General features: G+C 47.0%; 2 protein-coding genes across 3 annotated transcripts; one reads left to right on the top strand and one right to left on the bottom strand.

Moving 5' to 3' along the window:
- Positions 1–8,315: 8,315 nt before the first annotated feature.
- Positions 8,316–23,235, top strand: SERBP1 (SERPINE1 mRNA binding protein 1). Of its 2 annotated transcripts, none has more exons than XM_083157714.1 (9): positions 8,316–8,707; positions 11,419–11,629; positions 12,919–13,065; positions 13,165–13,236; positions 15,243–15,317; positions 15,822–15,999; positions 17,433–17,465; positions 19,601–19,774; positions 20,534–23,235. In XM_083157714.1, exons 1-9 carry the CDS (start codon positions 8,443–8,445, stop codon positions 20,588–20,590), a joined length of 1,212 nt encoding a protein of 403 aa, XP_083013840.1. In that variant the 5' UTR covers positions 8,316–8,442; the 3' UTR covers positions 20,591–23,235. The 2 variants fall into 2 exon arrangements, with proteins under 2 accessions (XP_083013840.1, XP_083013839.1); XM_083157713.1 differs by having other exon boundaries at positions 13,150–13,236.
- A 20,729-nt stretch (positions 23,236–43,964) lies between these two features.
- IL12RB2 (interleukin 12 receptor subunit beta 2) lies at positions 43,965–71,815 on the bottom strand. Its single transcript, XM_083158251.1, has 16 exons — positions 71,675–71,815; positions 67,654–67,774; positions 66,665–66,928; positions 65,696–65,810; positions 64,413–64,585; positions 62,956–63,095; positions 58,175–58,322; positions 55,597–55,676; positions 55,133–55,343; positions 52,942–53,139; positions 51,427–51,528; positions 50,918–51,076; positions 48,350–48,487; positions 47,218–47,305; positions 45,566–45,665; positions 43,965–44,989 (listed from the first exon to the last, which is right to left on the bottom strand). Exons 2-16 carry the CDS (start codon positions 67,703–67,705, stop codon positions 44,516–44,518), a joined length of 2,442 nt encoding a protein of 813 aa, XP_083014377.1. The 5' UTR covers positions 67,706–67,774; positions 71,675–71,815; the 3' UTR covers positions 43,965–44,515.
- Positions 71,816–72,089: the final 274 nt, after the last annotated feature.

The raw sequence follows: 72,089 nt of genomic DNA, 5'->3' as shown, positions 1-72,089 counted from the left end.
GCTTAATAAATCTACCCCTGAGTGAGCGAACTTTTTAAAATGAGCAAGATCTCATTCGGCAAGGACAGCACAACGGTTCCAGTGACATTGTTTACATTTTGACTGTCGACCATCCCGTTGTCGACCTAATGCTTGTGTCGACCGTCCTACCCTGTCGACCTTAGCCACGTCGACCTATTTCAGGCATCGACTGAAGGCCTGTCAACCTTAAGTGGTCAACCCGATGCATGTTGACCTAAATTGTCAACATTTGCTGGTGTCAACCTTTTGACCATGTCAATCTAATGCAAGTCAACCTTTTTAATAGCGGTCAAACTTTTGACTTTCGACCTAGCTATCCACACACCCGCAGCATACTACTGATCGCACTGCCGCCAGGGCAGCGGGGGGTCAGGGCTAACCCCCCCCCCCAGTGTCCAGCTGAGCGCATTACAGGGAGCTCTGTCCATGCGTTTGTGGGATGATACATACCAGCGCTAGTATCGCATTTTACATTCCACCCAGATCGCATTGTAAATGCGATACATGATAAATGGGCCCCTTTACCCCAGGGTTGCCTACTTTTCTAGTATCCTCTCTGGGAGAAGCCCGGAGAGGAGACTTTCAGTAGCACTTCGGGGCGGGGCTTGAGTGTGACATCATCAAGTCCCGCCCTCAGGACGTAGAATAACCCGATTTGCAGATCTCCGTGCCATTATGACATTTTTGCCCCGCCTCCTCCTCGGAGAGCCACAGATTGTGGTATTTACACGCCGTTGCCAGGGGGAGGATGCCGCGATCGGGGAGCCTCCCAGCCATTTCGGGGGGGTATGCAACCCTGATTTACCATGGATTGGATGCAGTTATTTGGGCATGTGCTTGTGTAGCCTAGGCCTTAATCTGCGGGGTGTAACAGCTGCATCACCTCAGAGACAGTGGTGACCCACACTTTAACCCACAAAGAAAGTGTCATTTAAATACGGAAATGATTTACGTTCCATTCATTGTGCACATTGTGGATTTAGGGTTAGAGGTGCGTGAGAACATGGCTCCTTCTCTCACCGAGCACCTGTCGCGACCTTTACAAAAAACTTCCCACCCCTGTTTGTCCGGCTCTAGCAATTAGGAAAGCCACTGCCTTCTCCTTATAGGGCAGCAGCACACTGAGTGCAAGCTCTCCTGGCTAGTCGGGGGAGGGGGAGAGGACACTACTTATATCCTGTACTAGACAACAAAGGAACCTTCCAACAGGGCCCTGAACACACTGATTAGCTCGCCACTGAGGGCATTATTCTAGTTCACTCTTTCTGACAAAATCCTTCTTAGATGGACAAAACCATGTGCACTGCAGGTGAGGCAGATGTAACACGTGCAGCAGAGGCGTAACTATAGCACCGCAGCCCCCGTGGCCGCGGGGGGGGGGGGCGCTGTGCATGTGTGGGCGCCGGGGGGCTGTGGTGCTATAGTTAGCCCCCTCCCGTTCGCCCATCTGCTGCCCGCCAATCCGCCGCCCGCAGCCTTACCTGACTTCACTGTTCCCGTCCCGGCTCCCTTGCTGGCTTCATTCTTCTGCTAGTGAGACGGACCACAATAAAATGTCCGCCCCATATAGCAGACAGTTCTCTGAAACTGTCTGCTGTATGAGAGCTGACATTTTGTGTTGGTCTGTCTCACTAGCAGAAGAATGAAGCCAGCAAGGGAGCCGGGACGGGACCAGCAAGACAGGTAAGGCGGCGGGGTGCCCCCCAGTAACGGCGGGGGGTGCCCAATTCGTAGTTACGCCACTGACGTGCAGAGAGCATTAGATTTGGTTGAGTTATTTTGTTTCTGTGCAGGGTAAATACTGACTGCTTTATTTCTACACTGCAATATAGATCTCACTTTGAAGTAAAACCCCACCCAAATCTAATTCTCTCTGCACAAGTAACATCTGCCCCACCTGCAGTGCACATGGTTTTGTCCATCTAAGAAGGAATTTGTCAGAAAGAGTGAACTAGAATAAGGCCCTTTGTGACCTTTCTATGTAAGCATGGGATCCTGATGATAGGTCGGCAATCAATATGTCGACACCATATGGTGGACACATGAAAAAGTTGATTCTTCAATTCTTTTTACTTTTACATACTTTACCATCCAAGTGCAAAGTGTGCTGCGAGGAAAGTTATACACTGTTTACGGATTAACCTGCTCAAATGTCGACATTGAAACCAAAAAAAGTGTTGACCTTTCATGTGTCAAGTTATTGTAACACATTATGCCACCCAGTAGTAATGCCCCTTATAACAGATTATGCCACCCAGGAGCAATGCCCATTGTAGTACATTATGCCACCCAGTAGTAATGCCCCTTATAACAGATTATGCCACCCAGTAATAATGCCCCATGTAGTACATTATGCCACCCAGTAGTAATGCCCTTGTAACACATAATGCCACCCAGTAGAAATGCCCCTTGTAACCCATTATGCCACCCAGTAGAAATGCCCCTTGTAACAACCCATTATGCCACCCAGTAGAAATGCCCCTTGTAACATATTATGCCACCCAGTAGTAATGCCCATTGTAACAACACATTATGCGGTACTTATGTATTAGCAGGACGCCCACTAAGCAAATTGCTTAGTGGGTGATTCTGTGTAAGAAAATTGCATCGCATCGCATGCGATTTTTGCATGTGATTCGAGTTTCCTATGTAATTTATTCACTGTTCTCTGGCCGCGGCAGGCGCAATGAAATCTTATAGAGTGCAATGCCATTTAATTTACTATACACTTGTATGAGATGCAATGGGATTTAGGCACCCCCCACTATCCACGCCACCCCGAAGCGTGGCGAGCAGCAGCGGAACGCTTCCTCCCAACCTTTTCATACCCCCACTATCCACGTGGGCGTGGAGTTGATTTTATATAGTGTGGCGAGTGCTTCGGGCTCGCTGCGCTCGCCACACTATATAAAATCGACTCCACGCCCACGTGGATAGTGGGGGTTTGAAAAGGTCGGGAGGACGCGTTCCGCTGCGCACACCACTCTTCGGGGTGGCGTGGATAGTGTGGGGGGTGCCTAAATCCCATTGCATCTCATACAATTGTATAGTAAAGTAAATGGCATCACACCCTATAAAATCCAGCCAAGGAACGCCAACGAATCGACACGAACCAGCATAGACGTCACAACGTTGAGATCACAGCAGCCACGTCCAACGCGTTTCGTCACAGACACGGACTTCGAAGTCCGTGTCTGTGACGAAACGCGTTGGACGTGGCTGCTGTGATCTCAACGTTGTGACGTCTATGCTGGTCCGTGTTGATTCGTTGGAGTTCCTTGGCTGGTGGCTGTCCAGTTCATGTTCCGCCGGTGACTGATCATCGAATGAGCGGGTATTGCATCTGTGCATGTCCTGCAGTACCGCCCCGTGGTCTCCTATGGCAAGCTGCTATTCGATAACCCCAATGTATGTCAGTATATTATAAATAAATTGTGCTTATATTTATCACTGACTGGTGCACTTCATTTATCTCTTCTTTACACACACACACACATATATATATATATATATATATATATATATATATATATATATATACACACACACACACAAACACAGTATATATAATACTGTGCAAAAGTTTTAGGCATGTGCGGACAAAATGCTGCAAAGTGAGAATGTCTTCAGAACAATATCAGTTCTTCTGGGTACGCCTGCACAAAGTGAGGGATTTTGTAGGATTATAGGGCCTTTGGATCGTTAATCTGAGAAGTTGCAGATGACTGCAAGTAGAAAGCTCCACCCAGACAGAAAGAGAAAATGCCCCGTGTAAAATTGCAAATGCATTGCAGATCACTATGGATTCGCAGACCCATATTCAAATCACAAATCATGGAAGGATCCTCTCCATCTGAGACAGGGTGGATGTGGGCAGTGCTGACGTCAGACACCCACCCCAAAAATGTCTAGACACACTCAGAAAACGCCATGTTCAATCAAAACTGTGACTACTATGCAATCGGAAATGTAGTCAGGAAAACCAAATATGACCTTAGAATTTGTTTATTGGCTCTAGTTTTTTAGATACACTACTTGTGACACATGTACTTCTGTAGTAAAAACCAACATTATATTAATATGATATCTGTACACAACAGAAGTAGCAATTGTTTTAATTCAATCTATGTACAGGTAAATTAGCAGAAAATAAGATAACAAGCCTTGCTATTTCGTATGACGACCTATTTATGAGTGTGCCTTCGTTTTGCTTGTCGTTTGTACTCTTGTCCTGGAGCATCTCTTGTCACCGTCCAACGTCTTCAAGCATGGGAACGTCCCATTTACCCTGATATCTTCGTTCCATAGTTGAAATATCTTGGTGGAACCTCTCACCATGCTCATCACTTATGCCCCTTTCAGACAGCACTTTTTACCCGTTATTTTGCCATTTTTTTTTATTGTTTTAAAATGGTAATTTGTGCAGTCTGAAAGGTGCAGAGTGAATTTACCCGTTCTATTGAACTGGTATTTCTACACGGTAATAAAGCAGGGTCCCACCCATTTCAGACCCATTTTTTTCATCCACTGTTTTCTATGGCAGTGGTTCCCAAACTGTGTGACTAGGCACCCTGGGGTGCCTCAGGACACTTGCAGGGGTGCCTTGGGTTGGTGGACCAGGATCAATTCATATTATTTATGGTCAATGTAACAGGCAAAACCAGTGCTTGTGGTTGCCAATCATAATATATGTGGACAAACAGAAGCAAATCCTGTCCCTCACCAGATAACTGTGACATATAAACACAATGCACTTAATTTAATATTTTTTTCTGAATTTCTCGATAAGAAGCATTTGGTCTAGGGGTGCCATGAAAATATTTTGATGCTCTAGGGCGCCGTGATTCAAAAAAGTTTGAAACCCCTGTTCTATGGGTTAAAATGGGTTCAGTGTTGCGAAGAAACAAAAACTGCATTGAAAAACCGTTTAAGGACAAAAACTGCACTGAAATACCATTTAAAGACATGCGGTGTGATAGGGGTTTTAGCTGGCAGACCTGTTTTTAGGGATTCAGTATTGAATCCCGGCGGTCGGGATCCCGGCAAGGGGGGGACGTGGATCGCCCCCCCTTGCGGGCTCGCTGCGCTCGCCACGCAGCGGGCCCGGTGCCTCGCTACGCTCGGCACACTAATTTATTCTTCCTCCAGGGGTGTCGTGGACACCCCAGGAGGGAGAATGTGTCGGGATTCCGGCGTCGGGATTCTGAACGCCGGGATCCCGACCGCCGGGATTGTAACTGCATCCCGTTTTTAGAAATGTTTTAAAATACCTGGTCAAAGCCAGTTTTGTGGTCTGAAAGCAGCATTACTGCACCACAATTTGGAGGAAAGAAGTCCAGATGAGAATCGAGAAAATTAATTTTGAGTGACATATATGAGTAACATATATATCGAGTAACCGACAATTTAGTTAATAAAAAAAAAATCCCTTGTATTTTTTGAAAATCCCTCAAATTCAGGATTCAGTATTAAATCCCGGCGGTCGGGATCCTGGCGTTCAAAATCCCGATGCCGGAATCCCGACCGCCGAAATCCTGACAAGGGGGGGACGTGGATCGCCCCCCCCCCCCCCCTTGCGGGCTCGCTGCGCTCGCCACCCAGCGGGCCCGGTGCCTCGCTACGCTCGGCACGCTAATTTATTCTCCCTCCGGGGGTGTCGTGGAGGGAGAAAGTGTCGGGATTTCGGCTGTCGGGATTCCAGCGTCGGGATTCTGAACGCCGGGATCCCGACCGCCGCGATTTAAACTGCATCCCCAAATTCTCTAGCATTGAATGAAATATGGTTATATCTCAGAATATACAGCGAACCCAGCATTTTAAATGCCATATTCGTATTTCCCATGCTCGAATAAACTAGAAATGACTATTTTTGTTTCGGAAGCATTTTCACTGTTGTCCAGTGTAATCAGATGATTTGCAAATTCTCTAAATAGTGATCCTAGCTGAATTAGGCCGATCGTCAGGTGTATTATTACTTTATCGTACCAATCAGGTCATAAAAATCATCATTTTTAGTGTAGGTTGAAACAGTCATTAACTGAAACAGAAACAGCTGTGTATGAGGCTTAAAACTGGGTAAGGAACTGCCAAATTTTGCTATAAAGGTGTGGTTGTGGAAGAACATTTCATAGCCCTTATTCAGACCTGATTGCTGGATGCAGGATTTCGGAGCTCAGCGATCAGATAAATGCCCCTTCCCTGTGCACGGCTGCGAGCCCGTTCGCATCCCTGCAAACAGGGAAGATCACTCACCATCCAGTGATTTCCCCCTGCTTGCAGTGTCAAGTAAGTCTAGATTACGTCAGCAGCCCTGCCACCCAACGGTTCGAGGAATGCCTGCATTTTCAGGGACACTCTGGGAAGCCGCTGTGTTCCACCCCACACCATATGCAGTCAATTCAATAATCGCCCATGCTGCGGAAATGGAGCTGTGCAATCAGACCTGAATCTGGTCCCAAGTCAAACACCATGACTGAGCTCAGCAGCAAGACACAAGGTAGTTATACTGCATCAGCAAGGTCTCTCCCTGGCAAAGATTACAAAGGAGACTGAGGTTTCAAAATGTGCTGTTCAGGCTCTTTTGTAGAAGCACAAAGAAATGGACAACATTGAGGACCGTAGATGCAGTGGTCGGCCAAGGAAACTTAGTGCATCAGATGAAAGATACATCATGCTTGCTTTCCTTCGAAATTGGAAGATGTTCATCAGTGCTATCAGTGGCAGAAAGCAGTGGGACTTAGGTACATCCAGAGATTTGTCCAGAAGTGGTCTTCTGGGAAAAAATGCAGCCACATTTTTGACGTGGAAACAAGGCCAAGCCAACTAATTATACTTGAAAACATAGGAACTGTGTGCAGAAAAAATGGCAGCAAGTGTTCTGGACTGGTCAATGTTTGTCTGTAACAGAAGACAGATTGCTCCCTGAATGGCTGGTACAATAATGATATCTGCAGGCAACAGTGGAGCATGGTGGGGGTTCCTTCGGGGCTGCATTTTTGCAAATCGTGCTGGGGATTTGGTCAGGATCAATGGTGTCCTCAACAGAGGTGGATTTATAATTAATGGGGCCCTAAGCAAGATACCAATTTGGAGCCTCCCTTCCTCAAGCAATCCATCGCGCTATATCCTGTGATCGCCTCCTGTTGTGTCTACTGTCTAGAGTCCGTGTGACTCTGAAACACTGCCATCTGTTGGCAGCAAGTGAAACTACATCTACTAGCTTTCAAAGCATTAGCTTCAAGCAGGCTTACGAGTATATATCATGGTTGCCTACCTGACCCTCTCCTTCAGGGAGAAAATGCTCTGTTGCTGGACTTCCCTGGTAATGTATCATTGCCATCACCTGTGGTGAAATACCTTTCTTAGCAATTACCTAGCTCCCCACAGGTGATGGCAATCCTACATCACCAGGGCAGTCCAGGAGCAGAGCATTTTCTCCCTGAAGGAGAGGGTCACGTAGGGAAGTATGATATATAGATTAGTGGTGGGTGTGTTAAAGTCTCATATTAACACGTTAACGCCGGGTGCACATGTGGGGAGGAAAACGGGACTGACAGGCAGCAGGAAATGGACGAGAAACGGGTCTGGCTGTGAAAACTGTGCCGCAGGGTTGCAGAGTCTCCATCCACATTGAGACAGAGATCTTGCGCCCATCCAAAAATGGCCGCCACTATGAAGGCTACAGATGCTAGAGGTGCCCCTTCACCTCTAGTATCTGTGTGCAGAGTGCGTAGAGCTACCCGGAAGTGTGGATTCCGGGAGCGCGGTCGCCCTGCAACCCCTGGCAACGTGCAAATAACCCTCCCCTGGCAACGAGCAAGTAAAGCCCCCTGGCAACAAGCAAGGAACCCCATGTGGCAACATGAATGCAATCCCCATTGGCAACAAGATTAATCACAAAAATGTCATGCAATTAATCATTTTAATAGTTGCCCACCACTAAGATATATATCCCTGTGTAATGAATGCTGCTTCTGGTGTGCGTGCTTATATAGGAAGGGGGGGGGGGGGGGTGAGTGTGTATATATACAACTGTGTGTGTGCGTATATATAAGACAATAGCCCCTGTATAATGCGTGCTGCTGCTGAAATATAGATATCTATATATATTAGCCCTTGTGCTGCCGCCGCCGCCGCCGCCACTGACAGACTGCGCAGAGAGGAGAACAGCGGCGGCTCGGGGACAATGCGGGCGCGGGGCATGCCGGAACTCGTAGTCCCCCGCCCCCTCCTGCGTGCACGGCGCCCCGCTCTCTCGGCCTACACCTCCCGGCATGCCCCGCGCCGCGAGTTCCCGGATGTCTATCGCGCCGGAAGAGAAGCCAGCCTCTTTCCCAGCCATCTTACGGCCACCAGCCAGCACCGAGCTCCGCGCTCCCGGCCTCACAGAATCGGAGGACATCCGCCTGGAACGGGGCCATCATGCCCGGACATTTGCAGGAAGGCTTCGGCTGCGTCGTCACGAACCGTTTCGACCAGCTATTCGACGACGAATCCGACCCGTTCGAGGTTCTGAAGGCGGCCGAGAACAAGAAGAAGGAGGGAGCGGGGGGACCGGGCCAGGGCGCCGGCAAGACCGCTGCCCAGGCCGCCAAGCAGCCCAAGAAGGAGTCGCAGAAGGACCGCAAGAACCCGCTGCCCGACAAGAAGGAGGAGGCCCCGCCGCCCGTGGCCCTCAAGAAGGAAGGTGAGTGCGTGCGTCAGGGGCCCCAGGGCTGGCGCGTGAGGCACGGGAGGTGCGTCATTTCCCCCGTGTGTGCGAGTGCGTCAGGGGCCCGGGGCCCTGCTGACCCCCATGGTTATATCTGCACGCACATAAATAACGCATTCCCCCTCCCCCATGTGCCCGGGCCCCCTCCCCCCCGTGCACACCTCGTCCTGCAGGCTCCCCGCATACAACCCGTCCTGCAGGGGCCCCCTCCGCCCGCAAATGTCCCGTCCTGCGAGGGCCCCGGCTCCCCGCGAACAGACCATTCTGCTGGGGGCCCCAAATACCCGCAAACAATCGTCCTGCATGGGCCCTGTCACCTGTCATTCTCCCCGGCCCAGCAGCATCAGCAGCCGCCCCTCCCGGTGATAGGATCCAGCGCCGCTGCTGCACCCACCTCTCCCGGGGTGTGTGGGGGGAGGGGGGTTCCCGCACGTGGAGAGGGTGGAGTGCGCGGCCTGTGGCGGGAGATGGGACGCTCACCACGTGGGTGGGGGCCCGGAGTTGTCAGCCCTGCAACCATGGCTGCCAGTGTTCCCATTACTGCTGCAGATCTTGTTGCAGAGCCATGCCCTCCTGCACGTGGTGTGTGTGCTCTGCATAGCTCTGGCACAGGTGTAAGCAGGCCCAGCCCTGGCAGGAGGCATGCTGAGACTTGCAGTTCTCAGCTGCAGGATAGGTGCTGTCTCCTTGTATACGTACAGGCCGGTGATACTAGTGATCCACGGTCAGGCTAAGGCGCTCTGCCGTCAGGGTTTATGCTCTAGATCAGTGGTTCCCAACCCTGGTCCAAAAGTACCCACAACAGTGCATGTTTTCCAGGTCACCCAGCAGGTGCACTCATTATTCAGGCACATTTGAAAAGATCCACAGGTGGAGCTAATTATAGCACTTGTGATTCTGTGTGGAGACCTGCAAAACATGCACTGTTGGGGGTACTTGAGGACCACGGTTGGGAACCACTGCTCTAGGGGAAACATGCAAACACTGCCCACTGTCGCGAGCACAGCCAACCGTCGCGCCCATGTGTGTCTGGTAATGGGGTAGAAGGCCTGAGATCTGCTTTGTGTACATGGCAGCCTGCGTGACTTGGTTACCGGCCTTGTTCTGCAGAGCACGGAGTGTCGTCACATCCACCTGTTACAGGTTCTGCACCTGATGTTTATCTTCCTCGCCTCCTAATTACCTGCTCTCTTCCCAGCGTCTCCCAACAAAACCAGAAGCCCCTGTCACTGGTGGGTGTGGGTGTCATTGTTCACAGTGCAGCGCGTCTAATATTCAGCGTCAGCTGCATTTATGGCCGCACCCAGATATAAAAGTTTTTTTTTTTTACTTGAGAGTAATTGTGAGCTTTAGGCAGGATACACAGGAGGGTGTTACTGTGTTGCACATGGGAGCAAGGGGGGTGTGTGTTTTATTTCTGTACGAATGCTGTTGTACAAGTTATAAGTGGTACGGAATGGTTCATCTTTATTTGCGCTACTTTAGGGGGTTTCAGCAGCTGTCGTAGGAGCCGAATAAGCAGTAGTGGTACCAAGTGGCTATTCTCGGGCAGCTGCCTGAGCCCAGGGTGTGCTGTCAATCATGATTGGCTGCTTCTTACCCAGAAGCCCTTGCAACACGTGGTGACCTTACCCTGTCACTGTAGTGTGTTTTTGTGTAGTCCAAAGCAGTTTGTAATCCTTCTCCAAAACACACACACATGGGAGGAGCTTACAGGCCACTCGGTTGTATTTGCCAGACCTGGGAGTTGAGGGTAAGGAGGGATCCTGTCACGCTGCACTGTCCCCGTCAAATGTCAGGCAACGTAAAGTAGAAATGTTACGGTCTGTCACAATGCTGATCAGCTTGGTGCAACAAATGTTTTTATTACTACTTTTGCTTCCCAGTGTTTCTACAATTTAACATCCCCCCCCCGCACGCTAACACACCTGGGCGCATCTGTTTTTTCCTGCAGCTATATTGGATTTAACCCCTAAAAATTAAACCGGTCACATATTTTCTATGCATCTGTGGGTAACTTCTATAGCGGCAGACACTGGTAAAGTCGGTTTTATGCTAATTCAGTTTCCTTGCTTCGTGGCTTTTCAAAATCAATAATACATGTACAAATAGAATATGCTGCAGCATTAATACACATTGTAGATTATCGAGAGGGATAAATGCATCTTTTTACTCGTTCTTAATAAAATGTTGGCATGAAAAATTTGGGAACAAACTACTAGATATATCTGCGGATCAATTGATCTGAATGTATATCTACAGACGGATCAAGCAACGTGTTACCTGCACACACTGCACAATCTGTCGGGACTGACATCACAGCTGGGCGGGTGCATGCCCACTGAGCTGTCAATCACCAGTGGTCAGCGGATTGCTTACACACACAGCACGGTGTTCCTATATATCTTAAGATAAATTGGGCTTCAGCTGTGTTGCTCAGCCACTTTGATATATCTGTGAAGGACGCTGTTTAGCTATATCGATGGTGCATCAATTTATCGGCCATTTCATCGAACGGCTGATATATCGGACCTTAAGCTTGTGCCATTTACCCCAGTTGATGGCATGCCTGGCGCGCTGCGTTCTGGGGTTGGGGACAACGTGTGCCTATCCTATTGTCTGCGGCCTGGCCGAGGCGAACGTGCCATTGATATCACTTGCTGACATGTGTCTTGTGTGTGTAACAGGGATCAGGAGGGTTGGCAGGAGACCAGATCAGCAGCAGCAGCCCCAACCACCTCAACAACCACCGCAGCAGCAGCAGCCACCATCACAGGCCCCGCAGGGTGAAGGGAAGCCTATCGACAGGCGGCAATCAGACAGGCGGCCACCTCGCGAGCGCCGCTTCGAGAAGCCAGCTGAAGAAAAAGGAGAAGGAGGAGAATTTTCCGTGGACAGGTAAATACCGCTTGGCAACAACCTCCCGTTAGGCAATGTCTTCTAGGCAACTTGCTGAAATAATGGCGCAGCGTAAATAGAACGGTTTCGGTTTCCGTTGGTTCTTGATGTCGGTTTGGTTTTATTATTTAAATTGCGACTACTTAACACTGGCTCAATAGCAGTCACTTGTTTTATTGTTTCATGTAATAGAACAATCGGTTGCTTGAGATCAATATCGTATAATGAAGTCTGTACAGGACGGGATGTTCCGAAAGGATAGTTGGAAGCTTGCAGTGTAACGTAGTGCCCAGTCACTGCTACGGATGCACAGAACTAAGTTATCCCCCCCCCCCCCCCCCCCCCTTCCCCCAATACACTGGGGCGACTACCATGCAATTTGGGCACTTTTTAATGCAATTGTGAGGATCAATCTCCTGAAAAGTGCCAAATCTGCGTGTAATGAACGGCAGGTCCTATGCGTTGTGCTCTCCCCTGCGAGTCACACGATCTGCAGAAACAATTTACCAGATTTCTTCCGAGCCGAGTAGACAATATATTACCTACAGAAGGACTGCAGGCGGATCGCGGGCAACTTCTACCAGGGGAGTAGTTGCCTAGTGTATGCCTGGCTTGAGTCGCATGGTGAGATCTCAGCTGCCTGTCTGCAGCATTATGCCAAAACCGACAGACTCCTCCCCTTGTGTATATAATACCGATTGTTCTTATGCTGCCATTGGTCGCACCATTAAACCTCGCTTTAGAGCAGGGGTGGGTAACCTTTTTTGTGCCAAGGGCCATTTGTATGAGGAAAAAATCCTTTGGGGGCCATATGTAAAAATTTCTCTTACAAATTGTCCTGCTGCAGCCGTCCCACACTCCGGCGGCTGCCGCTGAATAGGACTGACAGTCTCCGGCTGCTGTTGATTAAGAGGAATCTCTTGAGAACTACCGACCTCTCGTGTGAATTCCCCTGTACTTGACTCCTGGCAAATCCGCCGGGTGGGTAGGCGGGCCACTCAGACCGGCTATGGGGGCCGCATACGCCCCCCGGGCCTGAGGTTCCCCACCCCTGCTTTAGAGCTATGGCCGGTGTAGTTTCTGCTTGTGACTGTGGCCTATGCTACTGTCTGGCGCTGATCGGACCATTCATTGCGCGCACTAAATGCCATCACTTTGATAGTTATACATTTCCGCGCACGTCATTGTTTGGGAGTGTAGAACGGTTTTGTAGCCACATGATGTTTCCATGCGTGCTCTCTAGAACACGCCTGCTTCACTTTCATTTGGAATCCTTTTTTTTCCCCCAGACCCATCATTGACAGGCCAATCCGTGGGCGCGGTGGCCCAGGTGGTCGTGGTGGACGCGGCGGACGTGGACGCGGCTTGGGCAGAGGAGATGGTTTTGACTCTCGTGGCAAACGTGAATTCGACAGACACAGCGGCAGCGACCGAGTGTAAGTCGTGTTGTGCGTTTTATTTATTTTGTATTTCCCCAATGACCTTACACACCCACTGACCTTAAAACTCATTTTGGTTAGTTCTTCACATTTCAGTGGGCCGAAGCATGAGGACAAGAGGGGCGGAAGCGGATCACACAACTGGGGCAATGTTAAGGATGAGATGAGGTTGGTTGGATCTTCCGTATAAAGGTTTTGTTTATATCTCTCTAAGAACAGTAAAACTGTATTCGGTTCTTTATTGCTGGTGTTAACGGTACATAGTTGTGAGGAAGCAATGTGTAATTATAGGCTATGCCGTCCCTGGGTTAACAATATCTAGGTCAAGTCACTAGGTCGTTAAACATGAAAAACTTGTGTCAACCATGTCCATGTTGGCCTTAAGCAGGTGTCGACCTTTTGGTTATGTTCAGCTATGGTATGTTGACCATTTTCAGGTGTCAACTTCAACAATTAGTGGTTAAACCTAGACATCGTCTTTCCATAACCTAATTATACATAGATCCAGTAAGGCAGAGGGGTATTCACTATTCTGTCCTGCAGCTGCTGTGGAACTGTGTATACCAGTAGCATTATTTTATAGAACCCTGCATATTTTAAAAACCCTGCAGCTCCTCTTCCCTTTGTTGCTGTCTGCTATGCTGCTTCTAGCACAAGTTTAGTCTGTATATCGGCGCTGAAATACAGACCACACTTGGCTAGAAGCAGGCCGGGAGGAGGAACTGCAGGTGTTTTGAAAGATGCAGCGTGGTAGAATTAACCTTACATTAGGGCACTGGGTACTTGTTTCCTAGCACGGCCACAATCTTATCCATCGTGTACCTTAAAGTTAAGGTACGCGATGGACCCGATTTCCTTTGAAATCAGGTCCATTTTGCCGGCAAAGGCAAAATCGGGACCATCGCGTCGGTCGCGTGCATTAACATGGCCCGTGACGCGACCGACGCGATGGACGCGATTTTGCCATAGGCTTGAATGTTAAAATATTTTTAACATTAAAATCGGGAGCATCGCGTCGGTCTTGTGCCACTATAATGGCACAAGATGAGATGGACTTGATTTAGTCCATTTTACATAGCAAACAATGTGAAATGGGCCAATATGACTCATTTCACATTGTATATGGCCCCGTCATCGTTAAAAAGTTAATCAACCCCATTGTGAGCGTCACCCCACGATTGACGCCAACCCGAAGCTTGGTTAGCGCATCGGTGCGCGTCCTCCGACCTTTTCATACCCCTACTATCCACGTCGGCATGGAGTTGAGAATATAAAGTGTGGCGAGCCACCGAGCCCGAAGCGTGGCGAGGGGACGCGTATACCTGTGAAGTTATACGCTGCGCTCGCCACACTTTGTATTCTCAACTCCACACCGATGTGGATAGTAGGGGTATGAAAAGGTCGGAGGACTCGTACCGCCGCCCCTCGCGGGCTCGCTGCGCTCGCCACGCTTCGGGTTGGCGTCAATCGTGGGGTGCCGTTGAGGGGGTAAAATTTGGGGTCTGGGGACTATTTTACATTGAATCCAATGTAAAATAGTGTCCCAGGGGCCCTATTCACATTTGATTCAATGTAAAAATCTGGTCCATCGCGTCGGTCACATCGCATGTGATTTGGTTGCATGCGATGCTACGGCGCGATTTTTCCAACCCAATCACCCCGATACAAATCGTTGTGGCCGTGCTAGGAAACAAGTACCGGGCACTGTTGCCTATCGCAACCAATCAGATTCTGTCTGATCGCTTTTCTATTGCGGCCTCGAAAATTACGTTATGGGTTGCTATGGGCAACATCCCTGCCTATTTTTTTGTTTTGAGAAGCTTTAGTTAATTTACCCCTAGGTTGAAGTCCAATTGTAATACAGTTAATCAATTCACAAAGTGCTAAAGTGCTAGAATCGCCTGAGGTATGAGGGGGGGGGGGGGTCGCGGTTGTGTTGGACACTGCAGATAGCACCTGTTCTCTAGTTTTTCATTTGCCATCTGACCTTTTACAGCTAGGTTTGGGTTCAGACATAAATGCCCATGAATGGCTGAGCCGTATTCAATTGTTATATCGCACCCAAGCTCACGCTGGAGAAAATCTGCTAATCTGACGTTAAGATCTAGCCAAGCCATAGACAGGGAAGTTGTAGATCACCAGCTGCAATGTTTGCTCATTATTTACATTTTCAGCGAATTGGACCAGTCGACCGTCACCGAGGAGACACCCGAGACAGAGGAGACACCCGCCGCTGATACAGAGAACAAGTGAGTGGCTGTGACAGCATAATGATGAAACGCGGCGTTAGCGCCCACTCGTCTTTAGGCCAATACGTATGTTCCCAGTCTGCTCCTCAGACCTTCAGAGTTCCCCCAGTGTGCGCTAATGGAACAATGATATTGGCGTCCAGTGTTCTTTGTTTCTGTTCACTGGCAATGCTTAAATAAACGTTTATTATATTGGGCAAGTCTAGAGATGCAGAACTCAGCGAGCACCTTAGGACAGCGTCCACCCAGCTTAAGAATACATGACACTGACCCAGCGACTTTTAGTTTCTCCCCGGGCAGCCACTGAAACATCTCGCTCGCTGGCGTAAGGCAAAGGGGAATTGCGGTTCCATACGGCCGGCCATTATAGTGGATTATGCAGGGATGGATTTGATGGTGTTCCAGCTTTCCCTCGCCTATTATATTTGGCGTGTACTTTGCTCCCATGTCTGCTCTATGGTTACGTGGTCACAGGCTTCAGTGACTGCAGCTCTTTGGTTGCAGGGAAAACGAGTCTGAGGAGGTCAAAGAGGAGGGACCCAAGGAAATGACGCTGGACGAATGGAAGGCTATGCAGGACAAAGAGCGCGCAAAAGCCGAATTCAACATCCGGAAACCAAACGAAGGCGCCGACGGACAGTGGAAGAAAGGTTTTGTCCTGCACAAAGCGAAGAGCGAAGAGGTAACTTGACTGTCGTCTACTTTCAACCCCATATTTCTGTCTAGTCTTCCCATCGGACCCTTAGTCACGTCCTTTGACTGTGCTGGGTACTTTACCACACTGCTGTAAAGTGAGGCTGTAGATTAGGACTGTATAGCGGTGCCTTGGTAGTATTGAAGGTGTAACCATTTTTAATCTTTTCATGTGTTGAAAGATTGAGACAAGAGCCCAAATTGGCTTCAGTTGCGTTAGAATATGGGAATGTGACCAAATCAATAGGATCAAATTTTTTTTATTGGGTTTTGCTGGGGTTATTTCCCCCTAAAAACTCAACCCATCCCTCACTATATTTTCTAAGTTTTGACATTCTTTTTATCACCTCTCCTTGAAAATTTGAACAATGTATTTTACTGTAAATGTATTTATTACTTTATTCACCAACCAAATGTGTACTTGAAATGACCTGTCACTAATCCTGTCATCTGTGCAGTTTACAGGTAGCAAAAAAAACAGGGGACCCAATCGGCCTGGCTTACCCGGGCATCCTTCCCCATCCCACACAGCAGCGGATGCTAGGAGTATGACGGATGCCAGCCCTATGAGGGAAAATGTGTTAAAAAAAAACCTTATTGGGCCTTATACTGCATATCTGCATGCTGCAAAGCCCACACTCGAGGGACAGTACTGCAAAGGGTATCGTCAGCTGTCCTTTGTTAGCCGGCGTGCATTTGGACTCGTGGGTCTCAGACCCAGAAGTCCAGGGATGGCGCCGTATCGCAAAGGACAACTCTTATCGCAAGAGCCGTCCTTTGCATTACTAATCAAACTGATGGAGCCGCTGCCATCCTTGGCCGGTGCTCGCCAGATCCCTTTTTCTCGTGCGCACGCAGCTGGCGGTAGCCGGCGGCCTGGATAGAATCGCCATCTCCTGCAAAGATGTAGCTGGCTACACCTGTATGTTATCTGTATGTTATGGTAGAGGCTAAGACAGTAGAACAATTTAAATATGCATATGAATATCCTTACAAAGAAATAAGGATTAAAAAGGGCTGATATTACCTGAAGGGTAAAAAAAGGGGCAGACTAGATGGGCCAAATGGTTCTTATCTGACGTCAAATTCTATGTTTCTATGTTAGTGCATATGCGATTAGTAAAAACAGGCGGTGTATGTCAGAACATCTCGCCCCCAATCTGCCAACGTGATGTAACAGTACCAGCCCTTTGCAAATCTCATCGCTCTGCTGTGCGGCCTGGATTTGGAACAATACGCTCTTTCGGGCCGAAGAGTTTGCTTAGTTTTGGTACATGTCTTGTTTTGCTTACAGTATATTGCACAGAAGCCGGTGACGGTTCTAAATTAAAGGGTTTTTTTTTTGTTTGTTTGTTTTTTTTGTTTGTTTTTCATTTTTTTTCATTTTGTAACTTTTTTCCTTTCTTTTTTTCTTTTCTTTAGAACATCAATGAAAAGGTCAGGCTAGAAACAGAGGTACAACTGTTTAAATATTTACAACAACTGAATGAATCTTGAAATTCTTACTACTGCTGATCAATGAAAGCTAAACTCAACAGTAGTTATCCGGCATTCCCTCATTCAGCGCACAACCTGATTGGATGTCCTCAGTCATGGTGTTATTGAGCTAAACTACATGAGCGATTTTTCAGTCGCTTGGTTGTCTGCTTACCAGTCGGCTGCCCCTATTGCAGTACATTGTACTCTGTAGGGAGAGCTATACAGGTAGAGATCATTAAACAACTCCCAGCACGTGTCCAGGCACCGCAGAAGCCAGGAAACCAGCCAAATAGAGGCCGAGGCACAAGGTTCCCTCCTCCGAAGACGCCCCTGGGACTTTATATCCTGACTGCGGCTATTCTATGTGGTTTAGTGCAGTTTGTAGAATAGCAAATTACTTGTATAATGAGATTTGATAAAGGATAGTTGCACAAAGTAACAAGTAACCTCTTGCTGCTCTTGGACAAATGTTGTAGGAGTAACCCCTCTAGTTAGTCTTGAGCCGCCCCATACCTGCTAAATGGTGACCTGCAGAAGAATTCAGTAGCTTTCTTGTAGCAAGAAAAATCCTGACTTTAAAAATATAGATCCGAATTCGCACATTAAAATGCAGACCCGGTTATGCGTAGTGTAGTTGCGCTGTATTGAAGGACCGCTCCGGCTAGAGGAAGTGCTACTGCTGATTGTTATCATGTTGCTCCGCACGGATGAAAGTGAATGGAGACGGCTTGTCCTGTGTCACCTGACAGATGGATTAGGCTCAGAGGACACTGGTGGTGGTCTGAGCGCAGTGTGTTGTGTGATAACCAGCACTCCCCATTCACTGCAGTCTGTCTGGAGCAGTTTATGCGCAACGGACATGAACGCTTCTCTAGCTGGAAATATGCCCACCCAGAGAGCTGCTAAGACCACCCTGATACAGATGATAATTACACACCAGTTTATCATGGGCAGGATATTTACCCCAAGAAAAATCGCAGAACAGAAGATGGGTACATCCATTATTATTGGCTGCTGTACCCACAAAGGTGTTAGGCCTGCATCGTCCTTCTCGGCAGATAATAACCTGCTGGGTATTATGATCCGAGAACATTTTAAAGATCACACTCTAATAAAATGTCCAATTCAATTCCCCTATTGCAGTTAGTCCTTCATCTGTAGGCAGATACAGAACAGACGTTCTTCCTTTTGGAGGACTGACGCAGTTTTATCCATTTCTAATTTAGTTAGGAAATGTCTAATTCTCCTCCTGCTGCAATTATCCATCTGTAGACCCTTGGTCATTTAATGTTTTGTCCAGTGCTGGTGCCCCTGAATTAGATTGTCTGATGGTGTTAGTGTACTGCAGGAGTTGGCAACCTTTGGCCCTCCAGCTGCTCTGGAACTACACATCCCAGCATGCTACAGTATTCGCATTTTAAACTGGCAGCGCCTGCTGGGTCGTGTAGTTTCACAGCAGCACGAGTGCTGCGTGTTGCCTGCACCTGGCCTACTACGTGGAGTGCTTTGTTATTGTAGTAATTCTTGTGTTTATATATGTATTATTTTACCGCTAAAGCCTTGGCGCAGCCGCTGGGAGTTTCACCCTCCTGGTGGCTGTTCTAAGCGACCTGCTACCCTACTAGTGGGTGGGAGCGAGCAGAAATCCGACAAAACTAGGGTCTGAAAATCCCGGTACTCGCGACTACACACCCGCAAGTTCTGGCATTCTCCGACTTAGCAGCGCACTGATTAGAATAGTAGCACTACTCACAGCACGGAGAATAGAATTGGCCCCAATAAGTTAAACTTTAGTTATTTTGTATTTACGTTGCAACACTGAGCTCAGTTGAAAAATGTATATGAATATTCACCGGGCTGCATGCATGTTTTTGCTTGTGAAATTACTGCTTTTATAGTAAGCAGTAATTGTAGTGATTATGCCGACCGTATTATATAGAGTACTATTGGGTATTTGTTAATTATACAGATACCTGCTTAAAATGTGGGCCGCCATTTAAGCCAAGGGTGACCAGTACTAGTTCTGCATGCTCTGGGGTTATTTGCGTGTTTGTTACCATTTCTGATTTTTATTTTATATATCTTCATTTTTTTTTTCTTTATCGCTTTAGGTCCAAGCCGAGTGTGAAGCTTTGGATCATCACTTCCGCAAGCCTGCAAATGACATCACATCCCAACTTGAGATAAACTTTGGAGACCTTGGCCGCCCCGGGCGCGGACGTGGTGGAGGAAGAGGTGGCCGCGGACGTGGCAGCAGGCCCAGTCGCGGGGGCAGAACTGACAAGGTAATTTCGCCAGGGCAGTGATCCTTATTCCGGTCCGTTCGGCCGTGGCTATGTGTCTGCACGTGTCCTATGTTTTTGCGATGCGCATTTTGTCGCATGTACATGCGACGGGTGCACGCACCCAACATTCCGGGGGTGGTGTGGCAGTGGCCCGAGGTTCCCATGGTGATCCCAAAATCAAATGGGGGGAGGGTTCTGGTGAACTCGCAAGGGTGTGAATTTGACTCCGAGCTAGTAAAACCAGAATAACCCCCAGTGAGTGTTGGTGAACCAGTGTGTGTTTAATTACTTGTGTCAATATTTAAAAGCGAACTATTTGTTTATTCTGTGCTGGAGATACGTTGTGTCTGGCATATTACCAGTGCGATGTTAATGGTTATGTGATCACCGCAGAGATTCATGGAATCTCTGGTGATTACAATGTAAATGCGATTGTCCTACCGTTGCTATTAGTGCCACATGGTGACATGACGGTGTCTGTTTTCCAGTGTCCCCAAAGTTTAACGTTGCGATTGTGTAAAAACTTCTAGATCCCTATATAGCGAGTTCTCCTTTTGCATTTGTGTGTTATAAATGCAGCAGTCTTGTACGTTATTTGCTTTGGCCTGTGACCTACTGGATAGGGAAAGCCTTGCTACTCGTACTGCTCAGTCAATGTATCTTTGTTGCAAGGTCTAGGCTGGGAAGATTGTCACTTGCAACCTTTGTCCGTTGATCACCCAAACGTATGTGACCTCATTTTTCTCTCTCTCCTTCTAGTCAAGCGTCTCTGTTCCTGATGTTGATGACCCCGAGGCTTTCCCAGCTCTGGCTTAAACTGGATGACTACAGTCCATCCCTGGTGCCCTCGCGGCCCTCCCTTCTACGAGGCTTGCATGCTTAAGGATCCTAAACAACTACAAATTAAAGACTATCGATCATACCATTCACACCTATGGGACTGAATTTTATCTGTTTTAAAAATGGACTTCTATCGCTACAGAAGCAACCATACGGTAGTTCAGTTTTGTATTTAGATACGTACTGGTAGCAGGGACGTTTTCATAATTTTTCCAGAGATTCTGCATTCTTCATGAATACTTTTTTGTATGGCTGCTTGAAAATAATGCATTTCCAAACTTGAAATATAGGTGTGAACAGTGTATACCAGTTAAAGCTTTCACCTCATCTGTGTTTTTATTCTCCTCTAACTATATTTTTTTTATTTTTTTTGGCAAGCTTTAGTTTTGTGCTAACACTAGAATTTTTTTTTTTTTTATTATAATATTTTGGAACTGGTTTTTATTTTGGAACTGGTTTTATTTTAGCCTATGTCATGTTCCCTGCTAAATTTAAAAAGAAATGTTTTTTTTTTTTTTTAGCATAAACACCTAATTTCAATTTGGAAAGGTAACGTTCTCTGTAATGGCGAGCCTTTTTTAGACTTGAAAGAAATTCAAGGTACATGTTTGGTCACCCTGGTACCCGGCGTGGGTTAGGGAGCAGTTTGCTGGACCATTGAACGGGTTCGGTGCCACTGTTCGTCAGCTTGTTCCAGAATTGTCGTATTCTCTTCCGACTGCGTAAAAGCTTTAAATAACAAAGATGGGACAAGAATTTGTATCTTCTTTTATTTCATTTTCAAAAGTGCATGATGGGAATGTCTACCTTGCACCGGAAAAGTTTTATTATATATAAGGAATTGTTTTGCTGCAGCTATTGTATGCGGAGAAGTGCTTTATAAATAGCACCGGGGAAGGGCTATTGGGTCCCTCCTAAAGCCCTGTACTAAAGTGGAAGAACCAGCATCACTAAAGTGGGGGGTACATTTAAGTTTTGCTTGGGAAGCAAAAGAATCTCCCATTTTGACATTAAATTGTCCGATACTTTCAGCTTTTCAGTTTCACTGGCTGACCGATGAATGTTCCCTCTTCAGGGGGGAATATTAAACAAGTCCCATTAGGTTTATTTTTTTTTTAGATTATTTAAATTGTTCCTAAGACTTAAAAAATAAAAAAAAGGAAAGAAAAAAATGACCACTTCTAAAAGGACACAACAGGATACTTTAAAAATTAAAAAAATTTAAAAAAGACACAAAAAGAATAAAAAGAAAACAATTTAAAAAAAAATATTGTCTACAGTGTTTTAGGATAAGAAACTCCTTTTATTTAATATTCTTTTTACACTTTTTAGCAGGCTATACAATTTGTAGGTTCTTATCTGCATAGGTTAATGGAGAAAAATATTATTGCCCTATTTTTATAAAAGTTGTACAGTCAACGGAGTATTCAAAACTGGCGGGTACAACAGTGGCACGGGCCGTGCTCTGCGTGTACCCCGCCGGGTGTACATGGTCCTTAGCGCTGTCAGGGTCTGTATTTTTATACAGCTGGCTAGCCGTTTTGAGATTATTTTCTAGGAGATATAATTTACTATGAGGCTACAAAGCAGAGGTATTATAAACGTCGGTGCATTAACCTATGAATTTAAATAAGCCTTCGCAAAACGCGGGCAACTCTTCAGTGGAGGCAACTTGCAATAGTGAGGAGCGTGATATTTATCGGTAGCTGATAATGGTCCCTTGGGACAATCAAGATCCCCCATGAGGCGTCCTTTATAGTTCTAATTTAAAACACAAAAAATGCTATTTGCAGTTTATCCAGCTGTATATATGTAGTTCTGCCTTTTTTTAATCCTCAAAAAATACTTCAATTTAACTAAGGCTTTTATAAGTGGCTTTGTAGTGGCAACAAAGTTGTAAATTGTCAAAATCTATCGTGACGTTTCGCCACTCTGCGGCTCTTTCTGACTCAATGTGAACCTGTTACCCGCTGCCCGTCTGCCAACACTGTAGAAAGTACCGCAGCCAACCTGGAATTATTCGTTACAGAGCTTTAAGTCCACACGATAGATTACCCCAGTTATCGCAGTGCATCCAATAGAAGTCTTTTGATCTGCATAAAAACTTCTGATTAGCCGGTAAGACGGGGTCCATCTGACTAAGTTGATGTTTCATAGTTGTAAATTTGCCTCCAGTCCATTCTTTGTGTGAACTGAAACTGTGAACCGATCTGTCTTTTTTGGTGGATGCTTATTGAATTAAAGGTTAATTTTCATGCTTTTGCCAGTGTACCAGGAGGCAGTGTGACAGCTTTTATTTGGTCTCTGGTCTCTTGAGGCACAATTCCTGCAGGGCACAAGGCATTTGCCATGCAGTACCCCACAATGCAAGTATGTTGCATGTCTAGGCTTGCTGAATGTGGAAGACGTATTAGCTCTCGTATAAAGGCAAAATTTACAACCATGGAACCGGGTAAATCCAGGTAAGCTGTCTAAAACATTACATTTCTGTATAACTGTAAATGGCAATATAAATTTCTGTGTATTCTATGCACATACTCAATGTTGATCTAATTACCACTGGTATAAAAGTTCCCTTGAAAATTAATTTAATAAATGCTGGTCTGAGGCCTAAAGCTGAACTGAGATGTAGCAATTGTTGAATGTGTGTTTGCGCTTTTGTTGAGTTGGCTTTTTGGCATGTGGAGGTAGTGGTCGTACCCTATTGCTGGTCAGCTAGACGCATGGAAGTGGTGGTTAAATCTGTTATGTACACACTGATCAGCGTCTCTGGGGGAGACAGATCAATTATGTGATTTACTGTCTATTCGATCCCGAGCAAACCGATCAGTGCTGTGTACACATTCGATTTAAACTCTATAGTGCAGATCTGTATTATATACTGTAGCCTTGCCTGCACAGTATTTTTCTATTTAATACTGCCGGGCCATGCGTCAGGATCAAAATTGAACAGTGTGTATGTCCGATTAGAGAGGTAAAGTAAAAAACAATCTGCCTCTGTCACTTTACTGGCTATAACAGGAAAATGACAGAAGTAACAGAAAAATGACAGAAGTTTATTGGTTGGTACTGATCTCCAAGATTTTTGCAGGATATAACGGTCAGCTGTTGCAATGGCTATTTTTGACTAAAGAGCCCCTTGGAACTGTTTACGATGTAACGGTTTCTAGGACAGAGAACATGATCCAGTAACTGTAGTCTATGTCTTCACCTATTTTGCCATATGTGCAGGTGACGTAGCATATTTCTTAACTAGACAAACACCCCTGCACAGTAGTGTCATGATTATCACACCTATATTTTGACTACAGAGGTAGGTGGATGGTGATGCTGGACTGTGCACTTCCAAGGCATTTTGGGGGGATGTGCAAAGTTTTTGAATGCACAAAAAGTTACATTTAGAAAGTGACTTTTTCCCCCCAAAGTATTCACCACAGGAGTCTACACCAAGTTGCATATCTATATATCTATACATGTGCTTGATATGTGGGAACAGAAACCAGTCTAAGGTGGCTATTTCTGGACTGTAGGTCAGATGCCCAAGCTCCTGGATGCATTAATGGGTCAGAAAATACATCCCTTTCCTAAACTTGGACAGGTGTATTTATTGGGATGGAGAAGGGCACCCTGGGCACTAGTTCATGCCTGGAAATGGCTTCCGGCAATGTCTGCAGGATTAGTGTGCATACCAGTGGCTGTGTATGAGATTTACAGTAACTGCTTGGCCACAAAAACAGCGGCCATCATGACGCTCATGTGTGAATGTCTGTGCTCCATTAAACTGGAGATCCAAGATTCGTAACCGCTGAAGATCTCCCAAAGTTTTAATGAATGAGCCTTCTGCTCCAGGGGAGGTTATTGTCCTCCCTGAGCTTGCCTTAGGACACCTGCGATACGGTTTGACATGTGTACCGCCCCAGTCAAACTCCCCACCTGCCACTCTCACACCTGGTCAGTATGTTTCTGGCACCAAGTCCTCATAGTCCCCTTTTAGCTTTCGAGTCAGCTAATCTGTCAGCATCCAGAAACCAGAGGCCAAACTTTTTGTGGAGTATCGGATGGATTCCAATGCAATGCCGATCTCCTTGTCTGACTTGGCCATGGTCATCCTGGTGTCTACCTACACTGTGGACTGCATGCCAGCAATGTTATCCTCAGTTATAGTGGAAACAGGTTGGCTACAGAGCTACTAGTCTTCCATGGACCATTTCCCGCACCAAAATTAAAAAAAAAACTACTGAAACAGTTCAAGATGCTGCTTCATGGTCGCGGTCTCAAAGTTCTGCTGTCACGGACCACTCTGACGTAGGAGATCATGGCAGCTTCTATGCACATCTGGAAATGTATTGCACTTGGCTGGGACTCTCCAACATTGCAAGGTTTTCTTTGCATATCGGACCTAAGTAATAGGTGTTTAGGTGCCCATACACGTTACAATTCTTGTATACAATATCACATCTCGGTTTTGCGATGAGATCTAGTACAAAAAGTATGTGCAGCACATACTTTTTGTACTAGATCTCATCGCATGTGCTGCACATACTTTTTGTACTAGATCTCATGTCATCTCATCGCAAAACCGAGATGCGATGAGATGCGATATTGTATACAATAATTGTAATGTGTATGGGCACCTTAAGTTTCTGTAACAAGAACGTTAATTACCAATTAACATTTGGTAAAGAAATTAGAAAAACTGAACACTATTGCAGCAAATCTATCATGGCAACAAAATTACTATATGCCCAACAGCAAGGTCGAGTGCTGATAAAATAAATAAACCCTAGAAAAACCGTCAATCCGTTCCTTTCTCACTGCATTTCGGATGTAATATTTTGCTCAACTGCTTTCCTATTGGATTGTATAATGGGATCTGTTTGGCTCCTGAAACAGCTATTCTATAAAACTTAGTGATTTATACAATTTTTTTTCTAAGTGGTAAGATTGACTTTAACTACCACCGCCTGTGAATAAATGTTCTGGACATCCATGGTTCCTATAGTCGCGTGATGTAGTAAGTAGAGAGACTTTGGCATGCTATGTACTGTGAATGCCCACTCCCCTCGTTATGTCAGTCCGTACCAGTGTCTGTAGCATACAGATAGTGGTAGATGCTCAAATTGTCTCAACTATAACGCCCCCACCTCCTATTTCTGCCTGCTCTAGTAGCTATAGTCCCAGCAATAACTTCCCACCTCGTCCTGCTCCTGTGACTGCCCTTCCTGCTACAGTCCCTACCACAACTTGTACCTTGTACTACTATGACCATACAACCATCTGCAGTCCCAACCAGAACTTTCACATTGTACTATGCCTTTGATTGTCCTACCAGCTACAGCCCAATGCCAACTCCTGGTTTGTACTAGTCCTCTGTTCTACGAGCTGCAGTCACAACTGCTTTGTACTATGCTGACCAGTATTACCAGCTTCAGTCACAACCGTAACTTCCACATTGTAATACTTTTTCTGACTGCCATACCAGCTCCAGTTATAACCACCTGGTGGTACTCCTCTGTCCTTACTACAAGCTTATAGGACAGACCTAAACTCTCACCTTATACTACCAACTACAGGGCCAACCATGGCTACCACCTTGTACTATTTCTGTCCTACCAGCTACATTCCCGTCTCCACAGAGTCCTACTAGCTCTGGTTTCACAGAATTGCAATCTTAACGAGGTGGTGAATAATGAAAGTAGGGTACTTGTTTCCTAGCACGGCGCCCCTGATTTCCAGCGCATGCAATATAGCGGCATGCGATGTGATTTTTAATTGTACAAGCACCCTTATGGGTGCTTACAATGTTAAATGCACCCCCATTGTCAATGCCACTCCCACTATCAACGCCAACCCGAAGCTTGGCGAGCGGAGGCGGTACGCGTCCTCCGACCTTTTCATACCCCCACTATACACGTCAGCGTGGAGTTGATTTTAGATAGTTTGGCGAGCGGATTACTTAACATGTATTCCTGTGCTCGCCACGCTTCTGGTTGGCATGCGATGCTATACGATATTTAATTGTACATTAATTTACCCGAATATCGCATACCATTGCATACCTTATGGTATGCGATGGGCGCCGTGCTAGGAAACAAGTACCGAAAGTAGTTGCAGAAAAACAGAAGATAAAACAATATATATGTCTAGGTTCCTAATACGGTTATAGAATGCTCACGAAACCTATTTGATATTGATTCCTTTGCAGGTAAAAGCATCCATTTTCTATTTCACCCTATCCAGTAGACCTAAACCGTATTTTGTAGATGATTGGTAGAATGTAGCTTGCTTTTACGTTTATCAAAGCAGCCCAAAGAAAGGAAAAATACCAAGACACAATACTGATGTACAAAGAAACCAACAGGGAGTGCGCGGAGCATCTGCTAGATGGACTTCGAGCTTACAGTTATTTAAAAATCCAGTTTCTTAATCGTCAATTTGGGGAATGCAATTACTCTGGGATCTTCCAAAGCAAGCTAATCTGGAGGGAACGTCAGGAGAAACTGGTCACAGTTAATGATAAAAGTTTGTAATGGTGTGTACAGTTGACCATGGAACTGCCCTGCATGACATCCACAGTTGCACAGCCCAGGAAGCCCCGAACAGCACTAGTCGTGAGCTCAAATGGTGTCGGGTATTGTCACATTTTATGACGCATAAGCCTGACGAATGGCTGAATTGACTCATCTGGCAATAGATGCCTTTAGAGGTTGGAGAACCAAGTTTTGTTACATTTACCAATGCTAACATGGAATCTGTACAAATATATACATAAAGCAATGAACACATATGAGAAGGATGAAGGTGAACTATTTCAGCGATCAAGGCATGTTTAAATCCCAGAAGGACATGTTCATGTGATATTTTTGACATTACCTTCGGAAGACAAGATGGTTTTATGCGCAAACCTATCCTAACTGATTGGAAAGTACTCAATGGAGGTTTACAAAAAAGAACCGCCAACTCTGAAACTCTTCTAGCTGAGGAAATAACCAAAAGATAAAAAAAATCGGTACTTGTGTACAATCACGGCTCCCACGATGTCCATCGTATAGTAAAAAATGGCATTGCATGCGATCGCAAGCGATTTTTAACAGAAATGCATTGAAATTAGTATCAAACATGTTCAATGGCCCCCAAATGTCATTTCTGAGGCTGTACCACCCCCACTATAAACGCGGGCATGATGGAAGATGGATTAGGATCATGGCTACTATGTCCTGAAGTATAGTGAACCACTGATGGCGTAGCCAGTATGGTGCAATGAGTGACTGGCAGAGCTTTCTCATGAATCTGCTGAATCACCCGAGGAAGCATGGGTAGATGCGTAAAGATGTACCACAGCTGGAATGTCTAGGAGTTTGTCATGGCATCCATTAGAAATGTACTTGGATCCTTTGACCAAGCCCTGTATACCAGAAGCTTTTTGTGAAGACATGAGACCACAAGGTTGATGTCTGGTAACACCCATATTTATACAATCTCCAGAAAACATCCTGGTTAAATTATTATTCTCTGTGATGTATCTTGTGGCGACTGTCGGCCTCCCAAATGTCCAATGTAAATTGCTGAGAATTTAAGTCTGATTTGGCAAAATTTACCAACCATCCAAAGTTTTGGAATGTGTGTAAAGTCAACTGAAGATATTGCTGCAACAAGCTTTCAAACTGAGCCTTGGTCAGCAGATCTTCCAGATAATGTATCAACTTAATACATTCCTATCTGAGAAGAGGGGTCATATGGGCCATGACCTTCGTAAAAACACTCAGCGTTTTTGACAGACCTAAAGGTAGAACCTGGAACTGAAAGTGCCAGTTTCCTACCGCAAATCTTCCTTAATGATGTCTTTCCATATGGGAATATGGAGATGGGCATTTATGGAAGCCAAATATTCTTCTTCTGCGATGAAGCTTAATAAGGGAACGGATTTAATCACTTTAAGTTGAGGATAGCACTTACTCCGTCTGATTTGCTCCATTAAGAAAATACTTGAATAGTAAACCCTAGGCTTGGTGATGTTGTGGAACCAGAACAATTACCCAAGACTCTACCAGAGAATGCAGTGACAAAAAATGGCCAGGACCTTCCAGATTTAGAAAGTAACCTCTTAAAACTTTTCTGCTCACCTGACCGTTTGAGTTTGATTGAATCTAGACATCCTGGAACTTGCGTAAATGGACCCCAACCACGTGTGTGGATTGGAGCCTCCAACCTGCCACACAGATTGCTTATTTGGTGTTTCACAGCAGAACCTGTGGCATCAGGGGTACGTTGTCCTCTAAATGTTCGTCTATGGGAAATCCTAACAGTATGGAAACTAGCTCTGCCGAAAAGTCCAAAACTTGGGACGACTTATTTTTGGAGTCTGAGACTGGCAGGTAAGGGTTCTAACCACCTGAAGCCTGGAACACAATCATTGTGAGTACTGAACCAAACAAGAACACTGCCTCTAAATTATATTTAGATTTCACATTCTATGATCTGAGACCTAAAGACCTCCAGACAGCAACGGCAATGTCTGCAATATGAGACTGAATGGCATCAAGTAATGCATCTCCCACATAAGCCAAAGCCTCTGTAATATGCTAAGCTGAGTAGTTGGCTGTAGAAGAGACCATGGACCACATGTAATAGGGTATACTTTTTTTTTAAATGTTAAATGTCCCCACCACGCACGCACACACACATCATGAGCATATCTAGCCCTGGGCTCCTTATGCTGTTCCTGGTTTCAGAAACACATGGTGAAAAATTAAGTGTCTCCCATTATTTCCAAAACCAGCACCGGGCTTTGGACTGGTTCTGGTTTCAAAAATAAGGGGAAAGAAAAGAGTGGTGGGTTCCCTGTATATTTTCAACCAGCTAAAGCATTATCTCCCTGACAGGTTAGCCCTGGCCCTGAGTTCCTGGGGCAATGGGGATTCCACCAATAAAGGGCCCCACCAGACAAGACTGAAGACCAGGCCTGTCCCTGGGCGGTGGGGTGTGAAAAATAAATAGTTCCTTAGCAAAATGTCTCAGCGAGTTTTATACTCCCCCCTAATCCAGTGTAGATCAGACCTCTTGGGTCCAATTAGGCATCAACATGGTTAAAAAACACATATCCTGCAGACCTGAGGCGCTACACAGGAAATCCCACTGACCTCAGGCTGAGGGGAGTCCCCTCAGCCTATCGGCTTGAGCTCCACAGGTGTTTTCATAGATGCCAATGTTATGAGATTAACATATGGCAGTTCTCACCATAGACACCCATATTAAACTTTTAATACTCTTTACCCAGGTGAGGAGCTACAGTCTTGCAGGCCATAGGTAAAATCTGACACTGGAGAAGACTGAGTGTGTCTGAAGTACCTACACCTTATTTTCTTCCTAACTTCCTGCTCACCCATCAGAATTACTGCCTGCCGTGTACAGCCGGTAAAGGGGGCATATTACCTTCCCTTAACGATGCTTCCTCTGTTTATCCGGTGTACAGAGCCCCTGTGACTGCACAGTGTTTTTTGCTGTAGACAATTCTGCCATCTGTGAGAGCTGACCGGGTCCGAGAGACCTTTACCACTAAGCCCTCTTTCTCTGCGATATCAGCATATGCCTTCTGAGCCTTAGCTGTAAGCTTATCTCCCCAAATAGCCATTGCCCACTTTAGGCACTATGCCACCCTCTTAAATATTAACCCGTGCTTCTTGAGTCTTCTGAAGCCGACACCAGCGTGTTTCAACCTAGAAGGTCTTTATTAAGGTGTCACCTTGAGAAAGACCTTGGATGAAACGCGTTGGTGTACTATCCATTGGCTGACGACCTGGGCCTGGGGAAGTTAATATCCCTAGAAGGAAAATGTTACTTATAAGGGAGAACAATTGAAAGAAAAAACCTATATAAGGGTTATTGTACCTTTTTCGTAAAAGATCATTTATGGTACCAAACCAATTTTTCTACTTGTGTTTTAAGTTATTATTTGTCAGAATAAATTAGCATATTCTTTTTTTTTTATGGCGTTTCTCCTTATGAGATTTTATGGAGGTAAGACACTGAGCCTACTAATGGGTACACGGGCAGTCGACGTGCCAACAGTCCTTAGTCTGACAGCGGAATCACGACTGCTAATTGCCCGACAGTCAGGATCCCGACTGACAGGGGTTAGACTCTTGTGGATGGGTCTATGACACCCATCGAGGGAGAATAGAACCTGTGGCGAGCTAACAATGCTCTTTGTAGCGCTTGCCCCTCTGTTGGAGTTCCGGCAGTAGGGGTTCCGATGTTGGATAACTGATAGTCGGACTCTCGACTATCTTTTTTTTTATGTATTCTTTATTTTAGGTTTTTCAAGTAAACAATGATACATACAGTTGTGGTGTCAACACAAAAATAGGATAATAGTAACAGCTTTGAGACAGAAGTCATTACAAATCAGTGTATATTTATAATATGCGATTTGCACAAGGGAGCAAAGCGTGCAATAAACAATTCTATTATTGTCATTCAGACTTTTTCTTCATTTTCTTTTCCTTTTGCTATCTCAATTTAACAACAGTACATATTCGGGGGTTGGGGGGGGGACGGGGGGGGGGGAGTAGACAATACAAGGGAGAGCCTGGGGGAGGAAGGTAATGGGGGAGGGGAAGGGGGTAGGGTTATGTGTCCGCTGTCAGTTCAGTCCGGTGAAACAATGCTAGTATGTCCGTTGGTCCAAGCCGTGCTGGTCGCGTTAACAGTTTACTTCTAGGGCTATGTCCGAGACTACTGTGGGATAGAAGGGGCCTGGTCTTTGTATGTTGCTGTTGACTTAAATTCTAGCCAAGGTAGCCATGTGGCGGCGTAATCTGATTGCTTATCTAGGGCAGAGTGGTAGATGTCCTCCATAGCACAGTAGAAATCAATTCTTTGAAACCATTCCCAAATAGTGGGGGGGTCCGCGGACCTCCAGTGGACTGGAATCACCGCCCTTGCTGCGTTGTTTAAGTGTTTTATGAGTGACCGCTTGTATTTTGCCATGGGTATGTTGGTGTGGGAGAGGAGCCAAAAATCAGGTTTGTCAGGGGTTTGGAATCCCAGGATGGCTGAGGATAACTGAATTATTGTGTCCCAGAAGGGGATGATTTTAGGGCAGTCCCACCATATGTGAATCAGTGTGCCCCTGTGAGAGTTACAACGCCAGCACAGAGGGGAGACCGACGGGTAAGCTTTGTGAATTAGGGGAGGACATCTGTACCATCTGGTCAATAGTTTGTACTGTGTCTCCACCACCTCTAGACTCGTGGAGCACCGTGCCATGACGTCACAGTGCTTCTCCCAGTTTATTGTAATACCTTTAGGCAAAAGATCCTGGTCCCATGCTTTGCAAAAGGAAGGGAGGTCAGGGAAGTGGTTGTGAAGAACCACTTTGTAGATCGTGGAGATCACATGGGTGGGGTCCGAGGTGTGGGAGCACAGCACTTCAAACGGGGTAGGGTCTTTTTTGAGGGCGAGGGCGGTTCTTTTTGAGTGGATGTAATGGCGCAATTGGAAATAGAACCATGAGTCTGTTTGAGGTAGTTCCCTCTCTGACATCAAGTCCGAGAAAGACTTGACATTTCCCCCGGACAGTAAATGTATCACCCTGGTCAGACCTTTTTGCTGCCAGTTAGTTGCTAATCTCCCAGATGCCCCCGGTGGAAATTCGGGGTTATTGATAAAGGGGAGAAGAAGAGAGTCAGGAGAGGAGAGGCCAAGTCTGTATCGGATATTTTTCCATAGAGTCAGAGTGGGTTCGACGGTGGGGTGTCTTGTGCGAGGTATGGTATGTAGCCACGGGACCACCTTAAGACACAGGGCCGAGGAATGTGTTTCAAGGTCGACCCATTGTTTGAAGCATGTGTCGGCTCTCGACCAGTCCACTATTCTGTGTAATACCGAAGCCTGATAGTATGCCAATAGCATAGGGAGCTGTTGGCCTCCTTTGGTTTTTCTATGGTATAAATAGCAGTGCTTAAATCTGGGTCTTTTACCTCCCCATACAAATCTGCTGATTGCCTTTTGGGCTTCTCCTATATATTGAGCCGGTAGTTTCAGTGGGACTGTCTGGAAGAGGTAGAGAAACCTGGGAAGAACGTTCATTTTAATGATATTCATCCTCCCTAGCCATGAGAATCTCTGAGTCGCCCATTGTGACATTTCTCTGCGGATGGACCTTAGTAGGGGGGTATAGTTGAGGGATATCGTTGACTTAAGAGAGACCGGAATGGAGATGCCCAGGTACTTGATATGGGTAGGGTTCCAAGGAAAGGGGAATTGGGAGCTCAATGCTTCCTTGGTGTCGTTTGGTAGTGAGATATTCAGGGCGGTAGACTTCGTATAGTTTATTTTAAAGTTGGAGAGTTTCCCATAGCGGGAGAACTCTGCCATAAGGTTCGGGAGAGTGACTACTGGGTTTGTTATAATTGCCAGAAGGTCATCTGCAAACAAAGCTAGTCTGTGGTTGATTTTTCCCACCGTCAAACCACCGATATTTGGGTTACGTCTAATCGCTCTGGCCAGTGCCTCCATGCAGATGACGTATATCAGTGGGGACAGCGGGCATCCCTGTCTCGTCCCATTGGAGATGGTGACCTGTTTGGACAAGAGTCCATTGATTCTTATTTGGGCCATAGGAGCTTTGTAGAGGGCGAGGATTTTTTGTAGGAACTGACCCTCTAATCCCATGTGGCATAGGGTCATCTCCATGAATTTCCAGTCTACTCTGTCGAAAGCCTTCTCGGCGTCTGTGGAAAGGAGCATGGTAGGGGTGTTTGAGGATTGCGCATGGGCAATCAAGTCAAAAACCCGAATGGAGTTGTCTCTTGCCTCTCTCCCGCGTACAAATCCCACCTGGTCCTGGTGTACCACCAGTGGGACTAAAGAGGCCAAGCGGTTCGCGAGTAGTTTCGCGAACAGCTTGACGTCCACATTAAGGAGGGAGATAGGACGGTAACTGGAAGGGAGTGCCGGGTCTTTATTATCTTTTGGGATAACTGTGATATGCGCGTTAAGTGAATGATTAGAGAGGGGTGTTTCCTGGGAGACTGCATTACAGGCTCGCAGGAGGAGGGGTAACAGTTTATCTTGGAATGCTTTGTAGTATGTAATTGTGAACCCGTCGGGTCCAGGGCTCTTGCCCGACGGGGTGGTTTTTAGGGCCAGTGTTAGCTCTGTTTCTGTAAATGGGTCATTAAGGGCTGAGGTTAAGTCCGAAGGGAGAGTGGGGAACTGGATTTCTCTCAGGTATTCTTTAATGTTCCGCTCATGCGTCAGTGGATCTCTAGTGTGAGTTTCTGAGGAAAGGTTATATAGGGTTGTGTAGTATTCGTGAAAAATGTCGGCTATCTGAGTGTTCGTGGCGCACAATCTACCTGAGGAATCTTTCATTTCCTTAATGTATGTTAAGGATCTCTGAGCCCTTAGCGCCCTCGCTAGCTGTTTCCCAGGTTTGTTTCCCCACCTATGAAATTTATGTCTGCTTCTGCGGAAGGCCCTACGTGTATTCTCATTTAAAAGGCTATTTAGGGACATCCGTGCTTCCTGCAGCTCTAGGAGAACGTCTGGGGTTAAGGAGGATTTATGTCGCGTTTCAAGATCTTTTATTCTAATGAGGAGTGCTTCTCTACGCTCTGCTTTTTTCTTTTTTAGATGGGAGCCTATTTGGATGCATTTACCCCGAAGCACACATTTGTGTGCCTCCCACACAGTGACAGGTGAAACATCCTCCGTTACGTTGGTGGCTATATAGTCGTCAATGGCTGTTGATATCTGGTTTCTGGAATCGTCATCTCTAAGGAATTGCTCGTTAAAACGCCAACTCCAGTGGCGTGTCGGAGGGTTTTGAAGAGTCAGGGTGAGGGTAATAGGCGCATGGTCCGAACCCACAATCTGGCCAATTGAAGCGTCTACCAGTAGGTCTAGTGACCTGTGGCCCAGGCAAAGGTAGTCTATTCGTGAATAAGAGTTATGGGGATGTGAGTAAAACGTGTAGTCTCTGTCTTTTGGATGGAGTAGTCTCCACGAGTCGATTAGTTGGAAGTCGTGTAGTATGGCTCTAAATCGTCTTAGTTCTTTGCTATGGGAATTGGTATGGGAATTTGTTGTGTCGATAGTGGGTTCAATAGCCCAATTAAAGTCCCCTCCCGTCACCAGTACTCCTTCTATCGTATTCTCGACAAGCTCCAATGCTTCCCTGAGGAAGCGTATCTGGCCCTTGTTCGGGAGGTATAGATTGATAAAGGTAAAAATTTGGTTAGCAATGGTGGCTTTTACTAGGATCCCCCTACCATCTCCTATATGTGTTTCCGATATGTCAGATAAATGGATGTTTTTAGAAAATAGGATTGCCACCCCCTTAGACTTGGACTCAGAAAAGTCGTTGAAGTAGCCCGTCGGGAAGTGACGGGAGGATAGTTTTGGTGCCGAACCTTTTTTAAAGTGGGTCTCTTGAAAGAACACTACATCTGCTTTTTCCGTATACATTGAGTGGAGGAGCTTAGATCTCTTCTCGGGAACATTTAGCCCCTTAGCATTAAGGGAAATTATTTTTAAGCTAGCCATTTTTTCTGTAACCGTGCTGGTCTGAGCTCAGCGGACCATGTCTCCTGGGACAGTGATGGATGGGGGGAGGGACAATGGAGAGAACAGGGAAAACACATAGGGGAGTGACGGGGTACGGTAAACAAAGTATTATGTGTAAACAGGAATCATGTTCTGGTTTAACTGGGGGACTCTGCATTTCTAGACGTGGGAGGCCTTTGGCGTCCCACGTACTACGAGTGTACAGCAGAGCGAGGGGGTCTTGGGGGAACCAAAGCGAACCACACAAATGTTACTACTAAACAAACATATCTCGAAGTATATGGGCATAGGATGCCTGAACGCTAACTAATTTAACTTAAATACTTTGAATCGGGACCATTAACCACTGGCGCCGGGGGAGCCCCCTTAGGTCTCTTCTACGTTTAGAAGCATGCACTTAGTAAGTGAAAACATAACTAAACTATTTCTCTCAGTAAGTGGGTGGTGGGGCGTCTACTTGTTTCACCAGTAAAGCCTCTGGGAGATGTGGTTATCTCCAGTATTCTCTCTAACATTCAGCAAAAGCTACTGTCTCCAGAACCTTCTCTAATCCTAAAACATTCAACATTAACCATCAAAACTGTAATAGGCATTTAAGTACAGAAGCATAAAAGTCACTCAAGAGGGGGAGACATATTCACGTGTCATCGGCGGAAGCGGCAGGAGCCTGCAGTTGCGCTCTCAGGGGCTCTTCCCCTCCAGCAACTCGGTCTACAGCTTGTTTTCTCGTCAGGGATTTTCTCTTGTCTCTCTGGACCGTCTGCCAATTGTTCCTCCTTGGCCCTGGCGGGACAGACAACTCAGCCGGGTCGAGCCAATTGGGAAGCGGAGGGGTGGAAAGTCCTAGAGTCTTGCAGAAGTCCTCCACTCCCTCTGGGTCGTGAAGGCTGACGGACGTTCCTTTGTGGGTGACTTGTATATTTAGAGGAAATCCCCAGCGGAATCTAATGTTGTGTTTCTTGAGCTCATCTGTGATGGGACGGAGCAAACGTCTCTGTTGAAGAGTCGACCAGGAGAGATCCTGGTATATTTGAATGCTGTGACCATCAAAAGTGATGTCTGGAGAACGCCTCGCAGCTCTGAGGATTTCCTCTTTTTCTTGGTAATAGTGGAGCCTGCAGATGATGTCTCGAGGCTTCTCCGAGGCAGCACCCCTTGGCCGCAGTGCTCGGTGTGCTCTGTCAAAGACTATCTGGTAGTCTGAATCGGAGTTTAAGAGTTCGTTGAATATTTTTGTCAGGGCGGCTTCAATATTCGGAGGCACAATTTCTTCTGGGACCCCCCGGACCCTCAAGTTGTTTCTTCGGCCTCTATTATCCACATCATCCAGTCTGCGTCCCATCTCCATCAGCGCCTTGGATTGGCGCGAGACCAAGTCGTGGAGGTCGGAAAGCCGGGAATCTGCATCTTCGCACTGTTCCTCCAAGAGGACCACTCTATTGTCCACGTGCTTGATGTCTGCTTTAATTGTTGCGATATGAACCTGCATGGATTCTTGAAGCCTTTGTTCGGTAGAAAGTAAGTCTTGTTGCATTTCCTGGCGCGTTGGAATCGCCTGCAACTTAGCGAGGATTGTGTTGAGATCAGGCTTCTCCATTATAGGGTCTAGCTCAGAGGTCGGTGGAGAAGACGCCAAAGTGTCGCTGATTCGCTCCTTAGTGGCGTGCAAGGGGGTCACTGGCGACTGAAGGTCGGGGTCCGGGACTGGTGTGCCGAACAGGGAGCAGAAAGCTTGGGTTTGTGTCGGTCTCACTGGGGTCTTCACCGTTGGTGTATTACGGCGTCTTTTTGTCATGTGGAAAAGCTCTGTGTGTTCATGTATGGCCTTCTGCCCAGCCAATATTACATCATTTAGTGGTTCTGCGTATGGTCCCCCCTACGTGGCCTGGGCGAGCATTACATCTTCAGGTGTCTGTCACACTCACGTTGGACATTACCCTGAGTGTGGATGCTTTATAATATAGGTTCAGGGCACCTCCATGTGTCGGGCGTGCTGCAGCAGCAGGTATTTTGTGGGAGATGTGTTTTGCTTGGTGGAGGAGTGAGGTGCTCTGGGGAGTGAGCAATATTCTGTGGGTGCTCCTTGTTGTAGTTGAGCGGCAGGTGTGACCTGCCGTCTGTCAGGGGTCCCCTCTAGGTGGTGCCTCTGTGGGGGTATGCTGCATAAAGAGGGAGGTTCAGCAAGGAGCAGGGTGTCTGCAATGATCCTTAATGGTGGATCAAAGATGGCGGCCACTCGTGCCTGCGAGGTACTGGGGGGTCTTGAGATGTAATGAGCCCGGGGGAGCTCTCAGGCAGCCCCTTGGTGTTACTCACTTTTGCCAGGGGATGCTGGGGCCTCCAATGATCGCCGCAGCGACGCTTAGCGGCAGACGCACCTATTCAGGTGCTCTGTTTTCGGGTCGTACTCCGGCCAAGCCCGGAGTCCCAATGCGGCGTCTGTGTAGGGGAGGGTGTCCCCCACCTCCCTCCTCACCTCCTGCGGCAGAACGAGCAGCCGAACAGCCGGTTTTCGGCGTTGCTCCGTCCGCCGCGATGACGCGTCGGGCGGGAAATCGAGGCCCCGGCTTCTTGTCGCGGCCTAGGCCGCAACCTGCGAGCGCCCTTAAAAGGGCTCTCCGGCTCCGCGGCAGCGGCAGTCAGTCTCCGGGAGTTCAGAGGGGGGTATTGTGGGATGTCTGCGGGCTCAATCTGGCTTAGGGTAGGTGGATTGCTTTGTATTAGAGACGTGTCTGGCAGGAGCTTTGTAAGGAAGCGTCCATTTGCTTTGCCAGCCAGGCCACGCCCCGACTCTCGACTATCTTGAGAATCATACCACCCGTGGGATCACTGAGGTGATTATCATTGTTTAAAGCTCTGAATTATCTGAGGAGTTAATTCACTATTATTATAATGGGAAAAGGATTTTTATTATTATTATAATTTTATTTATAAGGCGCCACAAGTGTTTCGCAGCGCCGTACAAAGGAACAATACAGGGAGACAAAACTTGGCATAACATTGAATAAATAACAAAAATACAGTACAAATAAAGAGCACCACAGTTCAATACACATTACAGCTTAAATGTAAGTAGTGAGGACCCAATCAACATACAACTAGAGGCTTGAGGCCAATGATGGAGATGAGTATGAAGATGGTCACTGAGTGTTGGAGTAAAGGAGAGCTGTGAGTGAAATGTGAAGAGAAGTGGGCTTTGACAACAGGAGGGAAGAGGGCCCTACTCGGAGGAGCTTACAATCTAGTAGGAAGTGGAGACAGACAGATTACAAGAGATGCAAGCGAGGGGGTGGTGGTTAGATAGCAGGATGTAAACAGGCAAGGGGTCGGAGAACCAGCTGGTTTATGCAGTGGAAGGGTACGCTTTGATGAATAGGTGAGTTTTCAGTGCCCGTTTGAAGCTTTGCAAGGTCGGGGAGAGTAATGGAGCGAGGGAGTGCATTCCACTGAAGGGGTGCAGCACGGGCAAAGTCCTGTACTCTAGCATGGGAAGCAGTGATCAGGGTGGAGGAGAGACGACAGTCGTCAGCTGACCGTAGAGGGCGGGAGGGTGTATGAATGGAGATGAGGTTAGAGATATATGGAGCAATGGAATTAGAGATGGCCCTGTATGTGAGTGTGAGGTGTTTGAAGAGGATTCTGTAGGGGAATGGAAGCCAGTGCAGATTTTGTTGAAGGGGAGTAGCAGAGTTAGAGCGGCGGGAGAGGAAGATAAGCCTGGCTGCAGCATTGAGGACAGATTGGAGAGGAGCTAGTTGGGATTGAGCGAGGCCAGTGAGAAGAGCATTACAGTAGTCAAGCCGTGAGATGACTAATGAGTGGATGATCAGCTTAGTTGCACTCTGTGAGAGAAAGGGCCTGATGCGAGCAATGTTGCGTAACTGGAACCGGCAAGAATGGGCCAGGGCTTGGATGTGGGGTGTAAAGGAGAGGGAGGAGTCAAGAGTGACACCCAGGCAGCGGAGTTGGGGAACAGGGGAGATGATGGTGTTGTTAACAGTGATAGAGATATTAGTAGGGGGCATAGCTCTGGGTGGGGGAAAGATAATAAGTTCGGTTTTGTCCATATTCAGCTTCAGAAATTGCTCAGACATCCAGGTAGAGATGGCAGCGAGGCAGTTGGAAACTTGAGAGAAAACAGTGGGGGACAGATCAGGAGAGGAGAGGTGCTATGGGGGTCATTCAGACCTGATCTCACAGCTGCTAATTAGCAGGCTCACCATCTAAGGATTTTTCCACTGAGCAACAGTCATCGCAGGCTTAGAGTAGCCAGAGACTTACATGTGGCCATGCGATCAGCCGGGCCCTATGTGCCGATGAGTGATCCACTGCATCTTTCATGAACTAAACCCATTTTGTTGATTCTTACATCTACAGCTATTGTATACGATACTTTAGAAAAAGAGCGATCAATATTTATTCTTACATTTTTTATGTTGTATTGTCAGGATATCGCTTAATTTATTTACATACCGGAGGCACCTGGCGTTTGCGATCCGGCCGGATGGACCGCAATATGTAACACAGGTACTTGAAATAATAAGCAGGCTTCCGGCGAATACAGTGTATTTTACTTGCCGCAGATCCTGTGGAACATTACTGCGGCTCAGTCCTGGAAACACATGTACATTCAGAAAATAAGAAAATTAACTTAAAAAGTTCCAGCCCTCTTTGTGCTTCATAGTCCGTAGGGATGGTAGAGACCTGTAGCCACAATCGGCCATGCTTTCCCCGCACAGCCCATGTCCCTGGCACTTTCAGTCACTTTCCCTACTAACCGGTCTCTAACAGGCATCGGTGCACTGAGGACTAGGTGAACAAGCAGTTTTAACTCTTCATCTGCTGCTGATTTCCCGTTGGCTGGAATACCCAGAGTTCCGTATGTCCACTTTGAGCTGTGCATCTCAAAAAGCCAGAAGTGCTGAGCTTCTACTGCAGCTGCAGAATGTGCCTGTCTTGTTTTCATCCCTCCTGGAGGGAGCTGATCCCATCAGGATTTAAACAGTCCAGGGGAGAGACCACCTCTCACCACAGGCCGGTAAATATATTCAAGATTTCTGTCCCTTGAATTTAAAAACCCCAGGAAAATATCTGTTTTAAGGCGGAATGTACTAACCCTCGCCGGTGCATTCTACCACACTTTGCATGGACATTGAGCTGATACTAATTGATATGCCATAACATATGCGATAAGTACCACAAAGGACAGCTCTCCGGATAATAGAATTAACAATATGCAAAGTCAAGGAACATAAGATAAATCTACTATTTGTTGTGACCATCCTTTGCCTTCAAAACAGTATCAATTATTCTAGGTACACTTGCACAAATTAATGGAATTTGTAGGATTATAGTCCGGTGTATGATTAAACAATCATAACAAACAGGTGATAATAATCAATATTTTCATCTGATAATTGAGACATAGTCATTAACTGAAACAAAAAGAGCTGTGTAAGAGACTTAAAACTGGGTGAGGAACAGCCAAACTCTGCTACAAAGATGAGTGTTTAGAAGAGGTTTCCTCTCACAAAATATACACCATGGCAAGACCTAGTACAGCAGCAAGACATAAAGTAGGTATACTGCATCAGCAAGGTCTCTCCCAGGCAGAGATTTCAACGCAGACTGGGGTTTCAAGATGTGCTGCTCAAGCTCGAAGCAACACAAAGGAACAGGCAACATTTAGCACCACAGGCACAGTAAGGAAACAGTGCATCAGATGAAGGACAAATCATGCTATCTTCCCAGCAGTGCCATCACTCCGAACAGATAGAAACTAGTGGGACCAGGAGTACACCCATCTACTGGCCACAAGTGGTCTTCATTCATGAATTTCAGCATACGGAGTTGGGGATTTGGTCAGGATTAATGGTGTCCTCAGTGCTGAGATATACAGGCAGGTACATATCCATGAAGTAATACCATCAGGGAGGTGTCTGGTTGGCTACAAATTTATTCTGCAGCAAGATATCGACCCCAGACATACAACCAATGTCATTAAGGACTCTTCAGTGTAAAGAAGAACAAGGAGTCCTGGAAGTGATGACGTGGCCCTCACAGAGCCCCGATCTCAACATCATCGAGTCTGCCAGGGATTACATCAGGGATGGGGAACCTTCAACCCTCCAGCTGTTGTTGAACTGCACATCTCAGCATGCCCTGCTACAGTTTTGGTATTTAGCCATCCTTAAACTGTTGCAGGGCATGCTGGGATGTGTAGTTTTAACAACAGCGGGAGGGTCGAAGGTTCCCCATCCCTGGATTAAATGAAGAGTGAGCAGGAGCTGAGCAAGCCTACGTCCACAGAATATCTGTGGTTTGTTATTCAGGCTGTTCGGAGCAACCTCCCTCCCGAGTTCCTTCACAAACTGTCCAAGTACCTAGAAAACCTTATGAAGGCAAAGGGTAGTCACACCAAATATTGATTGATTCAGAGTTCTGTTCCATTCACTTAGTATTTTGATAAATTAGAAAAACTATTAACACTTCAATTTTTTCAACACCTGCCCAAAACACAGTAGTGTGTGTGTGTGTGTGTGTGTGTGTGTGTGTGTGTGTGTGTGTGTGTGTGTGTGTGTGTGTGTGTGTGTGTGTGTGTGTGTGTGTGTGTGTGTGTGTGTGTGTGTGTGTGTGTGTGTGTGTGTGTGTGATACACTGTCCCTTTTAAACAACAATGTTTGTCACTAGGTGGCAGTACTGCTTTTAGAATGTGAGTCTTGTTGTTACTGCTAAGGCCTCCTGCTTCAGACATTCAAGGAATCACTAACCCTATTGTGAAACATGGTTATGTAGACACTAGTTGTGTGTGTAAATCTGATGCAGGAGGTAACAGTTACGTTGTATACATGTTAGCAAGTGGAATGGGAACCGGTCTGCAGCGCTGGACAATATGAATAAATTTACTGGAAATCCCAAAGAGAAGCAGTCCACTCTGTAGTTTCAAGGTAAAAAAAAGTACTGAATGCTTTATTAAATAAAAAGTCACATAAAAGGAAGAAAATTTCCTTAAAAAATCACACAAAAACAGTCTAAAAGTATATAAAAAAAAGATATGAAAGATATGATTCCCAATAAGGCAGAGGTCATCTACAAAAGAGCCCCGAATATAAAAAACTGGGTGGTAAAAAGAATAAAAACAAAAGGTTTTTTCCGTTGTGGGATATGTATGGGGTGCAAACAATACAAAAGTATGGGAAATAAGAAAATTGAAAATTTCAAATCAAATGTAACGGGTAAAGAATATAAAATTGAACATTTTGTAACCTGTAACAGTCAGGATGTTATATATCTTATCGAGTGTTCCTGCGGCAAACAGTATGTCGGAAGGACAAGCCGACAATTTAAGATCAGAATAAGGGAACATGTGAATAACATAAAAAAGGGATTAGAAACTCATAACATGTCAGCGCAAGCACCAGTGCTCAGTGAACCATATGAGAAGTTGTAAGATCATTGACCATATAAAAGGCAATTGGAGAACTGGAGATAAAAAAGGAGATTTAGCACGTGCTGAGATGCGCTGGATTTATGAGTTAGATACCCTGAGCCCCAAAGGTTTAAATGGGGAGTTCGAAGTAAAGTGGTTTTTGTAAAAAAATTCTGATCCCTATATTTTGTGTTTATGACCCAATACATTATAAAAATTCCCATTTGATATATATATACCTTTTGCATTGATGCCGGCTAATTTTCATTGACACTTTGTGTACAATAAGTTTTTCATGTTATTTTTTATGTGTGTATAACTTTAAGTGGTATATAGGTGGTGTATCTTTAAGAGAACCCAGGTCTATGTGTAAAAGTAACCTGGAACCTGTATACCTCAGATCCTTGGAGATGTATAAATTAGTAGGAGCTGTGTCCTCCAGCTGCACCTTGACAAAGACCATAATTGGTAGAAACTAGTTGGTGAGCAGCTGGAGGATATTGCTTGTGGAGAGGAGAAAAGACCAGACTCCAAACAGACCAGAGTCCCCTGTATTATCACACAGTATCCAGCTAAGAACTTTTGGACCTGTGTGCCCGCCAAACGCTGCAAGCGCAGGCAGCAGAGGCGGAGGAGTGTGCCGACACTTTACATCAAAGCCGGACACTCTTTAAACGGGACCCGGGACGGGGAACCACGCAAGGGAAATAAACCGCAGTGGCAGTGCGGCCCTCCATTCCGTGTTATACCAGACACCGGGGATCCCTTTTGGGGAAGAGTAAGGACTTAGGACCCAAGTGGCAGTACGGTTCCTTTGTCCTGAAAGTACCCATCCAGATACACTACACAGTAAAGATGTGCAGGTGAGCGCAGAAGGAGGAAGGAATAACCGTAGTGGCAGTGCTGCTTCCAGAACCCAAAGCGCAATACCGTGAGTCCGGGTGGAGCGGAGATCTGGGGAATCCATAAGGACTAGAGAGGTAACCGTAGTGGCAGAACGGCCTCCCAGCCCTGAAACACCCCATACACCCAGATAGGTGTACCCACCATAAGGACCTATAGTGCAGTCTGGAGTATACAGGGATACTTGCGTCTCCAAGAATCTGGTGAGCTACCTTTAAATTGTTTTCTCTCCTATGCAAAGAAGAGAGTGAATCCTTTTTTTTTATATACTTTTAGACTGTTTTTGTGTGATTTTTTAAGGAAATTTTCTTCCTTTTATGTGACTTTATTTAATAAAGCATTCAGTACTTTTTTTACCTTGAAACTACGGAGTGGACTGCTTCTCTTTGGGATTTCCAGTAAATGTATTCATATTGTCCAGCGCTGCAGACCGGTTCCCATTCCACTTGCTAACATTTGTACCTTTTTGGGGTGTTATTGAGATTGAAACACCATTTGAGAACCACTGCAGCAGAGGGATTAAGGAGCGCTAGAGAATTCCCGGAACTCTGCTTTTTTCACGTTGTATACATGGTTGCCTGCCCTCCCGGAATGGCCGAGAGTCTCACGAAGATCAGGTCCCCTTCCCGGGCCCCCTGGAAAGGTGGGCAAATCTCCCACACACACCCCGGAGCCACTGAAACAATATCTGTAATTTGTGGCTTTTTACGTTTATAACATTATTTTAGTCCTGCCCCCTTTTCATGGACCCACAAATTGTGGAGTTTGTATGGAATGGGGCAGGGCTTGGTGGCATCAGCCTTGTCCTGTCCTGCAGCATTTGCTCTCCTCTCGCTTCTTCTGGAGAGGCACAATTAAAAGTTGCCAGCCCTGTGTTTATAGCACATAACGGACTGTCTAGCTAGTTCAAGATATTTTGCTGATACAGGAAATCATTGTAGGCTTATTAACTCCCAATGCCTTCAGCTGAAGTGTATGAAAAGACGCACCCAGGGCCACTATACTTCATAAGGAAAGTTGATTTGTACAGCGTCCAGCCTGATTGTCTGGCCAGTGGCGATCCATGACGGTACGAAGAACTGGAGATGGAACGGTTCTTTGTCCTCCTCATCTATGGTGATATTTAACATGTTCGTTGGTATATAGTCTATTTTAATGTCATGGTTGACCAAGTAGTCTGATAATGGACCAGTTATAAGTGTTTGAGGTTCTAGTGGCTTGTACTGGCTGTTCTCTTCTGGTTGTAAAGTCAGGATAGGTGTAAGATCTTCCAAACCATTCTGCAGGTTTATTCGGCTCCCCGCTGCTGGTCTGATATCGCTTAGATCAATCTCGCCCCCGTTAATTATAACTGGCGAGTGGGGAAGATCAGCTTCCACATCTTCACTGACCATCTCTTCTATTTCCAGTGTCTCCGTTTCATCGTAGTTGGAACTGCCGGACGGATGACTGGGAAGAATTCCAATTTTATCCTTTAAGACATAGTATCCAATCACAACAAAAGAATAACATTAATAAAATACAGTTTTCATTTATAAAGTACATATTTTCTTCTTGTATTGGGAATGTGAATTATTATTTTATTTGTCAGGGACCTCTTGGATGCTGATCTTCATGCTGGAAGTCTAGAAGGCATCGATGGTTCTACAGTTGGAAAATTCATGGCCAGAGTTCCTGCTGATCTGTATTACAGCAGATAGATACAGACCAAACTTTTCTAGAAGCACCACAGCAAAGTGTGACACCCCAGGCAGGGAAGGGGAACTGCATGGATTTTGAAAGGTGCAGGGTGCTAGAATGAACACTAAATCCCAAGTCTATATTGTGGTTACATGTCCAATTGATGTAATATTCCATATGCCCCAAGGAATCTGGGAGGAGACCTTTTTATGAGTTTGTAAATTCTAGAAGCGTATAATAGACATTACAGGCAGAACATTCTATAATTACGGGAATTCGTGGAATTCCAATGGTGATGTTCTCTGTATTTGTAATGCTGGTGAAACAGACATATACTGACATGCTGCGATTGGGTCGGATGCACTCACCTTCGTAGAGATGTACTGCTTGGCCCACTTGCAGTTAGCTGGGTCAGGGACAGCTTTGTCCCACCAATGCGGTAGGATTCCTAATAGGTGGATTCCCATCCTGGAATATATGAAGGAATTGGTTATCCATCTAAGGGTACCTCGTAAATAAAATAACCCCAATAATGACACATAGCAACACTACACACCTATGAGTTGAGTGTCACAAGACCCCCGTGGTCATGTATGATGTGGGCATATGAAAGGGTTACTTCATACAAAACCACCTGGTCTGTCTAAAAGTGAATATACCAACCAAAATGAAATACACGCTCCGACCACCTCTAAGATTTAGTTCAACAGCTGATTATTACCCATCTGCAATCACAGCCACATTTTATCAGCACTACTGTAAAGCAAACTGTTCCGTGCCTACAACAACGTAGAAGGGGAAATCCATTCCAAACAACAAAACCATCCAATGGGTTTCCCTACCAACACCCCCGCGTGCAGCGCTGCTTAAGTCAAGACTTGTGCGGCGCTGTAGGGAGATCAGGCCGCTGAGGATGTCAAAGTCCCTCCCTCTTAACGGCTGGGCCCGTCTGCATTTTTTACTCCCAGAAAACGCTGCCCACAAATGCCGGCTGCCAATCAGCATGACTATAAAGATCACAGGCCGTCGTATGTGCAGCCCCCCAGTAATCATCAGGGCTGCGGCAGCCCTGCGTACAGAGCTGAATCGTCCCATTGGAAACAAGACAATGTTATACCTATTTCTTCTAGAGGGGTGTATTTGTCTAGAATTTCTGTGCTGCAGATTTGGGTACTTGTGTATTTTGGCGGCGCCCATCGCATCGCATACCATAACGCATGCGATGGTATGCGATGCGACGCAATTTTGTTGGTTAGTGTATGATGGCATACAATTTTCAAATTGTATGCCATTGTACATGGCATACAATGCGATGCGATGCGATTAAACATTGTATAAGCACCCTAATGGGTGCTTATACAATGTTAAGCACCCTAATGGGTGCTTACAATGTTAAATGCACCCCCACGCCACCCCCCCACTATAAACGTGAACCCGAAGCGTGGCGAGCGCAGCGGTACGCGTCCTACGACCTTTTCATACCCCCACTATCCACGTCGGCGTGGAGTCGAGAATAGATTAGTGTGGCGAGCGCAGCGAGCCCGAAGCGTGGCGAGCGGACGCGGATACCTGTAAAGCCTGCGAAGGGACCTGTGAAGCTCGCTGCGCTCGCCACGCTTCGGGCTCGCCACACTAATCTATTTTCAACTCCACGCCGACGTGGATAGTGGGGGTATAAAAAGGTCGTAGGACGCATACCGCCGCCCCTTGCGGGCTCGCTGCGCTCGCCACGCTTCGGGTTCACGTTTATAGTGGGGGGGTGGCGTGGGGGTGCATTTAACATTGTAAGCACCCATTAGGGTGCTCAAAAGCACCCTTTAGGGTGCTTATACGATTTTTCATCGTATAGGGGGTCAAAATCGCATCGCATGCCATCGGGTACATGGCATGCGACGCGTTCATCGAACGATGCTGAAATCGGGCGCCGCCAATATACACAACACAAGTACCCAGATTTGTAAATTCAAAAAAAAAATGTCAGACTCTAAGCCACTTTATGTGCTTCTCGTTACTTGCTCACCTTTGTTTTGCAGATGGTACGCAGTACAGAGTGAGTACTAATAAGGGTATTATGATCACAATGATAATCGTGTATTCTGTTTGTGTCCCTAGAAAATAAAATGCATCACGGGAAATAATGAAAAGCCAAGAATTACATTTAGGCAGACGATACAGTATATGTACAGTAGTCACCTACTGCTGTCATTTATGGTCTAAGGGGGGGGGGGTCTATTCAATTCTGTATATCAAAGTGCCTCCAGAACTTTTTCCAAATCATGTCCAATCAATTGAATAACTGAATTTAATACAGGTGGAGTCCAGTGAAGCTGTAGGAACATCTCAGGGGTGATCAGTGGAAACAGGATGCACCTGAGCTCAATTTTGGCTCCATGGCAAGGGCTGTGAATACTTATGTACATGTGGTTTCTTATACACCGTTCTCACTGCCGCAAAAACCTGGGTTTTTGCCAGGGCAAGCAGTCATTTCCTGTCTCAGTGTGAAAGTGTGTCCTGTCTCAGTGTGAAAGGGTTTTTGCGAATTTCCCGGGTGTTATGCCCCGAGAATTACACACAGGTTTTTTGCAGGGTTTTTCCTGGGAAATACATGGGTGTATGGCAGTGTGAACAGGTTAGACCCGGGTTTTTCTCACAATGCAAAAAAGCAAGTTCATTGCATTGCTCAAAGCTGCTCTTTAAACAGCCAATCAAAGCTGCTCTTAGATGCCACACACTTGATGGCAGGCATACCAGGGGAAGCAGTGTGAATTGGGCAGACACTGGAATTTCCCAGGGCTAAGGTGCAGTATGAATGGGGTCTGCAGATCTGAGATGCTCTGTGCCCCGACAAAAACCCGGGATTTTGCAGGGGCGGCAATGAGAACGCAGCATTAGTTTTTTTTTTTTTTTTTTTAATACATTTGTAAAAATCTCCCCAAAACTTTATTTTTACATTGTCATTATGGGGAATTATGTGTATAATTTTGAGGGAAGTAATGAATTTATTCCATTTTTGAATAAGGCTGTAACATAACAAAATGTGGAAAGATTGAAGCGCTGTGAATACTTTCTGGAAGCATTGTAGATGGATGAATGGATAGAACATAGTACAGGAGAGAGATGTAGGGTGGTAGAAGTAAGAAGAGATCACTCACCTTCCTGCCGCAGAGCAAACTGGAGAGTGTCCGGGCTTTCCCCAGCGCCATTGGAGCAGGTCATCCATATAATGTACTGGACGTTTTCCTCAATGCTACCAAGGTCATACTGATGGAAGGGCGACTGATTGGAGAATACTGGGGGGGAGGGGGCAAAACACAATGTTGTATATTCCCATTATACCATGGGTGTGTATATATATATATATATATATATATATATATATGTTTAGTAAAATAAAATGACCTAACGCCACTATGACTTAGAGAGCAGAGCTGGTAATATGTGGACATTCTGAAGCCTAAGGAGGTCATTGCTAATATATACTCTTCTAATCTTTATTTGAACCCACAGTAGTTAATGTAAAGGAGCCCAGGACTGGGTCACGCTGAGAGTGTTTCCTGGCTTCACACTGGGGTGTCAGTTTGATTCTCTGTATATGAACTAATGTTTACATTATGCTAAAGTTGCCTTAGATGGCGTACAGCATCTGGGTCATAGATCGTGCAAACCAGGCTCTAAATAATGTTAAAACAGAAGAATTAAAATACCCCCCCCCCCCCCCATTTGACTGTATACTACACATGGTATATGGTTTATACTATGCTGTATGGTGTATATTATGGTGTATACTATGCTTTATGGTGTATACTATGGTATATATGGTATATGGTTTATACTATGCTGTATGGTGTATACTATGATAATATGTTTATCTTATGCTGTATGGTGTATACTATGATAATATGGTTTATCCTATGCTGTATATTATGGTGTATACTATGGTGTATGGTGTATATTGTGCTGTATGGTGTATACTATGGTGTATGGTGTATATTGTGCTGTATGGTGTATACTATGCTGTATGGCGGATATTATGGTGTATATTGTGCTGTATGGTGTATATTGTGCTGTATGGTGTATATTGTGCTGTATGGTGTATACTATGCTGTATGGCGGATATTATGGTGTATATTGTGCTGTATGGTGTATACTATCCTGTATGGCGGATATTATGGTGTATATTGTGCTGTATGGTGTATATTGTGCTGTATGGCGGATATTATGGTGCATAGTGTGCTGTATGGTGTATATTGTGCTGTATGGTGTATACTATGCTGTATGGTGTATACTATGCTGTATGGTGTATACTATGCTGTATGGTGTATACTATGCTGTATGGTGTATATTATGGTGTACACTATGCTGTATATTGTGCTGTATGGTGTATATTGTGCTGTATGGTGTATACTATCCTGTATGGCGGATATTATGGTGTATACTATGCTCTATGTGTATATTGTGCTGTATGGTGTATATTGTGCTGTATGGTGTATATTGTGCTGTATGGTGTATACTATGCTGTATGGTGTATATTATGGTATATATGGTTTATACTATGCTGTATGGTGTATATTATGGTGTACACTATGCTGTATGGTGTATATTGTGCTGTATGGTGTATATTGTGCTGTATGGTGTATACTATGCTGTATGGTGTATATTATGGTGTACACTATGCTGTATGGTGTATATTGTGCTGTATGGTGTATATTGTGCTGTATGGTGTATACTATGCTGTATGGTGTATATTGTGCTGTATCTGTATGGTGTATATTATGGTGTACACTATGCTGTATGGTGTATAGTGTGCTGTATGGTGTATACTATGCTGTATGGTGTATATTGTGCTGTATGGTGTATACTATGCTGTATGGTGTATATTATGGTGTACACTATGCTGTATGGTGTATATTGTGCTGTATGGTGTACTGTATATTGTGCTGTATGGTGTATATTGTGCTGTATGGTGTATATTGTGCTGTATGGTGTATATTGTGCTGTATGGTGTATATTATGGTGTATACTATGCTGTATGGTGTATACTATGCTGTATGGTGTATATTGTGCTGTATGCTGTATATTATGCTGTATGGTGTATATTATAGTATTTGGTGTATATTATATGGTGTATACTATGCTGCATGGTGTATATTATAATGTATGGTGTATACTATGCTATGTGGTGTATGTTATGCTGTATGCTGTATATTATGCTGTATGGTGTATACTATAGTATTTGGTGTATACTATGCTATGTGGTGTATGTTATGCTGTATGCTGTATATTATGCTGTATGGTGTATATTATGGTGTATACTATAGTATTTGGTGTATGCTATATGGTGTATATTATGCTGCATGGTGTATATTATAATGTATGGTGTGTATTATGCTGTATTATGTATACTATGCTGTATGGTGTGTACTATGCTGCATGGTGTGTATTATAATGTGTGGTGTATATTATAATGTATGGTATGTATTATGCTGTATGGTGTATACTATGCTGTATGGTGTGTGCTGTGCTGCATGGTGTGTATTATAATATGCTGTATTATGTATACTATGCTGTATGGTGTGTTCTGTGCTGCATGGTGTGTATTATAATGTGGTGTATATTATGCTGTATGGTATATAGTATGGCATATGGGGTATACTATGGTATATAATCTCGGTCTGCAGAACTCTCCTGTATTATTCTATGTAATATTGTGTGTTACATACTATGAAACTCCCTGGTGGTGTCTGTGGACAGGTCGCTCAGGTATATGTTGTGCCGGGTGATGCATCCCATCTGCTGGTCTGGGGAGATTTCCTTCCAAGTGACCAGTAAGGATTTATCTCTCTGAACTTTATAATTAAATACAGGAGAGGCCAGAGGAGCTGTGGACACACAAGAGAGGAACACAACAAGGTTAGGTACGTGACCGCAAATGTCGTCTTGTCATATGGCATTAGTGTATATATGTTAATACTTAGAAAAGACTGGCCACTTATTCAGCGTACAAACTTCAAGTTACAACCTTCCATTGCATTGTAAACAGGAAAGTGCAGGACAGGATATCAAGTTGCAAACCACTAACAAAGACCTCTTGGTTCCTCAGGGGTGGAGCTCTTGCACAGCAAGGGAAGGAGGTGTGCTTTCTGCCAGGTGGTGGGCTTCCTGTCAAGCGGGGGATATATTGAGTATGTTAAATCATTATAATAACAATATGTCTCTCATAGATCAGTACCTTGCTGTTGTGTTGCGCCTGTTGTGACTGCAGGAACGGCGGCTCTTCCTGCCCAAAGCAAGTAGACGCGGAACTGATAACATACACGGGGCTGCAAAAGACCTGGACGTAAAGGTATTGCTATTATATTGCCTGTAAGATCATACTGTTACCATCGGTTCTATCGGAGAGAATGCTCGGTACTCTTTACCTAGCACGGCGCCCACGATTAGAATCGCGGGCGTCGGGGGTAAAATCGCGGGCATCGCGGGTAAATCGCGGGTACATCAAAATCGGGTGCCCGCGATGACCGCGATTTTCCCATAGGGAACAATGTTAAAAAGGCAGATTGACCGCGATTTTTATGTCAAATGCCTCAATGCCCGCGATTTCCACATAGGAGTCAATGTTAAATGGGCTACAGAGCCCAAATAGGCAGAATTAACCCTTAAATGTCCCCCCAAATTTTTTAACGCCACCCCACGATCCACGCCAACCCGAAGCGTGGCGAGCGCAGCGAGCCCGCGAGGGGCGGCGGTACGCGTCCTCCGACCTTTTCATGCCCTACTATCCACGTCGGCGTGGAGTTGAGAATAGAATAGTGTGGCGAGCGCAGCGAGCCACCGAGCCCGAAGCGTGGCGAGGGGACGCGGATACCTTCACAGTTATACGCGTCCCCTCGCGGGCTTCACAGGTGTCCGTGGCGACGCGGACACCTGTGAAGCCCGCGAGGGGACGCGTTTACCTGTGAAGGTATCCGCGTCCCCTCGCGGGGCTCGCTGCGCTCGCCACGCTTTGGGCTCGGTGGCTCGCTGCGCTCGCCACACTATTCTATTCTCAACTCCACGCCGACGTGGATAGTAGGGCATGAAAAGGTCGGAGGACGCGTACCGCCGCCCCTCGCGGGCTCGCTGCGCTCGCCACGCTTCGGGTTGGCGTGGATCGTGGGGTGGCGTTAAAAAATTTGGGGGGACATTTAAGGGTTAATTCTGCCTATTTGGGCTCTGTAGCCCATTTAACATTGACTCCTATGTGTAAATCGCGGGCATTGAGGCATTTAACAGTAAAATCGTGTCCATCGGGCCTTTTAACATTGAGTTCTATGGCAAATCGGGAGCATCGCGTCGCGGGCATCGCGGGTACATTTATGGCCGGCCGCGACGCGACCGACCCGATTTCCATGTTTAACATGGTTTTCAATGGGAAATCGCGGGCATCGCGTCGGTCGCGTCGCGGCCAGACATAAATGTACCCGCGATGCCCACGATGGGCGCCGTGCTAGGTAAAGAGTACCGAATGCTCTATATAAAAAATAATATAAACGTAGGCTTTTGATTGGAATAAAATATCTCCCAGAGCAATTCAAATCTCCTCAGAAGAGAAACGGGCTGAGCTAGATAAAGCCGCAAAACCGTGAAATAAATGGCTTTCGAAGCTTTCTAGTTCTAGTATATATTTCGATAGACATGAAACCTTTTTAAGTGATCAGTGACCCCATCTAGTGGCCAAGAAATAAATTGCTGGTGGATAAGTTACCTGATATCGTCACTGATCGGTTGTGCTTGGGGACTTTAATCCACTTTGTTTGACTGCGATCTGTTCCAGTAGGATCCTCCCATTCTACTATCTGATCCCCAGCCAATGAGTCATTTCCTGTCTGCAGGTCCCAGGTGAGGGTCAAACTGTTATCTGGACCACTGGAGGTGGCGATGGCATTTGTGGGTCCTGGTAAATCTGGAGCCATATAAAATAAATAAATCTCACAGAACTGTACAGTTTTTGTATCTTAGCAAGGGGTACAGTACAGTAGATCACTATTGGGGTATCTGCTAAATAAATATTAAATATTATAATTGACAACCTGACTAATAAACCCAAGATCTTGTATCTTCTTCATTGAATGGTCTCATTAGGATACTATGCTCAAATTCTGGGACCAACTATAGAAACCTATTTGTAAATAATCTGCATAGTTATTAGGTTTTGAAGACGTGGTTGAATCGATTGGAATCTGTTTATTCTCTGGAAATTTTACATTTTTGTTGGTAACTAACTTTTCGAGATATATTTGTCATCATTTTCTCCTTAGTTTATTCATTTATAAATTGCTTATTTGTTGTCATTGTTCTGGGGTGTCCACATCCGCCCTAAGGACAACCATCTGGGATTAAAGATGGGTAATACAGGGCGGGTCTCCCTTATCCGTGTTTTCCAAAAACTGAAATATTCCGAAAACCGTGGGGGACCATCGGCGCACCACCAGGGGACCAGGTAAGTATGTAAAGAAAATATATTCCAAAATCCGCAAAGCAAAAAAAGCTCACAGGTGGGCAAAAACATGCTGCACTGCAGGTGGGGGAGATGTAACATGTGCAGAGAGAGATAGATGCGGGTGGGTTATATTATTTATTGTTTCTGTGCAAGATAAATACTGGCCGTTTTATTTTTACAATGCAATTTAGATTTCCGTTTGAACACACCCCACCCAAATATAACTCTCTCTGCACATGTTGCATCTGCCCCACCTGCAGTTTATCAAGGTTTTACCCAGTTGCTTGCTTTTTGATTGGCTAACAATACTGAATCAGGCCTAATGCATTCAACTGCAGCTATCTGAAAACACATTTATCCTTCTCCAATTAAAGACTCTTCTAAGAACTGTAAATATTTTGGCTGCCATTTCCCCTAAATGAATCACTTAGGATCTAAATGACGAGGTTGCAATTAGAAAAATAGAGGCTAATTTGCATAATTAAGCTAATGGTTGGGTGAAAATGAATTCTCATTTTGAGGGGCTAGAGACATTACTGTTGAAAGCAGATGATTCCTTAGCATTTTTTGGGGGGTGGGGGCTGGTTTTAGGTCTGATATAATTGTTTATAATACAGGCAAGAGCAATGTAGCCCGCAGCTATCAGCTGTACAGGTAAATCCGATATTAGCCAATGACAGAGGGTTGCTAGTGCTGGCGTAACCAACTCTCTGTACTGACAATGACGTACACTTGTGCTGTGCTACTGTACCCAACTCAGTAGGAGACAATGTACCACTGACAAGTTTATCCTTGTGGACAGACCTGTGGCTAATGCACTGGCGCCTTGTGGATCAGCCCCTTCCTTGCCTTTACATTACAATACAGGGAACCCTCACTGTCTCTGGTACTTGTGTCGTTTCACGGCACCACGCTATGCTGTGTTGTCAGGGTAGGGCACCGGCAGCCCAGCATAGTCAGCGTAGTGTCCCTGCGGCAGCCCTGCGTAGTGTCCTCGTCAGGCAGCGTAGTCACCGTACTGTCCCCACGAGCTGCAGCTCTGTCCCCGGCGTCCCTGGCAAGCCTAGTGAGCGCCTCTCACACAGCGCCGGTAACCGCCAGATCCCCTGCGATGGCAGACGCCGGTGGAGAGGTGATCATGCGGACGCCGGCAGAAAGGCAAGTGTGCCTCAGTAATTTGTGCGGCAGGGTACGGCAACCCTGCCCGTGTCGTGCACAAAGGGGGGTGCAAGCGCAAGTGTGTCTCATGCACAATAAAGGACGCATTTGCCAGTGCTCCAGGGTACGTACTGACCAATGCCTCCATTTCAAACCCCCACTATCCACGTCAGCCCGAAGCGTAGCGAGCGGACGCGGTACACGTCCTCCCAACCTGTTCATACACCCACTGCTTAGCTGCTTATTCCAGTCCCATCTGCCCATGCAAGCTAATATACAAGTCCGAAAAAGCACTTACTTGAGATATCCTGGGCGGATACTTTGGTGAATGTGGGCTGGGACTTCCCTCTGGAGTTGTGCGCGTACACAGATATGACGTAGTCTGCTGAGTCAATGTCTTTGGTCAGCCATGTGTTTGTGGTATTAGTGGTGTCGCTGTGCTCATTCCCTCGCTGAAATGTCACTTGGTAGAACCGGATCTGACCTCTGACCTCTGATATATTTAGGTACTTGAGAAGAGATAGTAAAAAAAAAAAAGACTGAAGAACTACCAAGCCGGATTTGGTGAAGGATATTGGGTAGAAGATTAGTTATTCTGTTTGGGCCTGAATTCTAGTAATGGAAAATTTAATTTCTCCCTATAATAAGCCAACCTATTCCCATTACGGTACATGTATTGCGATAGATCTGTCTCTGTAACACGTGTATTTATCTTCATAGAATGACTCCCACTAGGAATAAATGTTACGTGCGCCGTCTTACCTTCCAGAAAATCGTAATGGTCTGTGATTTGTCGCGGATGTTGTGTAGTTTGTACCATATGTCAATCTTCCCGCGTGGAGCTAGTGTGAAAAGGGAAATTTCCAGTTACGCCACTGCGCCCACAACATTTTGCTGGCTTATCGTGGGGCAGGCGCATCGCAGGGAAGGACCTGGCATGCGGGGAGGCCTTGAGGTGAGTTTTGTGGTGATTTGCAAAACTTTAACCCAAACAGCCCAAAGACCCCAAACTGCAGACCCACATCCCAATTCCAGCCCTAAAGTTGCGAACACACGCTACGATTTTTTGACCAGTATCTGTCATTTTGGTCATTCTAAACGATATTGGTCAAAATATCGGCGTGTGTGTGCGCGTCCCCACCGCTCGTTCATCAAGGTCAATTTTGGATATCTTTCACAAAAACCTATAGGGTGAAATACAATTCACAGGTCTTGTTGCTATGGGCAACCAGTCAAAAGCTACTTCTTATTTATTTACCACCCTCTAGAAGATAGTAGACAGGATGTGATTGGTTGCCGATAGCAACATGACCTGTGAAGTGTATTTCACATCTTAGTAAATTTCACCCATTGGGCGGGATGTACTATAGGGAAAATGCGGTAAAACGGGGGTTTTACCGCATTTCCTATGTACCATTACCCGTCCGCCCCATCTCCGCCGGGCAGGGTATCGCCACCTCTGGCTGGCGATACCCTATAGAAGCCTATGGGCTTCTATAGCTGCCCACCTTCCGTGCGACCCCCCCCTCCCCTCCTCCATCGAGGTGTCACAGCCGGGAGGACATCCGGCTGCAGGGGGGAGGAGGAGACGCCGGGGGCACTGACAGCCGCCGGGATGTGACTGAGACCCAGGCACACCACATTACAGGTATCGCGGGGGTCTCCTTCACCGCACCCCGATGCTGGCCGCACATGTTAGTACATATGCGGTAGCATCGCGGCTGGGCGGCGAGGGGCGACGATGTATATTAATACATCTCGGCCATTGAGTCTAACTGGCTTGTTCCTCCTTCATTATTTCATTCAGTGTGTATGCACAAAATAGTTCAACCAGGACTCTGGGGAAGTTCAAGGGAAATTGGTCACCAATGTTTTTCATTGTATACATCGTACAGTGTGAATGGACCGTAACCCTTTGAGTGCCAATGTTGCTGTTGGAGATGTGCGAAATATCTGCTAAAAATGGCAGTTTTGCGCATAGTGACTGTTATTTTTTTTGCCGCAATGTTTAACAAAATTTCAATTAATTGTCATTTGCCGGCAATAACTGAAGTGATTCATATTCCTCGACTTCGACCTTGGCATTTTCAGCGGATATTTTGCACATGTCGCACAGCAACGTTGGAAGTTATCCTGTGCTGCCAGACGATCAAAGGGAGAAATGGAGGCACTGGCTGGCACTCCCCCCCTAGTACATGTAACGTCACAAGATAACCACGAGGGGGAGATAGCGGAAAGGCAGAGAGACACCCTGCAAGGTGGCAAAATGTGCCAATAGGGTGGCAACCCGGCCCTCCGCTCCACCTCATTCTTACACCCAGGTGGCAGCACTGTTAGCACAACTGTCGCAATGCCAGAACATTGTGCTATGTTACAGTGATGACATCTAGGATTCCATCCTCCCTGCTGTATTAATGAGGTCATCACTGCGGGCAGGCAGCAGATGATACAGAATTTCCAAGGAAGACCACAATTTCCCTGAGATCAAACCAACTACAGTAGTAGCACATCACAGGTGCGACCCGCTTCCAGACGCTGTTATCAGGTCCCAAACCAGAGCCGGAATCCTCCATACGGGGAGATAATTATATATTATATCAGTAATGCGATCTCTCACCTACTGCCCAATGTCTTATTATTATTATACTATTGCTGTATTGCTCCTGTCTAAAGTGACATCTGTATTAGGCCTGTATTTTAAATGGATTTGATAGAAGCTTAATTACTATATTCTTAACTTATGGATTCTAATAACAAATATTTTATTTCACATTATCAAGATCGAGGAAGGGGTGGGGGGGTGGGGGGTCATGTTCTATAGCTGTTTTTTATATTGTGCTTGGGTCGGGTTAAGCATGTAAAATGGCTAAGCCTAACCAAAGTGCTGGTCACGACCTGAAAAGTGCCAGTTGGGCACCCAAGTGGGTCAATTTTCGTACATTTCGGTTCACCAGCATGTGGTCTGCAAGCTGAAATGTGCCTCCCCTGTGCCTCAGTGCGCTTAAACAGAACAACAATTGAATTTTGGCGCCCTCTTGTAGTAGCTGCTGGGCAAAACAATTGAATTCCCTCTTGTGTATTAAAATTTGCTTTACTATATATCCCTATAATGTATACGTGTTTGCAGCCGTGCACAGTGGCCGGGGAGTGCCGGGGACGTGCCTTCGTCGGGGTGCCGACTACCTGCTCACTCTGCTCCGAACATTCGCAGGCCCAGTGAGCAAGTCTGAATATGTTCGTATGTGTAGCTTACAGAAATGACACCTCGAACGGTTTGCAGCTTAGAAAGCAAAAAAAACACTGTGAGTTCTGTACATATATACAATATGTACATATTTACCATCCTCTGGGGTGACAGCCATCACTGTCCTGCTCCAGTTACTCCACTTCCCTCTATCGGTCAGGTATCTGCAGGCTGCCTGGAACTGGTACGGTGTTGCTGGGTGTAGCTGAGGCAGAGCGATGGTTCTGTTATTCTGGAAATCCACCTACGAGAAGCCGATATAGAATCTTAGTGCAAGTATTTGATATATTGGAGGAGATGTATTACATCTTTGACAGAGATATAGCAGGGAAGGTGTACGTAACAACCAATAGGCTTCTAACTGCCATTTCATAGGCGGTGCTAGTTAAAGGGCAGAAGCTGATTTCCCCAGCAGCTCGCCGGCAGTCCCGTACTCACAATTTCCCCAGCAGCTCGCCGGCAGTCCCGTACTCACGATTTCCCTAGAAGCTCGCCGATAGTCCCGTACTCATGATTTCCCCAGCAGCTCGCCGGCAGTCCCGTACTCACGATTTCCCTAGAAGCTCGCCGGCAGTCCCGTACTCACGATTTCCCTAGAAGCTCGCCGGCAGTCCTGTACTCACAATTATCCCAGCAGCTCGCCGGCAGTCCCGTACTCACGATTTCCCCAGCAGCTCGCCGGCAGTCCCGTACTCACGATTTCCCCAGCAGCTCGCCGGCAGTCCCGTACTCACGATTTCCCCAGCAGCTCCCCGGCAGTCCCGTACTCACGATTTCCCCAGCAGCTCGCCGGCAGTCCCGTACTCACGATTTCCCCAGCAGCTCGCCGGCAGTCCCGTACTCACGATTTCCCCAGCAGCTCGCCGGCAGTCCCGTACTCACGATTTCCCCAGCAGCTCGCCGGCAGTCCCGTACTCACGATTTCCCCAGCAGCTCGCCGGCAGTCCCGTACTCACGATTTCCCCAGCAGCTCGCCGGCAGTCCCGTACTCACGATTTCCCCAGCAGCTCGCCGGCACTCCCGTACTCACGATTTCCCCAGCAGCTCGCCGGCACTCCCGTACTCACGATTTCCGCAGCAGCTCGCCGGCACTCCCGTACTCACGATTTCCCCAGCAGCTCGCCGGCACTCCCGTACTCACGATTTCCCCAGCAGCTCGCCGGCAGTCCCGTACTCACGTTTTCCCCAGAAGCTCGTTGGCAGTCCCGTACTCACGATTTCCCCGGCAGTCCCGTACTCACGATTTCCCCGGCAGTCCCGTACTCACGATTTCCCCGGCAGTCCCGTACTCACGATTTCCCCGGCAGTCCCGTACTCACGATTTCCCCGGCAGTCCCGTACTCACGATTTCCCCGGCAGTCCCGTACTCACGATTTCCCCGGCAGTCCCGTACTCACGATTTCCCCGGCAGTCCCGTACTCACGATTTCCCCGGCAATCTCGTACTCACGATTTCCCCAGCAGCTCGCCGGCGGTCCCGTACTCACGATTTCCCCAGCAGCTCGCCGGCGGTCCCGTACTCACGATTTCCCCAGCAGCTCGCCGGCAGTCCCGTACTCACTATTTCCCCAGCAGCTCGCCGGCAGTCCCGTACTCACGATTTCCCCAGCAGCTCGCCGGCAGTCCCGTACTCACGATTTCCCCAGCGGGTCGCCGGCAGTCCCGTACTCGCAATTTCCCTAGAAGCTCGCCGATAGTCCCGTACTCACGATTTCCCCAGCAGTTCGCCGGCAGTCCCGTACTCACGATTTCCCCAGCAGCTCGCCGGCAGTCCCGTACTCACGATTTCGCCGGCAGTCCCGTACTCACGATTTCCCCGGCAGTCCCGTACTCACGATTTCCCCGGCAGTCCCGTACTCACGATTTCCCCGGCAGTCCCGTACTCACGATTTCCCCGGCAGTCCCGTACTCACGATTTCCCCGGCAGTCCCGTACTCACGATTTCCCCGGCAGTCCCGTACTCACGATTTCCCCGGCAGTCCCGTACTCACGATTTCCCCGGCAGTCCCGTACTCACGATTTCCCCGGCAGTCCCGTACTCACGATTTCCCCAGCAGCTCGCCGGCAGTCCCGTACTCACAATTTCCCCAGCAGCTCGCCGGCAGTCCCGTACTCACAATTTCCCCAGCAGCTCGCCGGCAGTCCCGTACTCACAATTTCCCCAGCAGCTCGCCGGCAGTCCCGTACTCACAATTTCCCCAGCAGCTCAACGGCAGTCCCGCACTCACGATTTCCCCAGCAGCTCGCCGGCAGTCCCGCACTCACGATTTCCCCAGCAGCTCGCCGGCAGTCCCACACTCACGATTTCCCCAGCAGCTCGCCGGCAGTCCCGTACTCACGATTTCCCCAGCAGCTCGCCGGCAGTCCCGCACTCACGATTTCCCCAGCAGCTCATCAGCAGTCCCGCACTCACGATTTCCCCAGCAGCTCGCCGGCAGTCCCGTACTCGCGATTTCCCTAGAAGCTCACCGGTAGTCCCGTACTCACGATTTCCCCAGCAGTTCGCGGGCAGTCCCGTACTCACGATTTCCCCAGCAGCTCGCCGGCAGTCCCGCACTCACGATTTCCCCAGCAGCTCATCAGCAGTCCCGCACTCACGATTTCCCCAGCAGCTCATCAGCAGTCCCGCATTCACGATTTCCCCAGCAGCTCGCCGGCAGTCCCGTACTCACGATTTCCCCAGCGGGTCGCCGGCAGTCCCGTACTCGCAATTTCCCTAGAAGCTCGCCGATAGTCCCGTACTCACGATTTCCCCAGCAGTTCGCCGGCAGTCCCGTACTCACGATTTCCCCAGCAGCTCGCCGGCAGTCCCGTACTCACGATTTCCCTAGAAGCTCGCCGGCAGTACTGTACTCACTATTATCCCAGCAGCTCGCCGGCAGTCCCGTACTCACGATTTCCCCAGCAGCTCGCCGGCAGTCCCGTACTCACGATTTCCCCAGCAGCTCGCCGGCAGTCCCGTACTCACGATTTCCCCAGCAGCTCGCCGGCAGTCCCGTACTCACGATTTCCCCAGCAGCTCGCCGGCAGTCCCGTACTCACGATTTCCCCAGCAGCTCGCCGGCAGTCCCGTACTCACGATTTCCCCAGCAGCTCGCCGGCAGTCCCGTACTCACGATTTCCCCAGCAGCTCGCCGGCAGTCCCGTACTCACGATTTCCCCGGCAGTCCCGTACTCACGATTTCCCCGGCAGTCCCGTACTCACGATTTCCCCGGCAGTCCCGTACTCACGATTTCCCCGGCAGTCCCGTACTCACGATTTCCCCGGCAGTCCCGTACTCACGATTTCCCCGGCAGTCCCGTATTTACGATTTCCCCGGCAGTCCCGTACTCACGATTTCCCCGGCAGTCCCGTACTCACGATTTCCCCGGCAGTCCCGTACTCACGATTTCCCCGGCAGTCCCGTACTCACGATTTCCCCGGCAGTCCCGTACTCACGATTTCCCCGGCAGTCCCGTACTCACAATTTCCCCAGCAGCTCGCCGGCAGTCCCGTACTCACAATTTCCCCAGCAGCTCGCCGGCAGTCCCGTACTCACAATTTCCCCAGCAGCTCGCCGGCAGTCCCGTACTCACGATTTCCCCAGCAGCTCGCCGGCAGTCCCGTACTCACGATTTCCCCAGCAGCTCGCCGGCAGTCCTGTACTCACAATTTCCCCAGCAGCTCAACGGCAGTCCCGCACTCACGATTTCCCCAGCAGCTCGCCGGCAGTCCCGCACTCACGATTTCCCCAGCAGCTCGCCGGCAGTCCCGTACTCACAATTTCCCCAGCAGCTCGCCGGCAGTCCCGTACTCACAATTTCCCCAGCAGCTCGCCGGCAGTCCCGTACTCACGATTTCCCCAGCAGCTCGCCGGCAGTCCCGTACTCACGATTTCCCCAGCAGCTCGCCGGCAGTCCTGTACTCACAATTTCCCCAGCAGCTCAACGGCAGTCCCGCACTCACGATTTCCCCAGCAGCTCGCCGGCAGTCCCGCACTCACGATTTCCCCAGCAGCTCGCCGGCAGTCCCACACTCACGATTTCCCCAGCAGCTCGCCGGCAGTCCCGTACTCACGATTTCCCCAGCAGCTCGCCGGCAGTCCCGCACTCACGATTTCCCCAGCAGCTCATCAGCAGTCCCGCACTCACGATTTCCCCAGCAGCTCGCCGGCAGTCCCGTACTCGCGATTTCCCTAGAAGCTCACCGGCAGTCCCGTACTCACGATTTCCCCAGCAGTTCGCGGGCAGTCCCGTACTCACGATTTCCCCAGCAGCTCGCCGGCAGTCCCGCACTCACGATTTCCCCAGCAGCTCATCAGCAGTCCCGCACTCACGATTTCCCCAGCAGCTCATCAGCAGTCCCGCACTCACGATTTCCCCAGCAGCTCATCAGCAGTCCCGCATTCACGATTTCCCCAGCAGCTCACCGGCAGTCCCGTACTCACGATTTGTTGCATTTTGACACATGGTGTGCTAATGATGTACTCATGATCTGCACCCATTATCAACAGATCCTAGAGGGGTGATTCTGATTCATGCGCAATGTTTTTTAATGTGCGCACAGTGAACAAAGTGTCCACCAGGCGCTCGCACACAACAGTGCGGGCAGGGGAGTGGGGTGGCGGGCAGTGGAATTTGCACATGGGAACACTCAGCGTTTCATGGGCGTTCCCATGCAAATGCCCCGATGACGTGGGTGCCAGGGGTTGCCACACAAAAAATGTTTGACATGAGTTTTTTCTTTTTGGGTGTCAATGTCAACACCTGTCGACATGGAGTCCCAATTAGTGTGAACTACTTGAACAACACCCAAACCGACCTGCGTAATTTACATTGAGCTGAGGCAAATACGGCACAAGAGACCACAGGGATATAAAACCATAAGTCAGATGTTACCTCCCGCCATATACCCTCTGGGCTGGCTTGGTACTGTAATCGGTAATGCTGCACGTCCTCAGCGGTGTGGACAGTCACGGTACATTCACTGGACGATTGGTGACAGCCTAGTGTTACATTCGTTGGTGGAGGCGGTTTCACTGTGAAGAACAGGAATATTTTAAGCGTTCTGTAACCAATGTCTCATAATATAACTTTTAAATGTTTATTTGGTATTTGACGAAAGGGGTTCTCCTGGCAGATATCTGAGTTATTGTCACGTACTCCCACTTTTACAAAATGCAGTGATTCAGCAGAGTTTATTTTATTTGCGCTTTGACCCGACGCACCTCCGCCACGCCTTATGTATCCGTCATTGTTGTAGAACGAGAGCAGGATTGACTAAGGGGTGGGTTTGTTGTCATTTAGCACCTACCAGACACCAATAGTTATCCTTCAAAATTGATCATATTTCCAAACGCTGATTATGTTGTTTAAACTGAAGCTGCCGTCTATCCAAGGCGGTTTCTAAATAACATCCCGCGCGGCCTGTTCTGTTTGGCAGCGGTTTCTATTGCAGCCTCTGCGGAGTAGGAGCTAAGCACTGACCAATTCAGTAAGTTCTGCGCAGGCTTCATTACATTTAAAGGGATAGAAATAGTAAGCAGAAATGCTGGGATTTATAGCCCCTGAATCCCAACATCGATTTACATTGATTTAGATAGATTTTCATCAAAGAAATTTAGTAAATAAACCACATCCTATCATCGCAAAGGACGGTTCTTACCGCAAGAGCCGTTTTCACTGCAGATTTTTATGGGGCTTCCTTAGTACCTTTGAGAGCAGTACGCTGATGCGACTGGCCACACGTTCCTGCCTGTGAATACTCTGCAGTTATAATGAGGTCACAGAACCCTACGAGATATAGGTACTGGTCAGCTATAGAGCAGGAAATCTCACTCCACTTTCTCATGCTAAGAACGTCTGTCATTTTCCTGTCTCAGACCACAAATTGTCCAGACGGAGAGAAACAAAAGTCACAACTTGTGTTAAACAATCAAAACTGTCAAAAGAAGAAACAAAAATATAATATGTATATTTATTAATTCTGAGTGAAAATTAAAACTCTCCCTCACTTAGGGCCAGATGTATCAAGCTTCAAAAAGTGGAGAGTGACAAACAACCATCCAATCAGCTCCTAACTGTTAGTTTTAAACACAGTCTGTAACATGACAGTTGGGAGCTGATTGGAATGGCCGGGTGTTTATAACTCTTCACTTTTTGAAGCTTGATACATCTGGTCCTTATAATTGTGTATAACTTGTGTATGCCAACGTCCTCTACCCCTCCTTCTTCCCTCTGATAGGCGCTTATTCTCCTGTTCGTATTACGCTGTCAGCCTATAGACTGTTGACAGAATTAGTTTGGACAAACTGTGTGTTCTGTAGTATCACAGTTGTATAGATTTGCAGTCTCACCGACATCGAAGTAGGTGAACATGTAGGGCAGAGAACCGTTGGTTCCGAGCGTATTAGATGTCACCACCTTAGCTGTGTACTGAGCCCCGCGGATGACGGAGACGGGCAGGGTCAGAGACTGGTTTCTTTGGAGGCTGCTTTTGCTGGACACGGTTGCATTGTCCTGCCACAATCTGGAATATAAACACACACAGAACGCTGGGATACGCATGGGACTGTAACATGGATATTTTACTGATGATTACTCTAATGCAGCAAATTCAGGGGTCCAATTACCATATACCTCCCAACTGTCCCAAATACCGTGGGGACGTTCCCGCATCCCTCCCGCAGCCGGCAGTGTCCCGCGGCGGGGGGCAGTTGTGAGTCCCCGGTGTCAGATGCTGACCAAGCATGGCTAGAGGCTCCCAGAGCCTCTGGGCCATGCCCTCACAGCGGCAGAATGGGGGCGTGGCCTCACGGGTCAGCACGTTTATAGACCATGCCCCCTTTGCAGCAAGCCACACACCCTAATTTCGGGCTCGCGCCATTGTCCCTCCTTACAGGAGCTAAAAGTTAACTTTTAATTTATTCAGATAAGATAAGGTAGACATACATAGACAAACAAACAGATAAACAAATAATATTTGTTTATCTGTTTGTTTGTCCATGTATGTCTACCTTATCTTATCTGAATAAATTAAAAGTTAAGTTTTAATAGAAACATAATACAAAGAGTGCCCCACAAAAAGAGTCTTCTTTTTCCTCTCCTTCTAACATTGTACATTTTGGACTCAGGGGAGCACCGCCAACACACAGACCTTTACCCCACACAGGGATATTACGTTATACTAAAAGTTGGTATCAGGCAACCCAGGCCAAATCCCACCTTAAGGAGTGAGGGGGGTCTCTCTTGACCCAACTCACACCGGGTGGGAACAACCTTGTGCGACTCCCACAACCCTCTCTCTCCCAAGGAGCTAAAAGTTGGGAGGTATGTTACCATGTCATATTTGCGGCTAATTCGGAGGATACTTTATATCTGCGGTTAACCCATTTTAGGTAAAACTTGCCTTTAACCCGTTTGCGTCTATTGCGTCTGCAGAAAGAGACATCTGACGAAAAGTTTGTATATTGCAATATGATCCTGGAGTAGATCCCGCAGAGATCGCATTGTATATGCCATCCCATAGTACATGGGCCGCTAGACGTGGAATGTTCATGAATACAGATGAAAACCACAACATGTAATAACCACAAATAAACATTACACACATATATATATAGACAGAGCGAAACTCAACTGTAAAGTGCTGTTGGTGGCAATAGATGTCTCTCGCCCCCACTCCCACCTGCACGAGAGTCCCCCGGTGTCCCCTTCCTGCTCACAGGTGATAATCTGTGGCCGATCCGGCGGCACTGCAACACAGCGGCATACAATAGTGTCAGATACAGGGCCAGATGCACAAATGGAGCGGGATAACGCAGCAGCCAATCAGCTCCTTCCTGTCATTCTTCAAACCCAGCCTGTGACATGGCAGCTAGAAGCTGATTGGCTGGTGGATTATCACTCTCCATTTCATCACTTATGAGTTGCCCATAGCAACCAATCAGATTCTGTTCATTATCTGCTAGAAGGTTCTAAATAAATAAGATGTAGAATCTGGTCAGAATCTGGTTAGAACCATCAAACCTTTCAGGGGCAGATGTACTAAGCCTTGGAGATTGGGGAGAGATAAAATACCAACCAATCAGCTCCTATCATTTTTCAAGCACAGCCTGTAACATGACAGTTAGGAGCTGATGCCAAAATGCCAACATTGAAAATGTTGAATGGTCAAAAAAGTAGAAGTATATTTTTTTATTTATGTCAACATAGGTCGACACGGACACCGTATTAATATACTTCTTCCCCTCGCTGCGCTCGGCATGCTTTGGGCACGGTGCCTCCTGCGGTCAGTACACTGTTATATTCCCCCTCCTCGTTCCCTGAGATGGTAGAGTATGAACAAGTCTTTTTGACCCGTCAACAGTTTAAATGTCGGTATTTTGACCATGTCGGCATTCCCTACTTGCCCAGCCATCAGGAACAGCCGCGAGTTTCTAAAAATCGGCGGGCAAATATCCCACTTTCCAGCCTTCAGACCCCTCCCCTCAGCCCCTCACAGCAGATTACAAGTGGGAGGTCCGTGGGAGGTCCGTGGAAGGACAGGATGACGCAATTCCACGCTGTACACCTCTGATTCTGGCTGTATATATTATCTGCCACTTACGTCCAACATGTATGTCCGTCCCGCAGACCAGCTTGCAGTTCCAGCAGGTGAATGTTGTCGTTCCCGGAGGAAGATGGAGATCTCTGACGGTGACGGAATCTGCGTTACTGTTCCCCCATTCTTGTTCAGTGTTCTCGTTGTGGATTTTTGCGCTCCTCATGGGGCATCCTGTATTATGGGTGATGGTGCAAGTGAGGGTAACTGTGCTGCCCAGGTGGACGACATTGCCAGGGCTGACATCCATTCTAGCTTTGGTGCATTCGTCTGAAGATAAAAGAACCCTCGTCACTCACTCTTAGCTTATACTGTAATTATTAACAAATTTCATTAATCTAGTTTACCCAAAGACATTAGCAGTCACAGAAAATCAGCTACAGGTTTTTTGCATGGGAGTGGGGTAGTGCTGCAGCTTCACCTATCTGCCAATGTGACAATGATTAATGGTGCTGAGCATCGGGTGCCAATGCACACTGACTGCACAAGTGTTCAGTCCAATACTGGGAGTTGACTAAGTCCCATGACACTTTGCACAAGAGGTCAGAGGCTGAGAGGTTTGTGCTGAGCTCTGCTTGGTGGAGCTCATCACATGCTTCTCAGGCCCATGGATAACAGCAGCAGCAGCCTCGTCATGGGAGGGTTTTTAATCAGAGGCAGCGCTGAGCCTGTCAGGGCTGCTACAGAGTAAGGTACAGAGGGACAAATACAGGCTTTTCATTTAGTGTTATATAAATCTATATATATGTTTATATACATGCAGTACATGCTGTTGGTGTGCTGCTGCTGTGAAGGGGGGGCAATAACACCCCCCCTTCGACTTTAGAGGGTTTTTTTTCACCTATCTTAAACATTTTGGAGGAGTGTCCTAATTGTGGGAGGCGGCAACGCATACCTCTCGGCGGCCCTGCTGGGCAGTAAAATCCTGCATTGAATATGTGATCCACAGTAAATGGGCCCCTAGTGACTAACCTCATTGAGTAACGTATACCAACCTGCACTCAGTTTCATTATAAGACTCAGGAAGATCACCACCGGCAAGGACATCCAAAATCCTCAGCATAAGCAGAACATCAGGGATGATTGATTGGGCCGGAGAGGAAAGGAATCTTCTGACTGGGAGAGAAGACGCACGTGCTGGGGTGACGAGTAGTCTTCTGCATTGTGGGACATGTTACATCACACAAAATAGGAAACGTACACTGTCCATGATCCATCCACAGGGATGTGTCACATATGCTGTGTCAGCAGAGATTGGGGAACTGTGCTCATATAATGGCCAAAGCATTTGATTATTATAACACACTTTGGGGTGTATTTATTAAGCAGTGAAAATAGTGGATAAGTGGCACTGTGGAGAAGTTGCCCATGGCAACCACAGTCAGCTGCTACATATCATTTTACAGAATGCACTTGGTAAATGTTACTTCAAAGCTGATTGGTTGCCATGGGCAACTTCTCCACTGGGTCACTTCTCCGTTCTTGAGTGGGGCACGCAGGGAGGATTTCTGGGTACCCAGAAACCCCTTTTACAGACCATGGGCTAGATTTTCTAAGCTTCAAAAGTGATAAAATGGAGAGTGATAAACAGCCAGCCAATCAGCTCCTACCTGCCAATGCACAGACTGTGTTTGAAAAATGTCAGACAGGAGCTGATTGGCTGGTTGTTTATCACTTTTGAAGCTTAGAGAATCTGGCCCCAAATATTTTCTTTTCATGTAATGTAGCCCCCTGCAGTGGCTCTTGAGTATTAATGCCACCTCCTCAGGGCCGGTGCAATAACATTGGGCACCCTAGGCATATAAACCCAAATGCGCCACCCCCCCCCCCCCCCCCGGCGCCAAGGAGGGGGGGGGAGTTGGGCAGGCAGCAAATTGCTGCTGCGGCTGATCAGCGGGGGGGCTAGGGTGCGCCAGCCGCCTTTTACCGCTGACCGGGGGTGCGGGCGCAGATTGCCGCTGTCGGGGGGGGGGGGGCCAGCGGCCGTGGCAACCAGGCTGGGTAGGGGCAGCGGAGGCTGCCACCCGCAGATTGACTCTAGGGGCCACCCGCCGAACAGGAGCTTCCACTGACCAGGGGAGGGGGGGGGGCAGCGGCAACCAAGCAGGGTGGGGGGCGACTGAGCAGATTAATTCCAGGGGGGGCGGGGTACGCTCACCTGCTCCTTCCTGGCCTGGTACTTTCCTTCCAGGAAGCGCTGCTGCTGCTCGCATGTTGGAAGGCTGCAGGCAGCTCACTACCGCCCTCCAGTGGCTGGCGCCCTAGGCAAATGCCTAAAGCTGCCTAGTGGTGGCGCCGGCCCTGCACCTCCTCTTCAAACACATATCATGGGTTTTGCAGAAATCATTTATAGATCTACATATCTATCTATCTAAAAGGCTATCTACTCCTCACCTCTATGGGGTGAAGTAACGCCACTTACCACTAGAGGCCACCGGATGAACCAAATTTGTGTGATTAAAGATGTCCGAACAGAAAGTGAAAGCAATTTTTGCAGGGACACTGATCTGTTTTAAGCACGCTGGATAAGGAGAGAGGGAGCTGTGAAGACAGAGTTTGGAGGAGCAGATGTGGACTAAAAACTGTCACAGCTCAAAGTTAATGTCAAAATGGTCACAGTACATTGTGAAAGTACATTGCACAAGCATTGTCATTTTGACGCGCTGTTAACTAGTGTGTGTATATATATATCCAAAAATATACTGGTAGGCTAATTGTCTCCCAACAAAATTAACCCTAGAATGTCTGTGTGTGCGTGTATATGTGGTAGGGAATATAGAGTGTAAGCTCCGCTGGGGCAGGGACTGATGTGAAAAATATTCTCTGTACAGCGCTGCGGAATATGTGAATAATTTTATATATATATATATATATATATATATATATATATATTTATTTATACCGGTTCACCTCAATCTCGCCATCTCTAGAACCTGCCCCCCTTCAATTCCTGTGTTTGCCTCTTTTGTCCTCTTCAGTGGACATTCATTGAATGGAATGAAGAAGTGTTTGTGTGCGTAGAATATAACATGTAATAGCATTGAGCACAGTAGGGAGCACACTGTTTAGCACAGTAGGGAGCACACTGTTCAGCACAGTAGGGAGCACACTGTTCAGCACAGTAGGGAGCACACTGTTCAGCACAGTAGGGAGCACACTGTTCAGCACAGTAGGGAGCACACTGTTTAGCACAGTACGGGGGCACACTGTTCAGCACAGTAGGGAGCACACTGTTCAGCACAGTAGGGAGCACACTGTTCAGCACAGTAGGGAGCACACTGTTCAGCACAGTAGGGAGCACACTGTTCAGCACAGTAGGGAGCACACTGTTCAGCACAGTAGGGAGCACACTGTTTAGCACAGTACGGGGGCACACTGTTCAGCACAGTAGGGAGCACACTGTTCAGCACAGTAGGGAGCACACTGTTCAGCACAGTAGGGAGCACACTGTCACAGCTCAAAGTTAATGTCAAAATGGTCACAGTACATTGTGAAAGTACATTGCACAAGCATTGTCATTTTGACGCGCTGTTAACTAGTGTGTGTATATATATATCCAAAAATATACTGGTAGGCTAATTGTCTCCCAACAAAATTAACCCTAGAATGTCTGTGTGTGCGTGTATATGTGGTAGGGAATATAGAGTGTAAGCTCCGCTGGGGCAGGGACTGATGTGAAAAATATTCTCTGTACAGCGCTGCGGAATATGTGAATAATTTTATATATATATATATATATATATATATATATATATATATATTTATTTATACCGGTTCACCTCAATCTCGCCATCTCTAGAACCTGCCCCCCTTCAATTCCTGTGTTTGCCTCTTTTGTCCTCTTCAGTGGACATTCATTGAATGGAATGAAGAAGTGTTTGTGTGCGTAGAATATAACATGTAATAGCATTGAGCACAGTAGGGAGCACACTGTTTAGCACAGTAGGGAGCACACTGTTCAGCACAGTAGGGAGCACACTGTTCAGCACAGTAGGGAGCACACTGTTCAGCACAGTAGGGAGCACACTGTTCAGCACAGTAGGGAGCACACTGTTTAGCACAGTACGGGGGCACACTGTTCAGCACAGTAGGGAGCACACTGTTCAGCACAGTAGGGAGCACACTGTTCAGCACAGTAGGGAGCACACTGTTCAGCACAGTAGGGAGCACACTGTTCAGCACAGTAGGGAGCACACTGTTCAGCACAGTAGGGAGCACACTGTTTAGCACAGTACGGGGGCACACTGTTCAGCACAGTAGGGAGCACACTGTTCAGCACAGTAGGGAGCACACTGTTCAGCACAGTAGGGAGCACACTGTTCAGCACAGTAGGGAGCACACTGTTCAGCACAGTAGGGAGCACACTGTTCAGCACAGTAGGGAGCACACTGTTCTGTAGCCTTCTGGAAAGATCAGTTCAGTTGTGACTCGTTGCACGTGTAGCCACAGATAGAGCATGACATCGCATTGCAGGTTTGCAGTACGTGCAGTCCATGTTTTCTGCCGCTAACCATGGGGGACAACCACCGATAATGTGTCAGTGGGGTACATTTGCGAACGCTTCTACAAATGGAAATAGGTGATGTTGCCCGTAGCAACCAATGACATTATGTCTATCGTTTCTCTTTTGCATCCTAGAAAATTCTAGAATCTGATTGGTTGCCATGGTTGCCGCTTCTCCTCCCTGATCACCGCTTCATATATCTACACCTGAGGGTTTTGCAGCTTAGTACATCGCGCCCATAGTGTCCGGTGATAACACAGCAGCAAATCATATGAGAGGTCGGAGCTGATTAGCTGCTGCATTATCCCTGCACACTTTATCACTTCACCAGGCTTCATACATCTGGGTGGGAACAGACGTCGCCATAGGGAGCACTAATCCATATGACTGGTGAAACGATTGCTGTAACTGAACGCTCGCATGTGGGAAGTGGGGCTCATTCAGAAAATGTCACACCAGTATTTACTCCTTTTACTAACAATGAGGGATACAGATTACAAAAACGGACTCACCTGCGCTGTCCTGGTGCCCTGCGGTACTTCTGTGTATATGTATGTCAGATGTGCCAGTTCTTTACCAGTAGTGCCAGGCAGGCACTTGGCATGGCTATTGTTCTGTATGACCTCTCTGTGCAGAGCACACCTGGACAATGCTCTGCTCACATCTGCATTTGAGCCGGGTGCAGAGCATCTCACATTCGCTCAGCCCACAAACCACACAGCCCCGCCTTACAGATCACATTCACACAACCCTGTGTGATTGTTATGTCATTGTGGGCTTGTCATAAACCCTACCGTAGTCACTGTGACTAATTCTGTGTAATACGTGAGCTCCACACGGACATTCCATCATCACATACGTGTGCGCTTATACAGGACTCCGGGGGTAGATATCAAACCATGGAGAAAGATGGGGGATAGTTATTGT

This window comes from Crinia signifera, chromosome 8 (assembly GCF_055691185.1).
Source record: "Crinia signifera chromosome 8, ASM5569118v1, whole genome shotgun sequence".
In the NCBI taxonomy this organism is placed as follows: Eukaryota; Metazoa; Chordata; class Amphibia; order Anura; family Myobatrachidae; genus Crinia; species Crinia signifera.
Note: the sequence above shows the minus strand (reverse complement) of the source record. Positions and strands in the feature narration are given on the sequence as shown.

Excerpts from the sequence above, each read along its gene's own strand:
- SERBP1 (XM_083157713.1), top strand. The coding sequence starts at position 8,443 with ATGCCCGGACATTTGCAGGAAGGCTTCGGCTGCGTCGTCACGAACCGT. Across the intron at positions 15,318-15,821 it reads GCCGCTGATACAGAGAACAA|GGAAAACGAGTCTGAGGAGG; the intron begins GTGAGTGGCTGT and ends CTTTGGTTGCAG. Across the intron at positions 17,466-19,600 it reads AGGTCAGGCTAGAAACAGAG|GTCCAAGCCGAGTGTGAAGC; the intron begins GTACAACTGTTT and ends TTATCGCTTTAG.
- IL12RB2 (XM_083158251.1), bottom strand. The coding sequence starts at position 67,705 with ATGTCCTTGCCGGTGGTGATCTTCCTGAGTCTTATAATGAAACTGAGT. Across the intron at positions 55,344-55,596 it reads CCATTACGATTTTCTGGAAG|TACCTAAATATATCAGAGGT; the intron begins GTAAGACGGCGC and ends TCTCTTCTCAAG. Across the intron at positions 47,306-48,349 it reads GTTTGCTCTGCGGCAGGAAG|GGACACAAACAGAATACACG; the intron begins GTGAGTGATCTC and ends TTTATTTTCTAG.